This window comes from Arachis stenosperma, chromosome 5, assembly GCF_014773155.1.
Source record: "Arachis stenosperma cultivar V10309 chromosome 5, arast.V10309.gnm1.PFL2, whole genome shotgun sequence".
Taxonomy (NCBI): domain Eukaryota; kingdom Viridiplantae; phylum Streptophyta; class Magnoliopsida; order Fabales; family Fabaceae; genus Arachis; species Arachis stenosperma.
This window is the reverse complement of record NC_080381.1, coordinates 115,878,852-115,950,940: the sequence shown is the minus strand read 5'-3', so window position 1 is coordinate 115,950,940 and position 72,089 is coordinate 115,878,852. Positions and strand designations below refer to the sequence as shown.

Below are 72,089 nucleotides of genomic sequence, written 5' to 3'. Positions count from 1 at the left end.
ATTTTAGAGATTTAATTAGTTTTCAGATAAATCTTAAAACTCAATTCATCCAAAATTCTTAATTTCATGTTTTGTCCCAAACTAAACTCTAATTCTCAAATTAAATCTAAACCTTAAATTTAACCAAATTAAACCCTAACCCCACTCATCTAACCCTAGCCCTCTTACTCACTCACCCACTGCCAGCCCCTCTCCCCCATAGACACACAACACAGCCTCAGCAAACCAAAAAGGAAATAAAAGAAAACGGAGATTAAGGGAGACGAGAGAAAAAAGGTTGCGATCAGAGAGGAGAGAGTGCTGCGAGCCAAGGACGACGCGAGGAAGGAGAGGAGCCGTCGCGCTCGGCCGCTGCCAGCTCCGTTGCATCCTGCGCCGCGCCATCCCCGCCCAGACCGCGTCCGTTCCGTTTAGCCACCGCCGCTGCCGTCGTGTGGGTGAGAGGGAGAAGCTGAGAAAGGCTCAGCCGCGAGAACCAGAGGCGCGTGAGAGAGGGAAGACGCGATCGACGAAGGGAAGGGAAAAGGGTTTCACCGCCGCGGTGTCCTGCCACCACTGCTGACCATCGCTGCTGCCCCTAGGGTTTACCGCCGTCGTTGTGCCTTGCTATCGCCATCAGAGCCGTCGCTGAGGAAGGGAGCCCGAACGCCGCCGCTAGGAAGGAGGCTTGGCCGTCGCCGAACCACCGCGCCACCGTAGCTGTCGCCGGGAAGGTTGTTGGAGCTTGCTGAGGATATAGTTCTCATTCTGAATCAATTCATCCATGTCACTGCTCATCTTTATCCTCTGTTCTGCCTCTGGGTTCTGTGAGTTGCCGGAGCCTTTGCTGCCATCAGAGCTGTTGTTTGGTTGGTGCCGCTACTGCTATCAACGCCGGTGGATATTGAAGCTACTGTTGCTGATGCGAGCTAAAAATAAAAAGGGGTTTGCCGCGTTTGATTTCCTCGGATTGAGACATCGAGGTAGGGAATTTATTTTTAAAGTTAAAACATTTTTAATTTAGAATACCCACAAAGTTATTTGGATAAGTGCAAATGGTTAACAATGGTTAAGAATTTCTTAATTGATTTGAATGACTTGAAATGCATTTGAAATTAGTTAGTTGTTGTGATTATTCTGAGCTGTGATTGAATTTAGATGCTGTTGTGAACAATGATTTAGTTTAATTTATTAAATTGAAATATGCCGAGTTAATTATTGAAAAGCTCTCGTATGGATAATTGATGAATTGAGTTTGGATTGTTGCTGTGAATGTAATTGGTTTTGTTGTTATGAGAGACTAATTGATAGAAATAAGCTTGGTTTGAGATTGTGAAATTTGGATTAAGTTTATGATGTTTTAGTGTTTCAATTGGAGTATTGAATTCAGGTTATGGCTGTGAATGTTTTTGGGCTTTGTTGTGAGTGTTTGAAGCAGTAATTGATATTGGTTTTTCTGATTTTGATGGAATTGTTGAAAAGTTCTGACTCTATACTGAATTAATTGAGTTGTGTGGCTGAAATTATGATTGGAATGATTGAGATTTTTTAGTGGAACTTTGGTTGAATTCGTTGATTTTGTAAAATTGAATTATAAATTGTTTGATGAGAAATTATTGTGATTTATGTATTTTGATGAAGCTGGAGACTTTGAAAATCTATAACTAATTCTGTGATGATTGGAATTGCGTGGGACCAAGTCTGGATTAAGCTTGGGAATATAGGAAGCTGGATTGGTGAATTTGAGACATTTTCATTAAATTTATAATTTGAGACTTCATCGTCGCAGATTCCCTTTGTTGCCGCCGTCGTTGATGAGCCCAGTCGTCGCCGATCTAGTCTGCGGGTAAGGGAACGCGAACAAAAGGGAAGATGGGGAGCCACCGCTAGAACGGGCTTCGCCATAGCTGAAAGGCTGGGCTTGGAAGGTGCTTCCGTCGTCATCTCTTCTCGCAAGTAGGTCCTTTTCCCTTTCTCTTCCTCTTTGCCTCCAATTAATTATATTCATTACTCAATTTTCTTGTTTCTACAGCAAAATGTTGAAGAGGCTGCAGAGAAACTTAGGGCTAAAGGAATTGAAATTTTGGCCATTGTTTGCCATGTCTCCAACGATCAACAGAGAAAGGAGTTGATTCAAAAAATTGCACAGGTCACCCTTTTCTATTCATTTTTATCGAATGCATTATCCTTTATTAAAATTTGTTTGCTGAATATGCTGTTGAACATTACATAAGTGTGGAAATATAGATGTGATTGTGTCAAACGCAGCTGCAAATCCTTCTCAATAGTGCCTGTTTTAGGGTAAATAATTTGATTATGGTGCTAAGATCTGAACTTCTGATTCTAAAGTTAATTGTTTATGGCTTCAGTCCTTGAATTCATTTAATGTTATCATAGTTTCAATTGGTGTAATATGTTGTTGGAAATAACATAAATACCTTTCAAATAGTTACTTGTGTTTATAGTGATTGCATTGTATGTGCATTTGTTGTTGAATAATTTTTCACATTAAGTTGTTATTGCTGCTCTATACTTACTGTTGGTTGCTGCTGATTTTCCCCCCTTATTGCTTGCTTGTTAAATGGTTCTTAAATTCAATGAGAAAAGAAATGCTGCTGAGTTATTGTTGTTTGTGTTGGAATAGATGATGGTTGCTGAACTGAGATTGATTTTATTGATAAATCTGTTGCAAGTTGTGGTCATGCCTTTAACATTTTTTGCCCTTTTTTTTCATACTAAATTACTCTTATGTATTGAATAGTTCAAGTGAATTTTCAAATTGAACACGAACTTGAAATTCTTTTAAAAAAAGAGCCTCTTTTGCGTGCTCTCACAAGGTTGAAGATTTGTTTCTATCAATGTGGCTAATTTGATTTATTTTATTCATGCCTAACTTACCTTAAGTCACACAGGGCATGAATTTTTCAAGTCTTGTCTCAACCTTGTGACTTTTATGCTTCATTAGAATTTGGTGTTTGAATGTTCTTTGGCTTACATGTTTCTTTATGTTTCTAACTTAGTCAACACCAAATTATTTTAATTTATGCCACTTACTTGTGATTGATATTTACTTGATTATGTGCTCTACACATACATGTGTATCCCTTATTTTGGCATTTTGAATTGTTGAGAAGTGAATACAAACTTGCTTGTTTTGAAAATTTAGAAACTTTTTGAACTTAAGGAATTTTGACTATGCATCTAACTTTTTGTTTCGGTTTTTTTTTTTTATTTACAGGAGTGCTGAAATGGTGACCACATGCTACCTTAAGGGCTCAAGAATATTTTGATTCATAGAGACGCTAATCAATGTTAGAACTTTTAACTTTTGGTTGAACTTGTGCAAGACATATAACTTGTAGAACTAATCAATGTACTCACTAATGTTATTTTGTTTTAAAACAATGTTAGATAAATAAGGCATGTTTGAATTATGTATGTTTTTACATATTATATAAATGTAGACTTGCTTAGTAAAATAGTTAATATATTAGTTAATTAAAAAATAATTTAGTAAATTATGCATGTAATTTGTAATAAAAAAAGTTGTTACAAAATAATTAATTTGCTTTCGTAACTAAAGAAAAAAAATGTTACAAAATCATGTTACATTTTGTGACAAAATTTTTTGATAGGAAAAAAATTGATTGTCACGAAAAATACCTTCAAGATCAAAATTTGTTACCACTTTTGTAACGGCTTCTGGTTTTTTGTATCAAAAAAAATTGTTACAAAATATGATATTGCATTGTAACAGTTTCATTTTTCGTTACAAAAACTTTTTGTAACGGGACTTACTGCAATGGACCCTTTTTTTAAAATTTCGATGTTTTGTAACAATATTTTTTGTTACAAATGCGCCTTTTTATTGTAGTGAATTCTCACATTAGTAATGTAAGGATGAGGAGGTGTAATTGGAAAGAATACATGACAGCTTTAGTTTGCATTTGAAATGACAATTTTGTCCCAATACCACTCATTTTTTTTCAATAGGACTCTAAAATATAAAAAATATCCTCAAATGCTAAATCACTCAAAAGGCTAATTTTTTTTTTGTAATGGATTAGAGGAGTGTGTTATGAATCATTATAAAATGTTGATGTGTTTTTTTTAGTATAAAAATAATTTTTTTAATTAAAAACTACAAATTAAACACTTAAATTTGAGTGAAAGTAAAAAATTGAGAGTCAGAAGATAAAAATAAAAACATTGAAAATGAAATTTAGGTGAAATAAAAATTTGAGTCAATTTTGAATAAAAAAACAAAAAAAAATTTAAAAATCCAAATAAGAGAGTCCAACTTTATTATTCAAACAATTTTTTAAATGTTAGAATAAACACATAACTCTCAGATTTAATGTAACACTCGGAATTATAGTATTCATACAAAATTAAAATACATTAAATTTGTATTTAATTAAAAAAGATTTGGATCCTCTAAATTTTGAATTTAATTTTAGAGGGTAAAGTATGATCTATCACCATTTATTTTTTAAGTGGGACCAAGAGAATATATGAGAGAAAAAATATTCAATGGTGGAGATCTCACTTTATCCTCTAAAGTAAAAAACTAAAATTTAGAGTTCAAGAAATAAGAACCCCCACCCGAAAACCCCAAATTCTTCATCTTCATTCTGCAGAACACTCCCTTAAACCCTGACAACATTTTCTTTCACTTGCGCCACTTGTCCACTCCAACCCTCTGCCGCTTTTACACCGTCTCCTTTCGCCTCCTCCGCCGTCCCCGTCGACTAGATAGACTTCATCTTCACCTGCTGTCCCTGCTGTTCCTGCGTCACCCTTCGCCCTTTGCCACACCATTCGCCGGCTGAGCTGTGCCCTTCGCCGCCGCCTCCCTTCGGCTTCACCTGCTGTTCCTGCATTTTCGGCTTCCCTTCCTCTTCTCGGCTTCGTCAACACTTCACCCTGCTCCATTTGCTCCACGGCACTTCGTCACCCATCTCCTACACTCTGCTTCCACCAAGAGAGAGGGAGCTTCTGCGCCACAAAGTATCTCACCCATCATAGGATTGAGTTTGTTCAGGAGACGAATCCTCAACAACTTGCTTTCTCTTTTTGGATTGCGCCCTGGAAAAAAAAGTATGAATCAGAAAAACAAAATAAAATTGATGATAAAATACTATCCAAAGCAGTACTTACTTTTTGGGTGTACTCTGAATTTTTTTCTTTGTTTTTTTTTATTGATGATGATTCTTCACTTCTGAAAGTTAATGAGAAACACTCTGTTAATACATCAAATTTTGAAAATAAACAGAAAAGAAAGCGATGATAATTTCATAATATTACTCATCATTCAATTCAGTTTCTGAATTGGAATCCTTCAGAATCTGCTTCCTTTTTTTGGATTCCATTCTGGAAGGCAAACAAGCATTAGTAAAAAACACCCTAAAAGTGACAAAATACACCAAAAAATATTACTTACTTTTTGGTCATTCTAGTGTGTTGTTTCCTTTTTGGTTCCTTTAAGTCTTCTTCAGACTTAGAGGAAGAATTAACTTCAGTTTTGGATGTATCACTCTCAGATGATGATGAACTTGCCTTGTTTTTTTTTCTTCTTTCTTTCTTTTCTTTTTCCTTCATTTGTTCCAACTTCTTTTTTGTTTCTGCTTTCTTTACGATGCCCTAAAACAGTAGAAATGTTAGTTTACAGCATCTACATAAATAAAATACATGCAAATTAGTCAAGGTATTCAGTTCACTTACCATATGTTCATCTTATGCTCTCATCCTTGCAACCAACTGCTCTCTATTCCAATTGCTAACCCAGGGCAGTCCACGTTTTTCTTCTCATTTCTTGTCTTTGTTTTTTGCCAGATGGAAATAGATTATCATCAAGGCAAAGAGGTAGCCGTCAATTGATTTTTTCTTTTTCAGATGGTAATTAGTTATGCCTTTGATGATGAAATTCAGCACTACATGGGCTCCCCAGTTGCCCTCAGTTATTTTGTCCATCTTAAAAATTGGAGCTAGGTACACATGAGAGATTTTGTTTATTGTTGTTGGCAACAAGAACACCATCTGAATATAGAGGATGAAAATCCTCTTGAACATCAGACGATCTTGTTCATTTTCAACACCAATACTCATCATCTCATCGGTCACATTCTTTAGAGTCTTCCCCTGAAATCTTCTAAAAATATGTTTGTTCTCTTCAAAAAGTTTCTTATAAATCACTTTCTCAGGAAATATATGTCCTACAAAAAAGAAAACAATTTAGACTGCAAATCACTTGAAATACGCTCAAATATCACTCATATACACCCAAATATCACTCATATACACCTATATTTGTTTCTTGATTACATGATAGCAGAATAAGATATTACGAAGAATGAAAGTATAGAGGTTTTTTGTAATCAGTTACCTGACGCATTGAGGTCAAGGGCAGCCCCTATTGTGCTGGGTTTAACTCTAAAGGAACCATAGCTTGTTTCAAGTGTGTTTTTGTCCAAATTAAAGGAGTTAGTCAACTCCTTTAATAGTTTGTGATGCACCCTCATTGGCGGTATGTGCATGAGTCCACTAAAACTTAATTCCCGAACAATCATTTTCTTTGCCTTGCTCATATTTTCAAATTTTTTACTTAATAATCTGGTGGCACACTTCAAGTCTTTGGTTTGCTGTAAAAAAAAGCAAAATTAGAGTCATTTAAATAACATATATTTGTATTATAAAAAATTAACTTGTTCTAAGACATATATTTATGCTTACATTGTATTTTTTTCACTTTTGTTCTAAGACATATATTTATGCTGTCAATAAATAAAAAATACACCCAAATATCAGAGACATACACCCAAATATCAGTAAGATACACCCAAATATTAGCCACATACACCTAAATCCAGTCCTATAAACATTTTATTTTTTCAGTTAAACAAAATTAAATGAGTTCAAAATTATATTCAATTAAACCAAACATGCATAAAATGATACTACAAGGTCAAGCACAATTAGAACAGTACCCGTTAGACTTCAATACTCCTATAAATATATATATATATATATATATATATATATATATATATATATACATATATATATTGGATTATATGACATTATATGAGTTCAGAAAGATATTTAAGTTCAAAATGCCACTAGAAGCAACAATCGCATTCCAAGTCCGACATATACACCCAAAAATCCACCATATACACCCAAAAATCATTTAGAAGTGGAAGAGTCTTTCATGTAAGCATGCACAAACCTACTTAAAAAATATGTAAACATGCACAAAACATGTACCAAAATATATCAAAACACACGTTAAAGCATTCACTAGAAGTACATAAAATAGCGTAAACGAAGAGCAGTTTCATCAGAACAGTAATATGAGATCTAAACCAAGAACAGTAAAATAGAGAGAGAAATACTGACGATATAGTGTTTTGATTTCGAAATCAGAAATAGAAATGTGAAAGCCCTAGAAGAACAGTAAAATAGTATCTTAAATAATGTTTGTTCGTTCTTTCTGATGATTTTTTATGGATATTTGTATGTTTTCTTCTTGATTTTTTCTACTCTTCGCGAGGAGTTGGAAGGTTTCTTCAGAATCTTAGTTGATTTCGAATGTGGCTTGAATCTCGACGATTTGGGTATTGATTGAGGAAGAAGAGGAAGAGTCTGTCATAATGAATGTGGTTTGGAAAAATGCAACGGTTGATTAAGGCGCGTGCGTTTATGCTCGATTATAGAGGAGTGTAGTGCGAGTGCTTTTTGTTGGGTTTGGGCCAATTCACTACTAGAAAATTAGTTATTACAGACGGATATTTCCGACGGATTTTATCCCACGGAAATACAGACGGAATTTCAAAGGGATTTTTTTGTCAGAAAACAAAAAAATGAATTAGCATAAATTACAGACGGAAAAAAGAATCCGTCGATAATTCTGTCGGAAAAATTAATTTTTTTTGTGGGAAATGGTTACAGACGGAAGATCTGTCTGTAATTTAAAATTTTCTGTCAAAAATATTAAAATAAAGTTCAGCAAACTAACTCCTCCTCATTTCACATATTCTTCCCCGCGCCTCCACACCCTCCCTCCAAATGCTCTATCAGCGGTGCTTCTTAGCCTTGCACCGCCGTCGAGCCTTGCGCCGCCGCCACACCGAACCTCCATTGCACTGAACTTCTATTGCCCCGTCACACCCCTTCCTGGCTCTTCTATGTGTGTTGCTCACGTCGTTCCCTTTCGAACCCTAATGTGCATTTCTCCACCACCGTCTTCGTCGCCTTCGTCTACCTTCGTGATTTTATAAAACTACAGCACCGATCGCTCATTTAGCGGCACTAACCATAACCAATGGCATCCGCCGAGCAGCCATTGAAGAAGCGAAATCAAGATACTCTCCCGGAATCCCCACTGCCACACCACCGCCACACCACCGCCATTAGCACCGCCGCCACAATCTCCTCAAACCCTAGCTCGTCCGCCTACTCCTCCTCCTCTGCCTCTATCACATGATGAGGTCATCACCAAGCAGAGGAACAAAGATGAGGTTCGAACCATGTTTGAGAGCTACCGTCGCATCAAGCTCTTCTTGGCAAAGAAGGAAGGTGATTTCATCCATGACCTTGAACAGAGCTTCTTCGCTCTCGTAAATGCTTCCAGAGGTAAACACTACTAAACAACACTTCATAGTTCATTCTCTATCTTTTTGGAGGGTATAAATTGAAAATCAAGGTTAATGAATTTGAGTTTGTTTATACCATTCAAACCCTAATGTACCATTCTTCTCTTCTTCAAAATATAGCATTTTCTCATATCTTTTTAATTCAGTATTGCTTGCATCACCATTTGCAGGTCTGTGAACTGGACTTGATATTCAACTTCCATAAGGTTTGTCCCCACAACTCCATGTCATAATTTATGTTAATAAACAAATAAATTGTAATAAAAATTAGTTATTTCCATTAATTCTTCAAGGTGGCCACCCTGAACAAAAAATGCTATGTTTTCCTAATTCCCTTAATCAAATACTGTTTTGTGTTTTTATTGCTTGGTTCATTTGCCATAACTAAATAATCTTATAAGAGTAGATGCTTTATTTGAATTTTGATCTGAGCTATCATTTCTTGTGTATAATATTGCCTGAAAATTATTCCCAACTATTAATAATGTTAGTGTCATGCTTCATGATGCAAAACTAGAAAGAACAAGTTGCTAACATAGACCTTAATCATGCTAACACGATGATCTTCACGGTTAACAAATGGATGCAGTTTCTCAGTGGAATAGAGAATTAAGGGAATAACAAAGTACTTCCAAGTCTGCAATGATAAAAAGGTAGGTCATTCATATTCTTTTGTTCTTTGACTTTATTTGATAATGTTTTGAATACTAATTAAAATAAAAATCAAGACTTGAAACTAGAGCTTGTGAAACTAAAAATAAAGCTAAAAGAGATCAAGAATTCCACACCGATCAAATCAGGAATTAGCAACCCTATGGTAAGTGCCTTGCCTTCTATGCATTAAGGCTCTTTATGATTTCCAAAGCATCTTGGTACCTACTTTCTCTGGCTTGGGCATGGACAGGGACTGCAGTAACTGGGGTTAGTTCAACATGCATATTTTACTTAATCCTTTGTTGAGTTAAGAAATTAACTAAATTTATTAGTGATGACAAACATTATTTTTGGCAAAATAAATAATTAGAGTTATTTAATTAACAAGTATACATTGCTAATTATTTATGTTATGCTGCAGGCCATAATTCAATTTAAGCAGCTCAATTTGAATGAAAAGCAAAACAAGGCTAATGGGCTGAATGGTAAGTAAAGACAAGCCCAAGTCATTCATCTCAAACAAAATTCATCAAAGAAGCATAGCAAGGCACCACGGGCTGAAGTATAGAAGAACCCGATCCAAGCTCGAAATTGTTTTTCAATTTTCCACCATCTTGCCCAACCAAAGCAACGTTCCTCTCCTCTCAAATCAAGTCAAATTAGGACTTCAGAAAAGTAAGAAAGAGAACAGAGAAAAAGCTTCCTCCATAAGCTAAGTAACCAAAGAAGCAAGAAAGAGAAAAGCTTAAGCTTGAAGCACAGAAGCTAAAACAGAAACTCCAAGCTAAATCAAGCGTAAGAAAGGTAATCCATCTCATCTTGCATGCATAAGATCTTCATCCCTTCTTCCCAACTCTCTGCTCTATCCGAAAATGGCATTCAAGAGAAAAGTTGATCTCTGCTCTTCACTGCTACAAATCCACGGTCACAAGAGATTCTTGGAGACCAAGTTGCATCTCTATGGTTCAGATTTGGTTGACCATTGGAAGACAATTTCGGTTACTCCTTCATGGCTTTCGGTCAAGTTTGAAAAGTCAGAAGCAAAGGTTCTACTTTGATGCTTGAGAAGAAAAAGTGAGCTTGTGGGTTGGTGAAGCTCAAGGCTCAAGGTGTTGACCTTGGAAGAAGAACCAAGGAACATGCAAGGAGATAAAAAGAAGCTTGCTGTTCATTCAGGAGCAAGGAGAGAAAACCAAAGTTTGAAAGTTGTGTTCTGTGAAGTATTCCCTGTGAAGTTCCTCTACTTGGATAATATTTTCTATCAAAGAAACATTTGGCCAATACTGAAGAACTAAATCAGTAGTTTGCAAAGCTGGTTTTTCTTATAGCTAAGAGGCTGTTGATGAAGTCAATCTCCTTCATGTTTTACAGATTGTAATGTATTTTTCTAAGCTTATCTTTCTGTAATTTCTTGAGAGAAAAGGCATTGTGAGAAAGCTTGAGAAAAAGCCAAGAGTTGAAAAAGGCTTAGAGATACACTTTGCCTAGAGTTATTTTCTGATTTCTTTAGTTGTGATTGAGTCTTGTATCTTGTACCTGTAAGGTATCCCTTCCTTAGTTGGGTTAGCACTAAGAGATATAGTTAGGTATTAGCATTGCCAATGTCAAGTTAGGTTAGAACTTGAGTGTGAAAGGATTGGGTCAATCCTATGTTATTGGTGTATGTAATATTGTTAACTATAGTGAAATTCTTCCATAGTTGTGGAGGAGACTGGATGTAGGTTGCATAGCACAAGGCAACCGAACCAGGATACTTGCTGGTGTTAGCTTTTCTCTTCTCTGCTGTGTTCTGTTTTATGATTTTCATGAGACAAAAATAAAATGTCTCATAAATTTCCGCTGCTCAGATCAAACAGAATCAAAATAGCAAAGGTATTCCAAAAGGGTAACAACAGAAATTAAAAGGAAGGCATAGATTCAACCCCCCTTCTCTAAGCCTACCACAACCTTCAATTGGTATCAAGAGCTAAGGTCTCAAGTATCAAGCTTAACCGCTTGGAGTAAAGATCCAATGGCGAACAATCTGGGCACAACCACAGTTGCTTACACCCTCACTGAAGGCCAGTCAAACAACCGGCCACCCTTCTTCAACGGAAAGAACTATTCCTACTGGAAAGAAAGGATAAGGATCTTCATTCAATCCATTGACTACAACTTATGGAAGATCGTTGTGAGTGGTCCCAAGATCCCAACAAAAACAAGTGTTGATGGAGTGGTGACTCCGAAAGAAGAAGCTTAATGGAATGAAGATGACAAGAAGAAGATAGAGCTGAACGCTAAAGCAATCAACCTTCTTCACTGTGCTATCAGCTTTGAAGAATACCGGAAGGTGTCTAGATGCAAGACAGCCAAAGAAATCTGGGAAAAACTCCAGGTTACACATGAAGGCACTAAGCAAGTCAAAGAAACGAGGATTGATATGCTGCGAAAAGAGTACGAGATGTTTAGCATGAAGGATGGAGAAAGCATTGATGAAGCATTTGAGAGATTCTCAATCATAATCAACAACCTTGATGCTATGGGTACAAACTATGCAGAACAAACCTTGGTGAGAAAACTCCTTAGAAGCCTCACAAAAGAGTGGGAAAACACTGCCACTGTCCTAACCGAGAGTAACAATATAAGTCCCATAACCTATGATGAGCTGAGAGGAAAACTCCTTGCCTATGAAGCCACACACACAAACACAGACTCAAAGAAAAAGGGAATAGCCCTCAAGTCACAAATAGAACCGAAAGAGAGTGAGTCTAGTGATGGTATTTCAAATGACGAGCTTTTATTTTTTGCTAGGAAATTTAGAAGGATTATGAAAAGCAAGGGCAAATACAAAGGTTCAAGCTCAAAGGAGCAAAAGATAGACTTGAGCAAGGTAACGTGTCATCATTGCAAGGAAACTGGACACTTCAAGTCAAACTGCCCAAAGTTCAAAAAGGAGGACAAAGGAAAGAAGGAAAGGAAGAGAGTACTCATGGCAGCTTGGGAGGATCTTGAGAATGACTCAAATGAAGAAGAATCTGAAGGAGATGACAAGGACTGTTTCATGGCTGGAAACAACAATCTTGATGAGGTAAACTATTATGATTTAACCATTGAAGACTTGCATGCTATTATTGATGATCTCACTTTAAATACATCAAAACTGCTTGACAAATATAATGAGTGTAGATCTGAAAGAGATGTGTTAAGAGCTGAAAATGAATTTTTAAAAGAAAAAGTAAAGGAAACTGAATGTGCTTTGGATATTATTGAAGAAAACAGATTTCTAAAATCTGAACTTGAAAAATTAAAAGGAAAGCACATTATGGATCCTTCTTATGAGTTAGTTGTTGAAATGAAAGATTAAATGATATGATTAAAAGACTGAATGGTGACTTGGCAAAATTTGCTCAAGGTTCTAGTAACTTGGACAAATTACTTGCAAGTCAAAGACCATTGTTTGAAAAATCTGGTTTAGGCTATATAGCCAAGGAAGATGCAGTTTCCAACACTTCCTCTATGAAATTTGTGGCCTCTTCATCAAATACTAAATCCATACCAAACAAATCAGGTATCGGATATGTTTCAACTTGTGAAGAAAAATCTGATGAAGAATACACAAATGAAGCTGAGCCTTCACCAAGAACTGGTCCGAATTCAAACCGGCCAGGTTTGGGTTATATTTCAAAAAATGAGGCTGCTTTCAAGAAACTATTTTTCTATAACAAAACCTCATTCTCGAAAAATCCAAAGAGTTTTAAAAATTCTGGTGAAAATAGTTTTGCAAAGAGGAACAATTATAACAAAAATCAATTTGTTAAAGGAAATGTGTCTCCTCCAAAAACCAGAAAATTTCAACCATTTAATCACTTCAAGCAATTTAACTCACCTAAGTTTCAGCGACACACACCAGAAAATCATTGTGTTAATTGCAAAAAATTTGGTCACTCATATACACAATGCTTCATTGAAAAGAGAGTTGTAGGAAACAAAGTCTACAATGTTGTTTGTGATTTCAATGCACTTGAGTAACCAAGATGGATTAACTTCAAAGGATCCAAATTATTTTGGATACCTAAGGCTACCTGAAACTCATCATGCAGATTTGCCTACCATCCAAGAACAAAAAGGACATGTGGTACATGGATAGTGGATGTTCAAGGCACATGACTGGAAGGTCAACCTACTTCATCAAACTAAATAAGTAAGACGGAGGTTTTGTGACCTTTGGAGATGATGGTAAAGGTAAAATCATTGCTGTTGGAAAAGTAGGTAATGAGCAATCTACTTTCATTGATGATGTGCTTTTGGTCTGTGGTTTAAAGCACAATCTTTTGAGTATAAGTCAATTATGTGATTTAGGATATTTAGTTGTGTTCAAAAGGCTTGAATGCTGTGTTGTTAATGAAAAGACAAATGAAGTGATGTTTGTTACCAAGCATTTCAATAACATGTATGGACTTACTCTTGATGAACTAAAAGATCAAAATGTAGCTTGTCTTCACTCTAAAGAATCTGAAAAGTGGTTGTGGCACAAGAGATTGGGCCATGCAAGTATGTTTCAAATAAACAAACTTGTAAAGAAAGAATTAGTAAGAGGTCTTCCTTTGATAAAGTTTGACAAAGACATCACTTGTGATGCTTGCCAAATGGGAAAACAAACAAAAAGTTCTTTTAAACCTAAGGAAGACATCTCTACTAAAAGACCACTTGAGTTGCTACACATTGATTTATTTGGTCCAACAAGAACTCAAAGCCTAGGTGGTAAATATTATGGTTTAGTAATTGTGGATGACTACACCAGGTTTGGTTGGGTTTTATTTCTTGCACACAAAAATGAAGCTTTTTCGGCCTTTGAACCTTTTTGCAAGAAAATTCAAAATGAAAAGGATTTGAAAATCTCTTCTATAAGAAGCGATCATGGAACTGAATTTGAAAATAATTTGTTTGAATCCTTTTGTGAGGAATTTGGAATATCTCACAACTTTTCTTGTCCTAGAACACCACAACAAAATGGTGTTATGGAAAGAAGAAATAGAAGCATACAAGAGATGACAAGAGCTATGCTTTGTGAGAGCAATGTTCCAAAATTCCTTTGGGCTGAAGCAGTTAACACAACTTGTCACATTTTAAATAGAACAATCATAAGGAATTTTTGAAGAAAACCCCTTATGAACTTTGGAAAGGCTACCCACCAAACTTAGATTACTTGCACATCTTTGGATGCAAATGTTTTGTTTTAAATAACAAAGAAAACCTGGGGAAATTTGATCCAAAAGCTTATGAGTGTTTGTTTGTAGGATATTCCACAACTAGTAAAGCATATAGAGTTTATCATCAAGATGCTAGAATTATTGAAGAGTCCATACATGTTACATTTTGTGATACTAACTTGGTGCAAAGCATTTTGGAAGATGGTGATGCAGGAAATCAAGCTCAAAAGGAGGATGAAACTGCTCAGAATCTTGGAAAAGAAAATTCTGGACAAGCTGAACCAGAAACAGCAAATGCTGAAAATTCAAGAGACAATTCTATTTTGTCTCATGAATCTGAAGGAAATTCTGCAGACAGCAGCACACAGAATCCCTTGGTGACTGAATCTGCCTCCAAGTCCACCAGACCTCGTGAATGGAGATTCTTGAAGAATTATCCTGAAGAATTTGTAATTGGGGACGTCTCTCATGGAGTGCAAACTAGGTCTTCCACTAGAAAGGCAAATGAAGGTTCAAACATTGCCTTTATTTCACAAATGGAGCCTCAAAACGTCAAGGAAACCCTTAGTGACCCCTCTTGGATTAAGGCTATGGAGGATGAGCTTCTTGAGTTTGAAAAGAACCAAGTGTGGACGTTGGTTCCAAGGCCAAGTGGAAAGAAAGTGACCGGCACCAAGTGGATATTCAGGAACAGGTTGGGAGAAGATGGTAGCATTGCAAGAAACAAGGCAAGGCTAGTGGCACAAGGATATGACCAAGAAGAAGGAATAGACTTTGATGAATCATTTGCCCCTGTTACCCGAATGGAAGCCATAAGACTTCTCTTAGCTTATGCTGCATATTGTGGTTTTAAATTATACCAAATGGATGTGAAATGTGCATTTTTGAATGGAGTGATAGATAGAGAAGTGTATGTGGAGCAGCCTCCTGGCTTTGAAAATAAAGAGCATTTTAATCATGTTTTTAAACTATCAAAAGCTCTCTATGGTTTAAGACAAGCTCCTAGAGCTTGGTATGAGAGACTTAGCTCTTTCCTTTTGAAAAATAGTTTTCAAAGAGGCACCACTGACACAACTCTATTCATCAAGAACTCTAATGATTCTTTTATTCTAGTCCAAATATATGTTGATGACATTATTTTTGGATCAGCAAATGAATCTCTTTGTTCTGAATTTGGAAAACTCATGACAAGCGAATTTGACATGAGTATGATGGGTGAACTTAATTTTTTCCTTGGGCTGCAAATTAAACAAACTGAAAATGGTATTTTCATTCATCAAGAAAAGTATGCCAAGGAATTAGTTAAGAAATTTTGTATGGAAAATGCCAAACCCATGAGAACTCCCATGCATCCTAGTTCTAAATTAGATAAGGGAGATACTGAAAAAGATGTTGATGAGACTAGGTATAGAGGGATGATTGGTTCTCTTATGTACCTAACTTCTTCTAGACCCGATATTGTGCAAAGTGTTGGATTATGTTCTAGGTTTCAATCCAAACCTAAAGAGTCACATCTGTCTGCAGTTAAAAGGATCATTAGATATGTTCATGGCACATCTAATTTTGGTCTTTGGTATCCTAAGATTGATGATTTTTCTGCAGTTGGTTATTGTGATGTAGATTTTGCTGGTGATAGAGTTGATAGAAGGAGCACTTCTGGTTTATGTTGCTTTCTTGGGAAGTCCTTAAATGTTTGGTCAAGTATGAGACAATTCTGGGCAGATGATGAATGTTTCCTTCAAGTCAGCGTGTTCTGGGCTTATTGCAAGTGAAAAATCAATCGGGCCAACCTCAATTCAGATCTGGGTAGTCCTATATGTTCCATTAATTCAAATCACATCTGGGCCCAATATGAATGTTACATTCTTGCTTGCTTATATTCTTACTTGTGTGTTTAAGTTTTCATTAAAAGTTTTTTTTGTGGCCCGAAAGAGTTTTTTTTTGCTAACTTAATTTTTGACTTTGGTCCAAAAGGAGTTTCAATTTAATTCTGATTGCCTTTCAAAAGTTAAAATTAATTTCCTATTTTAATTTAAAGATCAAATAAAATCTTCTCTTTTATGAGGTCATGTCTTGTCAAGTCTTTTCAAATGGTGATGCAGTTGCATGGTTTTGGAAATTTGCTTTTGGGTACGGTTACCAACACTCCCTCTCTTCCCTCCATAACTTCTCCTCAACCCTTCGGTTTCTTCCCTCTCACACCACTATCTCTCTTCCATCAAAAGCATCAATTTAACCAAAATGGGGAAGAAAGTCATTGCCAAAAGAGCACCTCGTGAGAAAATCCATAAACTTCTAGGTTTTTCTAGACCATCAACCCGTTCTCAAGACACCACCTTCACTCCCTCACCTTCTCCTCCTACCTCTCCTCCTCGCTGTGACCCTATGGCTCAGACCAAGAACACTCCAAGGTATCCTGCTCCTGCCAAACCGACGGCACCATCGAAGGCAACGCCATCCAAACCAAGTTCCACAAAACCTAGTTCATCCAAGGGTAAGCGCCCTGCTGTTGAAGAACCTGTTCCTGAGCCTACAAAACCTAAGTCAAGGTCTGTTCCTGTGCGTTCACAAAGAGGTAACCCTCATCACCCTCTCAAATCTGTTAGCGAACCAGACATTGATCCCTTTGCTCACAAATCACACTTCATGACATCTCACTCAGACTATAACCCCCATCGTTTCAAATCTGCCATGAACCATGACTTTTATGAGGGAGTTATTCAGTACCATAATCTATGTCCCTCTTTTCTTGCTGATTTACCTGATTTGAAAAAGAAAGCATTTCCTTTTGTTGAAAATCTGGAATTTTTAGACTGGAATCACCTTTTCAAAATCAAAAAACCAGTATATCCTAAGTTAGTCAAAGAATTTTATGCAAACATGACTTACCATGAAGGAAGCGTGCATTCTTATGTTAAGGGCAGAGACATTATCTTGAATAATGAGACAATCAGTGACTCCTTGAAGTACACTGATGTAGGGCCGTGTGCTTATACATCTGTGAAGTGGGATGAAGGTGTTGGTATCTCTTACCATGATGCTCTTGCTCATATTTGTGAACATGTTTCTTTAATTGATGGCATCACACCCACTCACAAAGCCCTAGGATATGAACGTGCTCAGTTGCATCGTATTATCAACCACATTTTAATTCCTCAAAGTGGTTCATATCAAAAGGTTTCTTACACGGACACACTTGTTTTGTATGCCCTAATCACTAAAACAGAAATCTCTTTTGCCTATTTGATTAGATACATGTTTGATTCTGTTAGAAGTGTGAAAGATAAAGCACTACCTTATGGCATGTTTTTAACTTGCATATTTGAAAATTTTGGTGTTGACCTGTCAAATGAGGATTATGAAAACAGACATTCATACCTAAAAGGAGGTGGTTCAGTGAAACAACAAAAAGGGCCATCTAGATCTGAGAGAGTGGTTTTAGATGATGATGATGATGAGTACATACCAGATGACTCTCCTCCTCCTTCCACTGAGGGTACTTCCATTTCCACTGGGAAGAAATCTGCTCTGCTGAATGTAGTCAAGGATGTTGCTCAAGAGTTTGTTTCACAATCAAATTACTTAATTGTCATGAGCAAGGAACAAAGGAAGCTAGCTAGCAAGCATGAGAACTTCCTGAAGAAATCAAGAGATAGGGTGGCTGTGCGCATGACCTTCATTGATAACCTTAATAATGATGAAGACATTGCCACCGATGTTGAAGAGGAAGCTGCTTCGGAGGGGGATGGTTCTGATGCCTAGGATTTGTCTCATAAAAACTGCTGCTGCTCTCCTTTTGTCTCATGATTTCTGTTTCTTTCGTTACTTTTAAACTGTTTCATTTTGGATGACTGTAATAACTCTTAATATTGCTGCACTTTTGACAATTTAGTTAGTACTTTGATCTGTGCTCTAACTCTTTTCTGCAGGATACAAGACTTTCTTTTTGTTGATCTTTTCTCTTATCCGCCCTTGATGACAAAAGGGGGAGTAATAGAAATAGGATATAAGATATGTTTGCATGTTGAATATTCATGTTGAATACTCTTTGCTGCATTAATACCTGTTTTCACATGCTAAATCTGTTTGCTAATGGTATTAGCTTGATGTTGGGCTGATTTTGTGATGTTGTGATGTTGCTTATCTGATATCCCTTAGCCAAGATAAATGTATTTAGCTCTTCATTGTGCTCTCTTTAAGGTCAAAGAAACTTAGAAACAAAAAGAAAAGCACAAATTCATGGGGAGCTAATCTTGAAAAGGAAAGGGGGAGCAACATAAGAGCAAATGACAAAAATCAAAGGGAGTTTCTATACCTTACTCAATTTACTTCCTTTTTGATTATTGCTTAAATTATGTTTGTCATCAAGGGGGAGATTTTTGTGTTAAGAAATAAACTAAATTTATTAGTGATGACAAACATTATTTTTGGCAAAATAAATAATTAGAGTTGTTTAATTAACAAGTATACATTGCTAATTATTTATGTTATGCTGCAGGCCATAATTCAATTTAAGCAGCTCAATTTGAATGAAAAGCAAAACAAGGCTAATGGGCTGAATGGTAAGTAAAGACAAGCCCAAGTCATTCATCTCAAACAAAATTCATCAAAGAAGCATAGCAAGGCACCACGGGCTGAAGTATAGAAGAACCCGATCCAAGCTCGAAATTGTTTTTCAATTTTCCACCATCTTGCTCCAACCAAAGCAACGTTCCTCTCCTCTCAAATCAAGTCAAATCAGGACTTCAGAAAAGTAAGAAAGAGAAAGAGAGAAAAAGCTTCCTCCATAAGCTAAGTAACCAAAGAAGCAAGAAAGAGAAAAGCTTAAGCTTGAAGCACAGAAGCTAAAACAGAAACTCCAAGCTAAATCAAGCGTAAGAAAGGTAATCCATCTCATCTTGCATGCATCAGATCTTCATCCCTTCTTCCCAACTCTCTGCTCTATCCGAAAATGGCATTCAAGAGAAAAGTTGATCTCTGCTCTTCACTACTACAAATCCACGGTCACAAGAGATTCTTGGGGACCAAGTTGTATCTCTATAGTTCAGATTTGGTTGACCATTGGAAAATAATTTCGATTACTCCTTCATGGCTTTCGGTCAAGTTTGAAAAGTCAGAAGCAAAGGTTCTACTTTGATGCTTGAGAAGAAAAAGTGAGCTTGTGGGTTGGTGAAGCTCAAGGCTCAAGGTGTTGACCTTGGAAGAAGAACCAAGGAACATGCAAGGAGATAAAAAGAAGCTTGTTGTTCATTCAGGAGCAAGGAGAGAAAACCAGAGTTTGAAAGTTGTGTTCTGTGAAGTATTCCCTGTGAAGTTCCTCTACTTGGATAATGTTTTCTATCAAAGAAATATTCGGCCAATACTGAAGAACTAAATCAGTGGTTTGCAAAGCTGGTTTTTCTTATAGCTAAGAGGCTGTTGATGAAGTCAATCTCCTTCATATTTTACAGATTGTAATGTATTTTTCTAAGCTTATCTTTCTATAATTTCTTGAGAAAAAAGACATTGTGAGAAAGCTTGAGAAAAAGCCAAGAGTTGAAAAAGGCTGAGAGATACACTTTAGAGAAAAGCCTAGAGTTGTTTTCTGATTTCTTTAGGTGTGATTGAGTCTTGTATCTTGTACCTGTAAGGTATCCCTTCCTTAGTTGGGTTAGCACTAAGAGATATAGTTAGGTATTAGCATTGCCAATGTCAAGTTAGGTTAGAACTTGAGTGTGAAAGGATTGGGTCAATTCTATGTTATTGGTGTATGTAATATTGTTAACTATAGTGAAATTCTTCCATAGTTGTGGAGGAGACTGGATGTAGGTTGCATAGCACAAGGAAATCGAACCAGGATACTTGCTGGTGTTAGCTTTTCTCTTCTCTGCTGTGTTTTGTTTTATAATTTTCATGAGACAAAAATAAAATGTCTCATAAATTTCCGCTGCTCAGATCAAACAGAATCAAAATAGCAAAGGTATTCCAAAAGGGTAACAACAGAAATTAAAAGGAAGGCATAGATTCAACCCCCCTTCTCTAAGCCTACCACAACCTTCATCCTTATTGTCTGTTTGAAAAATTCTTCTCACTCCTATCCCTAAGAAACTCATCTACACTTAACATCTTTGTAATGCTCTTGTTTTACTATTTCTTTGTTATAGGCCATGACTGTCCTCACAAATCATTTTCAAAGAACAAATTGGTTGAGGACATTGTTGGAGCTCTAGTTTCTTTGCCACTAATTTTTCCATATGAGCCATGGCGATTTAAGCATGACAGACACCATGCAAAGATGAACATGTAAGTAGTGTTTCTCAATAATGATTTTAGTGGAAGATTTTGTAAATTATTAGCAGTTTCCTTCTTGTTTTGTTGTGCTTTCAAAACTGTAATATCTTCATTGTTATAGGTTGTATGAAGATATTGCTTGGCACCCTGTTTGGAAAGATGAGTTTGATTCATCTCCTGTTTTGCAAAATGCAATAATATATTTCGAACTTGGATGTCTATAGCTCACTGGTATGGTACATTATGAGATTTTTATTCTATGTGATCAACTATGCCCTCTGGCAGGTTGATGTGGCACTTTGATTTGAAGAAGTTCAGGACAAATGAAGTAAAGAGGGTCAAGATAAGTTTAGCTTGTGTTTTTGCCTTTATGGCGATTGGATGGCCGTTAATTATTTATAAGACAGGAATCATGCGATGGATCAAATTTTGGTTCATGCCATGGCTGGGTAATTTTACTTTACATGTAAAATTTGATATATGGTTATACCATTGGAGTTGGTAACATAGTTTTCAGTATCATATCATATCATAAGCCGCACTGATTATTTTTTGATAAAAAATGATCATTTCAATAGTGTTTATAAATTGTAAAATGGATACTATTAATTTATTCTCATACAATCTGACAATCCCTTTTTCAGGTCTTTTCCTAACATATCTTGGGCTATACTTGATGAAAGGTCATGGACAACCGGCACTTCTCTACCTTGTTCCATGTACCTTAGGTAAGTAAATTAGTAGTAATAGTAGTAGTAAAAGTACATGGAAAACTAATGGAAATGTTCCTTATCCATTCTCGTGTTATGTTATTTGCTGAGAATGTTTAATAATTTTTCTATTTTGCAAAGTTGTCGCAAGTGTTGTAGACTTAATTGAAAATTTTTTTTCATGTCTTTTTCTTTGTTGTATACTTATAATTAATGTAAAAATATTATTGTTATTATTATCTAAATTAATAACAACTTATCTTGTAGGTTGTTGATGGAAAACTTTCTCAAACTTGCTACTTTATGACTCTTGATTCATGCTATAAACAGCTCAGTCACAAGTAAGTGTCTAACTAATTTTATTTCTAGTGGTCTCGTGATTTTCTATGCACAGTATTTGCAATTTCTGTTATCAAAATATTAGTAACTAGCAATCACCTAACTCTATTTATCTTCAGATATGTTATCCTTTTAGCTTTTTGCTTCTTCCCATGACCCAATCAGGAATAATTTAACAGCCACTTCCCTTTATACAATGAGTATAGCTCATCATGTCATGGAAAACTAGGACAGGTTTAAGCTAGAGACTAACAAGTTCATGTTAATACAGAAAGAAAAAGCATAATATCATTTATCTTGAACGAGCCTATTAGTGCAATAGGATGGTTGTTACTCAAAGAACGAAGATAGTTATGCTATTTGTCTAATTTGTTAGTTATTGCTTTCTAATCTTTCGGATATTTATCTAATAATAATAACTTCACTTGCACCCCATAATAAAAAAATTTATATATACTTGCTTCGTATTTTTCATTATTAGTGAGGTAGATCATGGATAATTTGACTTTCTTTCCTGCTTACATCATCATTACTGTTCATCTAGGAATTGTTTTGAAAATGGCTCGCTTAATTAAGAATGGTTCTTTAAGAGAGCAGAAGTCTAGTGCAAAACCTGTCAGCAAGGCTCCTTCTAAGATCTTTAATTGTTTTGAAAAGGATTTTTATGGTATATTCATATGCAGCTGTTGCTATAATCTTATTATTTTAGCTACAGGTTTTCTTTTCTGTTTTTCTTATTTATTCCGATTTCTTCATAGGCTGTCCATTTTGGTTTTAAATTGGCTATTTTCTTATTTATTCCGATTTCTTTAAGAACCGTGTAACCTATTGTATGGTCATATCATGTATGCCTCATGCTTTCCATTGTTTTCCTCCATTCTAAAATATCTGTCACTTTGAGAATTTGGTATCTTGATGTCGGTATTCTCATTTTCATTGAATTTTACATTGTTAGGTTTAGTTTTAGGACAGGATATATATATATATATATATATATATATATATATATATATATATATATATATATATATATATATATATATCTTTTCTTTGTTGGCTTAGTTTGCTAATGCATTATTAATCTGTTTGAGTAGATACATGATTTATGTATCTATTTTACTGAAGTCCATATTGTAGTAATGCTTGATGCTACATGAATATCACATTGATTCTTTTGGAATTTTATTCTGGTCAAATACATAATATAATGCCACTTCATCAATTTAACTGTTAGTCTGAGTGTCTAGACTTATGGTATGAAACACATTGCATTGTATACTATTGACATCTAAATATCAGTTTGGATTCAATTTTATAAAATTCAAATCAAGTCAATGGGAGTTATTATGACAGCATTGCTTGCCAAGGCTACAACACTTGCTCTGATTAAACACCCTATTGTTAACTCTAGTTGTAGATATGGTAATAGCTTTACCTATAATAGCAGCATCAACATTGCAGTTGCTGTTGCTACTGAAGGCAGACTGATTACTCCAGTGCTTTAGGATGCTGATAAGAATTTTTAACCGGTTTTTTTGGATTTTAAATGTACAACCCTAGAATATAGATATTGAACCAAAGCTTATCCAAATAAGTTAGTATGCTAGATCAATAGAGGCTGTTGAACTTTACCAAAGATTGATTTCTCTGTCCAATTAATCTCAAAATCTTAGGTCTAACTTTGCTTTGAGTGCAAAATACACATTTATAGACTCTGGGTGCTAATTCTTCATTAAAATACAAACTAGGTTGATGTAATTAAAATTGAATAATACAAACTAGGGTATATAGATATTTTATTCACCACTTTTAATTTCTTGCTACAATAATAATACATTATCAGATCTCTTAATAGCCTGCATAGCTGCATATATAAATCTTTATACATTTTTTTAATTTATATAATGGGAGGTTATTTAATTAGATCAGATCTCTTACTGAAGAATGGTCTTTTGGTGTGAGTAGTAACTTGAAAATAGTCCCTGAAAAAAAAGTTATTTTATTCTTTTTCAGTTTGAATCGGTTATGTTTTTTATATATGTAGGACTTGGTTTACCCCAAATATATATACTTTGTTCATAACTTCATACAATCTTCTTCTATACAGGATAGAGGAGCTCTCCTCCGATTGTGTTAAAGTGAAAAAGTTTAATGATGCTCGCAGATTGATCTATCAAAGCAGATTGAGCTGAGTGTAAATTTCAAGAAGGTAATATTTTGAAGAAGAGAGTAACTATACTGGAAAAGAAACAAGTGAGTACTTTTAAAATTCAAAGGGAATTAATCGTTTAATCTATTCTATTTTGGCTTCTTTTTTTTTCTTTCCTTACCTGTTTGGTTATTTTGCATTCCGACGAGTAATTTGCAGAATTCAATGGACAAAGTGGTTGATAATGGCATAGCAAACCTAAAGCATTATCACTCTCAGTATAAGGAGCATATTATGAATTTACTAAATGATGGAGAATCAAGTGTTAAATCCATAATCAATGTGATTGATGAAAGAGTCAGGAGTTTTGATCAGAGTACTATACCATATTTGATCTTCCAAAGAGATGGACAACTAGAAGATCATGAATGTCGAGATGTGCATATAAGCCCTCATGAATGGATAATGCTGGCACTGGCACGACACATCAGGAATGCACTAAAGGACTATGATGATGATGGGGATGAAGATGACACTGAAGACTATAGCTGATAGTTTTAGTATGGTTGAACAATATACTAGGAATTATAGTTGATGATCAATACACTTTGTTTATGTTTTAAATTATATTGACTTGCTTGTTTATAGTACTTTTCTTTTAGTTTGATAATACGATGAATTTGTTTATTTTTTGAAATATAAATATTCGAATACAAATTAGATAAAAATTTGTGTTAAATTTATATTTATTTTGTATGAAAACAAGTTTATTTTATAATTGATAAAATAAAAAAAATTCTATTTTACCTTACTGACGGATTTACAGACGAATTTTCTGTCTGTATTTATAGACGGAAAATTCGTCTGTAATTACAGACAAAAAATCTGTCAGAAAATCTGTCTGTAATTACAGACCGAAAATCTATCTGTAATTACTGACGAAAAATCTGTGAAAAGTTCATCGGCTTCGGAAAATGGATAGAAAATTTACAGAGGAAAAATCCGTCGATAACTGGTAAAAATTGGTCGGTAATTTTCCGACAAAAAAAAATCGTCGGTAAATAATTTTCGATTTATAGAGGGATAAAATTCGTCGGTAATTTCGTCGTTAACTAAAAATTCTTCTGTAATAAAGACTAAATCTGCCTGTAAATTTGTCTGTATTAATCTATTTTTTAGTTGTGATTTATATAATTTGTAAGTCAAAAAAACTTGTATGTATATCAGGTCTTATAGATAATATATATAAGGGGCCGATTATTGTATGTTTCATATGTTTAAGTATAAGTTACATTAGAAAAGACAAGGTATTCTACGAGCTATCCAAAAAGTAGTCATTAATTATGAACTTAGGACAAAAGAAAATTAAAGGGGAAAGAAAAACATGCAATTTCAATTAGAGTGTACATATCAAACATTGTTTCCAAGACTTTTCCAAATGAAGAATAGCAATACAATTTTGTACATATGCATGTGCTTCTTAATTAGCTTGCTGACTAAGATACTAATAAAACCATTACAGTACATTCACTAATAATGCTGATAATTACGGGAATTCGATCTAGTATATATAACTTAACAAGGAAAATTCTATCGGCCAAAATAATTGACTTGAAATTTATTTTCTTTTCCCTCCATGCATAATTATATTTTTTGTGGCTTGAAAGAAAATAAATAACAATAAAAATAAATAAAAAATTGCTTAAAAAATGTATTCTCGTTGAATATATTACTTTCAAACTTTTTTTAAGGCAACGAAAGTTTTATTTAAGGAGAAAGAGTTTTCATTGCAGTCTTTATCATGATGTCTGTTATTGTGTTTGTATCTCTCAAGATCAACCGGAGATCAGTACGCCATTTCCAAGACATGATATCTCAGATTTTTAACACTAAAGAATCAATAAAATCAGAATAATTCTGTAAATTATTGACAATAGTAAAAGCTTTCACACAGTCTGTCTCACATATAATGTCTCTTTGCCCGAGTCCCATGCTAAAAGAAAGCCTCTCTAAATAGCAAATAACTTTCCTTACAAAACGCTACGACCCTCAATTGTTCCCAAACAACCTCGTTACCATCTTCTCTTCCAATCTCTGCTAATACAAACAAAATCAACCCGAACACCATTAGCAGGATAGCTAGCATCACAATTAATCTTAAAGGTATCCACTGAGGGGAGAATCCAAGAGCCACTAATGGTGAAGGGGATAGACAATCGTTGCAACTCAAAAATATTCCGGAGCTTCTTTTCCAAGAACAAAGCTATACCAGTCACCTTATCCGTGGTCCAATGCTCGTGAGGATGAAAGATCTTGTTATTCCTTAAAGGCCAAATCCACCAGAGATCAGAAAAGAATTTAAAGGGGCGCTGTTTGCTATTATATAAGAACTAATTCATCAAATCCACTAGTTGATAGGAGATCCCTAAAACTTGCCAAACTAACTGGGCTTTTGGACAATTCCAAATGTAATGTAAAACTGACCTAAAAAATATCGTAGATAGTTATCCGTATGCAAAATGCCCCTCCAAATGACATATCCATGCATAATTATATACGTTGCTATATGAATTTTCTTAACAAATATTTTAAGAACTTTTTTTAATTATAAAAAATTAGAAGCCATTTAAATTTAGTTTGTATTCAAAAGTCATTAAAAAACTCCCTAAATTTATTAAAATTTTAATTAAATATTTCTATTTTTAGGTTTATAAATAATATTTTTAAAATATTTATTAATAAAATCTTTGATATAAATTATATTGAAATTTAAAATTCGTACTTGTCATCAATTTAATATCATAAACTCTCATATAAAAAAAAATAGATTCTCTCAATTTTTTTAATTATTTAATAAATTATGATTTCTCTTTTCTTACACTTTTCAAGTGAGATAAAAAAATATATAAAAAAAATATTTAGTAATAATCACACTTTAACAAATTATTAAAAAAAATGGAAAGAATCCCTTTCTTGTTCGCTGTATAAATATGTGCTTTCCATCAACCAAGATTTACATACACATCATTTACCATCAGATCAACCAAAATGAGGTCACTAGTGTTTCTTTTTGCTCTTCTCTTTGCTTTGTGCACTCATCCATTTCTCGGTGAAGCTCAAGGAGGGCCAATCATGGAACTAGTGATTGACACAGATAACAATACTCTCCAGGCCGGCAAGGACTATTATATCCGGCCCGTCTCCATCAGACCATCCATCATTTGTCGCTGGCTGCCATGTACAGTTGGCGCCGGCTTAGCCCTTCAATCAACAACACCAAACAAAACCTGTCCTCTTAACGTTGTGGCCGAACGTGGGACAGGTCAGGCAGTAACATTCACACCGGTTAACCCTAAAGCAAATAGGGAAATCTACACTAACTCCGATTTGAACATCAAATTCGACGTTAAGTCGAATTGCCCTGAATCCACGGTGTGGAAGTTAGTGAGTGATGCTTCAAGTGGACAAAGGATTGTGACAACTGGTGGTGTTATTGGAAACCCTGGAAAAAACACAGTTAACAATTGGTTCCAGATTCAGAAGGATGATAATGATTACAACTTCTATTTCTGTCCTAAGGTTTGTGAAACTTGCAAGCCAGTTTGTGGGAACATTGGTGTGTTTCAAGATAGTAATGGGAGTTCGCTTGTTGCTATCACTGATCAACCATACAAAGTTCGGTTCCAGCCAGTATCTTCTTAAATCGGTCAAATTAAAGCTCCAATTAATTAATAATGATATGACAAATAAATAAAGTATTTGCATGCGTATTTCTTTGTTTTTACTATATAGTTTGTAACTTTGTGACACTGATATTATATTGTTCAGTGTTGGCTTGGATTTGTTGATGATATACACAAGAGATGGAATAGTAAATAAGTCATCTAATAATTAGTGAAATGCATCTCATGCTGGAATAAAATTGCCGTTCATGTCATGTTGTTATCATTAAAGTGCGAATAAACTTGATTAATTAGAAACCTAATTTACAGTAGCTTAGTGCAAGCACTCCAGCTCTTAACAATTTGAATAAGTCAATATGAGAAGAGAATAAAGGGATAATTAATAATGACTTTGCTGCGTGGTTTTGATAGGGGATATGATTTTTAAGAAAATTGATACATGACTATATAATTAATTGCTAGTCCCATAAGGTTCCTTAAGGTTTTTAGTGGATGTGAATCATGTGATGACATTTTTTGACACACCATCAATATTCTAAAACCATCTAGAATTTTCGCTCCGCTTTATTTATATTGTAATATATCGAAAATGTGAATATTTTTATTGTTTAAAATTAAATTTTAAAAATTTTGAAATTACATTCTTTGAATTAAACACTGCTTTTATGAAATCACCAAAAAAAAAACACTGCTTTTGCTTTTATCCGTGAATAATTTGGTGGTCCTCACTTATTTTTTCACCAACTGTGGTAAAAATTTAAATAAACGGTTAGATCATTATTAAATTTGATCTAACAGTAGATTATGCTTTGTCAATTATAATTAATTTTTTTTTGCAATTAATAGTATATAAACTACGGTCTAATAAAATTTGTTATTTCAATAAAAAATTTTGTTGAATCCTAAATTTCACCCACACATAAAATTGAATTTCATAATTTTCAACTAATTAAACACACAATTGTCTCTCTTCATCAACATGAACGTCATCATCTTTTTCACTTTAATCTTAATTCTGTTAATGTTCAACTATACATCTCCTAAATTTCATATTTTGCATTGTTACAAGCTTATTTCTTTATCAAATTTACGGCGTATATCTTATCTCTCAATCTCTTAGTTTAGAAGAAGCAATCTGAATTTCAATGTCTAATGAGGTAGGTTTTTTTTATCAATCTGAAACCCTAAATCATACTCTTAGGATTAATTTTGATAAATTTCTTGCATCATGCCATCAAATACCTAGCCTAAATTAAGATTATTTCTAGCATTATTTACTTATTTAATTAGATTATTATTTATCTACTGCAAGCAATGTTAAATTATTAACGACTTTAGATGAGGAGAGAACTATCGAAACTGTATTCTTGTTGGGTGCATAGCATCGATGGAAGACAATCACCTATATGGGGACGATGGTGGCGACGAGTATTGTTGACTCATCGATTATTCTAGAAATGCTCTCTTTTGCACTACCCGTTCCTATTATTTGAATTGCCCCTGTTCGATTTCGGCACAAAATTTTTCAATTTTGTAGTTTTTGATGCGGTGGACGAAAAAATATTTTTTTTACATTGCAGTGATAGACCAAATCTAGTAAACTCCTCTGTCTCCATGACTTAGCAGTAGACCAAAAAAAGCTTCATCTCTATGAGATAATATAACCCTGTTCTTTGCATTTTTCATTTTGTCACTTCATATTTAACTTATGATTTTTATTGATGATTCTGTTTGTAATTGTGACTTCAACTGAAACTGGTTTTAATTTTAAAGTAACTACTATAGCTTATATTCCTGCAATAATGTGTTGAAAAGGGTAAAGATTGTGTGTTACTTATTATGCTGCAAATTGAAAATTAGCTCCTCTTTATCGTAAAATCTAACTAAGAATACATTGTGCATTTATATATCTTCAATTGTTTTTTGAACTTATACAAATCTTGAGGAGGGGTTAGCTTCAAATCTTCTTGTGTATATAATTATCAGCTTCGCTGAAGTACTTTACATTAATTAATGCATTCTTCTTCGAAGGTAAATAATTCTGAATTTTTAGTGAGTTGATGAAGTAAATTTCGCTCATAATACTTATTATTCATTGTATTAAAAGACAAATCGAAGGGCTTTGGTATAATTCTTTTGAATTGCATAATATGTAAAACTTAAATGAGCTTCCTTCTAATATAAATAAATCAATTTAAATAAATATTATCTTTTTCTTAATGTTATAATATAGATTATCAACACTGAAGTTATATAACATCTGATTTGAAACTGTTACATTGTTCTTTGTGACTTAGATTTATGTTTTTAAAATATTTTTTTATTATCTTTTCCAGTTGCACAATTTGAATTTTGGATCACCAATGTAGATAATATCCATTTTTTCTACTAGTTATGAGTCTCAAGACAAAGGACCATCAATTAGAGCTTGATTAATTATGTTATGTTATTTAATTTAATTTTATAATTATGTGTAATTGATATTGTTACGCAGCCAATTAAGACTTAGTAATTAGTATCTTTGATTTTATGTCCAATTTAAGGCCACAAGTTCATGTTGCTAATACTCTTGAATTGTGATGTAATGTTATGTTATTTACTATTGTGCATGAATTAATACTCAGTGCTTTTATAATTATATGATTGTGTCACTGAATAACATAAATAGTTAGCAATCAATATATGTTTAGTTTTGTAAAAGTATGTTTATGAACTCTAAAAATAAAGTGTCATGACTTCAAATACAAGTCTTTCAATTAGTGAATATAGATATAAATATAGAGAAATTTCATATAATAAAACTATAAAATTAAAAGCATGCATTTAATAACATTTTTATGAAAGAACTCCTAAGGATAATGAATGTTGACCGACCAATATTTTGATTGCTATAAAATAAAAGAGAAAGATAAATAAGTGATTCATCCATAATATAGATAATAATTAAAGTTAAAATCTTTGTAAGTACACTCATAATATCCAAACTGACACAACTAAAATAAAATTAGATGATAATTAAAGCTTGAAAATAAAACTAGTTTATATTTAAAGCAAACTACATAATACGGGCTACATATGTCCAGGGACGGATCCAGAAATGATATTATAGGGGGCCAAAAACACATATAATATTAAAAATTATGTAAAAAATTTATATAATATAAGATGTATTATAAAAATATACCGACAGAGAATATATTTTAAAATAAAAAAATATGTGTATACTTTTTATCAACGAAGTGGTCGAATCTTCGTATCATAAAATTCACCAATAATAGAATTTGTGTCAAATTTTTTAGTAATTTTCTTTTCAATATAACTAAAAGACAATTAGCAAGAAATTCATCTTTTATTTTGTTTCTAAGTTATTTTTCACAATATTCATAGTTGAAAAAGATCTCTTAATTGTAGCAGTTGAAACATAGAAAATTAATACCAAATGAATAAAAAAAGATGGCCACAAGAAGAAAAAGAATTCACTTTATGAGATTTGAAAATTTTTATTTAATTAAAAAATATTAGTAATAATATCTTTTTCAGATTTCTTTAATATTGTTACTTACTTTGTAGATATTAAAAATTATTAATATTTAAATTAGACTGAACTTTTATTTATACTAGACAAAATAATAAATAATTTTTTAAAAAAATTAAATTATACATAATAACTTATTACTATTAAAAAAAGTTGGGGGGCCGAGGCCACCACTCGCCCCCCCTTATGTCCGTCCCTGCATATGCCACTAAGAAAATGCTTAGGTATTGGTCCTTCATGCTACTACCTGGTGCTTCTCTCACTCAATTGCATCTTTAAGAATCTCATTCTTTAACTGATGAAGGGACTAGTAACCAAGTCCACCGCTAAGAAGCAAGTTGTGTTCCAATTGTTTCATGAGTAAAGAACAATAAAATAAGAACACATAGTTTAAAACACTATGTTATTAACATAAAAAGAAACATGTCATAGAAATGGTCATACAAATTATGATAAAGGATAACAAAGAACTATTTTATATTATTTTCTTTTATTTTTAGAGACTCTAATGTGTGATAAAATAATTAACTCATCCCAATTTCTCAAAAATTGAGATGAATTAAAAAAATTGAATGGCTCTTGCAAGTCTCTTGTATCTCATACTCGTGAAAAGAAATACTTTAAAATAAAAATATAATCACAAAATAGCAGACAACTTAGAATAATAAATTTAAAAGGGTCAATTGTTGTCTTTGTATGAGCTATTACTAACTAACCTGCATAGTATAACTAATGAATGAATTGAAGTTAAAATGATTGAGTTTTGCCATTATATGATCTACCACCAACTAACTTACATAACATTACTAGTGCATGAATTTGAATATCCTTATTATTATATGAAGAGTAATATAAGATCCAAACATTCTGACTTATAAAGCACTAAGAAAATGAACTTCCTTTTAATTGCTTCTAGCAAACTTTTTTAAGAACCAAACATATGTTTGCTCCGATTCATCACACACAAAAGTGGCCACAAAGACAACTGTGCGGTTATGGTTATTAATACCTGAAAAAATAACAAAGCAAACAATGATATTTGTTCTTTTTGTAAGTTGCGTCAAAAGCCAATACATCACTAAACAATTGATAATCCATTTGGCTTATTCCATCACACCAAAATAAATTCTTTATCGAGTGAAACCTATCAACCTCATATCTTATAACCATGAGAGTGCTGCAAAAATATGTGCAGTGCCTAATCCACCCTTCTTCAATATATTTATTTGTTCAATGTCTGCAACAGGTATTTTTCTGTGACCAGGAAGCATTGCAGTAAAAATTGGAGGAAGAACAAAGAAGGTCATGATTATGCAAATCAGAAAATTTGGAAACAATCCAGCGACCACTAAGAACGTCAAATGACACCTGAACTTTTGCCTTACAGCCACACCTAGTTTCAACTCTAGGCTCTTGTTTTCTGGTCTGCATATTATCTTCTTTTTTTAGTCAGAAGCCCTCGCGACAACAAACAAAATTCTGTCGATCGATTATCCCATTGTGCTTTCGCGTCTTACTTTTTCGACTACTAAATCTCCTTGACTTGGCAAATGAATTGTAGAAATCAAAAGCCACTCCTAGATCACTGAAATGATATCTTTTTATATCAACATCTACAATATTCAAAAACTCAGTCTTTCCTATGTCCTCCCACCCGTCAATTTTATAGGATTCATCCAATTAATCAAAATTGGCACCTTCATTGGGTTCAGAAGCACCAACTTCTGCAGTTGCCAAGTTAGCATCCATAAAGATATCGTCGTCCAGGAGTTCATCATCGTTTCTCAAGAGATTCTCCAAATTTCCGTGGAACCCATCAACATTATCGGTGTCATCTACATAATCCTTCATGAACAAATTAATTTAGGCTAGATATTTGATGCCATGATGCAAGAAATCTATCAAAATTAATTTTAAGAGTTTGACTTAAGGTTTTAGATTGATGAAAAACCTACCTCATTAGACATTGAAATTCTGATTGCTTCCTCGCAGAGATTGAGAGATAAGATATACGCTTTAAATTTGATAAAAAAAAAAAAGCTTGTAATAGTGTATGAAACTTAGGAGATGTATAGTTGAACATCAATAGAATTAAGATTAGAGTGAAGAAGATGATGACATTGATGTTGACGAAGGGAAACAATTATGTGTTTAATTAATTAAAAATTATGAAATTCAATTTTATGTGTGGATAAAATTTAGGATTCAACACAAATTTTTATCCAAATAACAAATTCTATTATGCTGTAGTTCATATACCATTAATTACAAAAAAAATTTAATTATAATTGACAAAGCATAACCTACCGTTCCGTTCATTTAAATTTTTACCACAGTTGACACCACCACATTATTCATGTTATTATTATTTTTTTGGGTCAGAATCCTCACCTTACCAGGATGAGGAGGTGTAATAAAAAAGAAGTCAAAGAACAGGATTTGGATTCTCTAAAGTTTGAATTTTACTTTAGAGAATAAAGTGTGATCTTTCATCATTGATTTCATAGGTGAGACTAAAAATAAATATAAAAGAGAAAATATTCAAAGATAGAAAATCTCACTTTACTCTCTAAAGTAAAATTTAAACTTTAAAGAATCAAAATTCCAAAGAACACATGACGGCTTCGTCTGCCTTTGAAATGATAATTTTATTCTAATACCACTCGTTTTTATTTTATTTTTTTTCCAACGGGACTCTAAAATATCAAAAATATTCCCAAATGCCAAATCACTCGAAAGGCTATTTTTTTTTGGATTGAAAAAGTGTGTTATAAATAATTATAAAAAATTGATATATTTTTTATAAATATAAAAATAAATTTTTTAATTAAAAATTATAAATCAAAGACTCAGATTTAAGTGAGAATAAAAAAATAAAAATTAAAGGATAAAAATAAAAAAATGAGAATCAGATTTGGGTGAAATAAAAAACCGAAAATTAATTTCGAATAAAAAACAAAAATAAAATTCAGAAAATTCAAATCAAAATCCAACTTTATTATTTAAACAAATTTTCAATGTTAGAATATAAATTTGAGCTTCAGATTTAATCTAACACTCAAATTTATAGTATTTATACAAAATTAAAATACACTAAGTTTCTACCTAATTAAAAAACACCACTTGTAGTACAGTACAATAAAAATAAAAACCCCCACCCGAAAACCCCAAATTCTTCATCTTGATTCTGCAGAACACTCCCTTAAACCCTGAGCACATTTTCTTCCACCTGCGCCACCTGTCCACTCCAACCCTCTGCCGCCGTTACACCGTCTCCTTTCGCCTCCTCCGCTGTCCCCGTCGACTAGATAGACTTCGTCTTCGCCTGCTGTCCCTGCTGTTCCTGCGTCGCCCTTCGCCATTCGCCGGCTGAGCTGTACCCTTCGCCGCCGCCTCCCTTCGGCTTCGCTTGCTGTTCCTGCGTCTTCAGCTTCCCTTCCTCTTCTCGGCCTCGTCAACACTTCACCCTGCTCCATTTGCTCCACGGCACTTCGTCACCCATCTCCTACACTCTGCCTTCACCAAGAGAGAGGGAGCTTCTGCGGTGCTACGACGATGGCACTTCAGATTTTGTGATGGCAGTTTTGGGCGGAGAAACGTGGCCGATTTGTGGTTCTCTGGTAATTTTAGTATATTTGAGTTTCATTATAAAATTAAATTTACTACCGAAAGAAACAAGTTTTCAATTGAATTCCATCAATGATGTTGCGTTCTTCAACAAGAGCTTCTCTGCGTTTCTTTCCGCAGTATACTCAATTAGGTATTCTTTCTAGTCCCAAATCCTTCCGTTTTCCCATTACTCCCTCTTATTCCACTTATATTCATGCCCTTAAGGACAGACCCTATCTCGTAGATTCTATTAGGAATCTCCAGAACCTTGATTCTGCTCTGCATTTGTTTGACAAAATGCTTTCCATGAACCCTTTGCCATGCGTGAATGACTTTAACTTCTTGTTTAGCTCTATTGTTAAGATGAAGCATTACATAGCTGCCATTTCTTCAATCAAACATGTGTTCTCCTTAGGATTCAAATCGGACATTTTTACTCTCAATATTGTCGTCAATTGTCTGTGCCGTTTGAATCACACACCCTTTGCCTTCTCCGTGGTGGGGATGATGTTCAAAATTGGCTTGGAGCCCAATGTGGTCACATTTAACACCATTGTTAATGGTCTTTGTATTGAAGGCAATGTGGATTATGCTATTTGGTTTGTTGACCACATGGATAACATGGGATATCAACCCGACAACCACTCTTTTGGAGCAATCATAAATGGATTGTGCAAGATTGGCAAAACCCCTGCTGCCATTATGATTCTAAGGAAGACAGAAACAAGAAACTGCAAACCAAGTGTTGATGTTGCAGGTTATAACGCAATTCTGGATAGTCTTTGCAAGGATGGGATGGTATCTGAGGCTTTGAGTCTATTCTCGGAAATGACAACGAAAGGTATACAACCCTCTACGATCACTTACAATCGCTTGATTCAAGGACTCTGTACTTTCAGCAGATGGCAAGAGGCTGCGTCTTTACTGAGCGAGAGGAAACAAAAGGGAATTATGCCCGATACATATACTTTCAATATTTTGGTGGATGCTCTTTGTAAAGAGGGAAAGATTTCAAGTGGTAGAGCCATACTTGGTCAAATGGTTCGAATGGGAGAGGAGCTTAACGTTGTCACCTATAACTCAATGATTGCTGGTTATTGTTGCCAAAATCAAATGGAGGAGGCCATGAAAGTATTTGATTTGATGGTTCACAAGGGATGCCTACCAGATGACAACACTTATACTACATTAATCCATGGATGGTGCAAGATCAAAAGGATTGATAAGGCTATTTATCTCTTGGATGAAATGATCAATAAAGGTTTAAATCTGAATGTTGTGACTTGGAATACTCTTATCTATGGATTTTGCAAAGTGGGGAAACCGTTAGCTGCTAAAGAATTGTTTTTTACAATGCACAAGTTTGGTCAACATCCTAATTTACAGAGCTGTGCCACTATATTGGATGGCCTATTCAAATGCCATTTGTTTTCTGACGCAATATCATTATTTAGAGATATGGAGACAAATAATTTGGATCTTAATATTGTAATTTACAACGTGGTGCTCGATGGGATGTGCAATACTAGAAAACTAAATGATGCATGTGAACTCTTCTCTTGTCTTCCAGCAAAAGGCTTGAAACCTGATCTATATACTTATGCAATAATGATCCAAGGTCTATGTAGGGAAGGACTTGTGGTTGATGCTGAAGAGTTACTGATGAATATGGAAGATGATGGCTGCTTGCCAGATAGCTGCACATATAATGTCTTCGTCCAAGGATTACTGCGTAGAAATGATGTGCCAAGGTCAATAAAATATCTTCAGATTATGAAAGACAAAGGTTTTGCAGCAGATGCCACCACCATGGAATTGCTTGTAGATTATATCTCTGCCCACAAAGAAGAGAATGCTTTTCTGGAATTTGCACAGAAAATTGTTTGAATATATGAATATAATCTCTTAGTTCATTATTTGACTTGAGGATTTGATGTTTGGATAAGTTTGTCTGGACTTGTTGAAGAATATGAACTGACACTACCATGCTGCTCTTTGATTTCAAATTGTCCACAGCAGAGCAAGAATCTCCTTCCTGAGAAGGTTAGCTTATTCTTCATATTTCAACCAAAGCTCAATGATGCAAAATCACATATCAAAGATGGAAAATATGCGATGCCTTGGTGTCACTTGGAAATTGTAATTATGTAAAAAGTATTTTGTTTATCACAGCTTACATGCCATTGTAATGGCCATTTTGCCCCTAATACTTGCCGAGGACTTTTTATGTCATTTCATTTTGTAAATGTTGAGGCCTGGCAGCCGCTGGTGGGTGCAAATGTGTACATATGAAAATGAGAATATGTGAAATCAGAAATGTTGCCATCATATATTAAAAAGATGCACAATATATCACATCGCAAAAACTATATATTGCCACGATAAAAATGAAGGTTAGAGACAAATAAGTAGATTACGCGAGTTAAACCTTAAAATGATCTCTAACATCGGCCGTGTGTATTAAAAAGATCTCTGAAATTTTAACTACACTAATTTAATGTGAGATTCGAAAAAGTACACCACATTAATTTTATATCCCTTTTCGATTAACTGAGTCATGATTCGGTTAGTGAGTTGGCAGAGATAAGGGTCTCTCATCCCCTTAATTTCAATTGGGGTGTACAAAACAAACTTTACAAAAGACTTTCCCAACTGAATATCGATATAGAATAGCAATAATACAAGTTTGTATTCTTTGCTGGCTCAAGTGCCGAATCAATTACCGACATGACTTGGAAAATTGATGTAGTAGTAAAAGTTAACAAGGAAACTAGACACCATTGATTTGGCCATAATAATTGACTTGAAACTTTTTCTTTTTCTTTCATACATAAAGATTGATTTTGAGATCGGCACAAGCCACTAATTCAATGCTCTATATATATGACTTCCATTCAACCAAGATTTACATATACATCTTAACATTTTTATTTTAACCATGATGAGAACACTCCTTTCCTTTGCTCTTCTTCTTGCTTTATGCACCCAACCCTTACTTGGTGAAGCTCAAACCAACCCTGGTGGCCCAATAAGTGAGCCAGTGAAGGACACAAGTGGCAATAATGTCCGGGCCGGCGCGGACTATTTTATCCGGCCGGTCACAACAATCCCAGCCATTTGTCGCCGGCCGGGATGTGGCACTGGCTTTGCCCTTGCATCAACAACACCAAACAAGACCTGCCCCCTCAACGTTGTGGTCGTAGGGGGCAACGGCCAACCGGTGAAATTCACACCGGTTAGCCCTAACAAGGATGGTGTCATTACAACCTCTACTGACTTGAACGTCAGATTTGATGTCAAGACGAATTGTGCGGAGTCCACGGTGTGGAGGCTACAAAGTGATGGCTCAACCGGAAAAAGGATTGTGAGCACTGGTGGTGTTATAGGAAACCCTGGAAAGAACACAATTAGTAATTGGTTCAAGATTTTGAAGGATGGTAATGATTACAGCCTTCAATTCTGCCCTACGGTTTGCAATACTTGTAGGCCAGCTTGTGGGAACATTGGTGTGGTTCAAGATAGTAATGGGAACGTTCTTGTTGGTATCTCTGATCAACCATACAAAATTCGGTTCCAGAAATCTTCCTAAATTAAACCTCCAATCTAAGTTTGTTCAGTGTTAGCTTTATTCACATGATACATACTACTAAATAAGTGGGTGAAGACTCGTGTGCAATTTATTTTTATGTGAAATTAATAATAAAAAATTATTATATAATAAATTATTATATAATAATTTTTTATTATTAATTTTACAACAAAGATAATTACATATGAGTTTTAATTTGTAATCTGAAAAAAATAAGACCATGTTAAAATAAAATTTGTCCTTTTGCGTTGTCATCATGTCCTTTTTCTTTCCAATCAATATACTAAAGTATCATGTAGTAGCTAGATGCTCTGATTTAACTATATTACATACATAACTTTATATATGGTTTATTTATGCATCCTTTTGGTCCTAAATAACTGAATAAGTATTTAATCAGAATCATACATAAACATATATAGATTAAGGAAATAATTTAAAAAAAATTGGTTTTTGAAAAATGAAATTGTTTGTACAAAATTATCTTTAACAACTTTTAAATTTCTCATACTTTCTTTTTTTTTTAATTTATTTTCTCGTTCTTTCATTTAACTAGCATAAACATTCATATATTTATTATTAAATAAAGTCAAAAATAGACATTTGTTGAGTGGACAAAATTAAAGGTAGTAAAGGCTATATAGTACGTAGCAGCCAGACGATGATATATATGGTTCATCTTTTCGGTTCACTAAAATCCATGCGCACTTTAATATTGGCACTTTGGCAGTGAGATAATTGAAGTCAATCATGAATAATGTCCAGATATGGTTGGATTAATTAATTGACCAGAATATCATAAGTATACGATATGATGGGGATGCTCATGGTTAGTAATTACTTTACGTCACTGCCTTTGAAAATCCAAAACTTCCTAGACATCCTTATCCACATGAAAATTCGAGCAATTAGCGGAAGAAGAAAAAGTTAACGTGTTCCCATTGTAGGGACAAATTAAAGAAACTATACTCGTAAAATACATATAGTTCATGTGTGATGATGTTGATGGCATGCAATGACACCAATTCGTTTGATTGTGACCTTCAAATGTTTATGGGATAGAAAAAATTTTAAGTGTATCCAAGAATACGGTGTTTTAATTATTTTAATGGTTGATTTTAATTAATATATATTATATATATTTTTTATATATAATTTAGATTAACGATTAAAATAATTAGAATATCGGTATTTTTAATATATTTAAAATTCTTCCGTTAGTATAATATAGTGTTTTTTATTTTTAAATCATTTTCATTATCTATCCAAAACGTATGTAAACAAAGTATCTAGAGTAATCTTTAATTTTTAGAACAAAAACAGATGTCGTATATATGTGCAGATCTCACCAAAATAAAAGGACAAAAGAAACTAATGACTTGAGACAAGCTATAACGTGCTCGTTTCAATGGCAAAGGGGAGATGAATTAAAAACTTCAATGTAGTTAGAAAGTCTTGAGTTCGAGTTGGAAAGATATTGGAGATAAAAAATGAAAAAATATTTAATAATAAAAAAATATTAGCCAGAAACTACTAAATAAAAATAATAATGATGACATAGTTTAGAGGTGGAGAATCTGATATACATAAATTGATGATAATATAGTTTAACAAGATAAACTTTGTTGAGTTTGGCCAAAATTGTTGACTTGAATTTCTTTCTAAATTCATGGTTATACAAATCCATAGGTTGAGGTTATCAAATCATATACATATTATTGGACATCCAGCCTCCTATATAAGCTCCCACATCAACTCAACTCTACACAATCATACATCAAAATTGTATAAATATAAATTTATAACTTAATAATGAAATCAATAATTTTATTATTGATCATTCTTTTTGCTTTTTGTACTCAATTTTTGTTAGGTGAAGCCGGTCCTTCACCTGAACAAGTAGTTGATACAGAAGGCAAAATAGTTCGAGCCGGCATAGAATATTACATCCGGCCGGTTCCTACGACTCCTTGCGACGGTCGAGGACCATGTGTGGTTGGTAGCGGTTTTGTTCTCGTAGCACGGTCAGCAAACGAGACTTGTCCTCTAAATGTCGTTGTGGTGGAAGGTTTTCGAGGTCAGGCAGTGATATTTACACCGGTTAACCCTAAGAAAGGCGTTATTAGGGTTTCCACCGATCTGAACATAAAGACCAACTTGACAACAATTTGTACCGAATCAACGGTGTGGAAGCTTGATGAGTTTGATTCTTCAAGTGGACAATGGTTTGTTACAACCGGTGGCGTTATAGGAAACCCCGGCAAAGATACAATTAGCAATTGGTTTAAGATTGAGAAGTATGATGATGATTACAAGCTTGTGTTTTGCCCCACGGTGTGTGATTTTTGCAAGCCACTTTGCAAGAATGTTGGTGTGTTTGTGGATAGCAATGGAAACCGCCGTGTAGCTCTCACCGATCAGCCATACAAAATTCGGTTCCAGCCATCAGCTTAATAATTAATTAATTAAGGGAGTTTCAATTCGTGAATAAATTTGTTGAAATTTCAGATACAGATGTAAGAGTAAACTATCGTTTTTATCCCCGATATTTGGGATAAGTCCTATTTGTCCGTAACGTTTAAATCGTTTTATTTGTATCTCTAACGTTTATAAAAGTGATTTAATGTTATTCTATCGTCAATTATACTAATAGGCCAGATTATATTTTTCAATTATTTTCACTTGAATGTATTCATTCTCAATTATTAGTTAGGCCACACTTGGATGTGTTCAATTTTAATATTGTATCCAAAATTTGTGTTCGGGTTCAATTATATCTCTGAAAAGGTGAATTATATAAATGTTGCACGGATTAATTTCAACTTTTAATGAGTTATTATTCGGACTAGATCATCAGTTCTTACCTAGACATTTGTATTCTAACTTCAAAAAGAAATCTTCAGAATTTCAGCTAAAACTCATGATGTGTAATTGACGGTAGGATAACATTGAATTACTTTGAGGCTTGCTACACATACAAGTCTTTTTGACTTACAAGTTTTACAAGTTGCTACACATTAGAGTCTTTTAATGCGTTATTTAATTTCCAAAGCGCTACACTCACCGTGAATTATGAACGACTCCTCTTCCTCTTCCTCGTGAATTATGAACAACTCATCTTCATCTTCCTCTTTCCTCTTCCTCTTCCTCTTCCTCTCCTCTTCTTTCTTCTTCGTGAATTATGAAACAACTCATCTTCTTCTTCTTCTTCTTCTTCTTCCTCTCTTCTTCCTCTTCTCTCTTCCTCTTCTTCCTCTTCCTCTTCTTCTTCTTCTTCTTCTTCTTCTTCTTCATGTATTTCTTCGTTATTCTCTTTGCTTTTTCATTAGTTGTTTTATTTGCGTTTATTACTGGTATTCTTGCTTCGTTTTTTTTCGATTTTCATGGTTTCTGAAATCAAGCTTTGAAATCGTTTTGAAGATAATGAAACTTCAGAAATACACCCAAACGATTATAGAAAATACACCCAAACGATATTTCTTCGTTATTCTCTTTGCCTTTTCATTAGTTGTTTTACTTGCATTATTACTGGTATTCTTGCTTCTTTTTTTCGATTTTCATGGTTTCTGAAATCAAACTTTGAAATCGTTTTGAAAATAATAGAACTTCAGAAATACACCCAAACGATTATAGAAAATACACCCAAACGATTATAGAAAATACACCCAAACGATATTCTTCGTTATTCTCTTGCCTTTTCATTAGTTGTTTTACTCGTTTATTACTGGTATTCTTACTTCTTTTTTTCGATTTTCATGGTTTCTGAAATCAAGCTTTGAAATCGTTTTGAAAATAATGAAACTTCAGAAATACACCCAAACGATTACAGAAAATACACCCAAACGATTATAGAAAATACACCCAAAGGACACTTTATGCATAATTCAGAACTCTTTCTCTTTCTCCTCCTCATATTCTGCTGCTTCTTCTTCTTCAAAAATGATTTCAGAGCTTGATATCAAAAAATAATGGAAATCAAGAATAACAAAAAAAGAAAACAAAGAGAAAAGCACGTAAATGAAGAAGGAGAAAGAGAAGGCAAAAAACGAAAGAAAAAAGAAGAAGAAGAGGAGGAAGAGAAGAAGAATGTGCAGCAAGAAGAAGAAGACGATGCAGTGAAATTGTGCAGTAACGGTTGAAGAAGGAGAAAAGAAAGTAAGAAACGAAAGAAAAAAGAAGAAGAGGAAGAGGAAGAAGAACGTGCAGTAACGTTCAAGCGCGTTAATATAATAACTTGTAAAGACTTGTATAAAAAAATGCTTGTATATGGAGAATTTCTCAATTACTTTTACAAACGTTATGAATATAAATAGGATGATTTAAACGTTAGTGACACAAATAGGACTTATCCCAAACGTTGGGGACAAAAACAATACTTTACTCTTCATGTAAAATTGATAATTAAAAGTTGTTAAATAATAATTTAATCAAATTTAATAAATTATTTAATAATTTTTATCTATTAACTTTAGGTAAAGTGCGTTAACTGTACCTGAGTTTCCATATATATATATATATATATATATATATATATATAGATATATATATATATATATATATATATATATATATTGTTTTTCATCACTACCTTAGTTGAGTTTGTTGATGTGATGAGATGCAATAAATTAGTGATCTTATATTATTGGGAAGCAACCTGCTGGAATAAAAGTGATGCTTTTCTCATATCCTTTTTATTTTGAAGGGGTTTGTAAACAAAGTCTTTTATTCTTGTATTTGATTTTAGATGATTAAATAAATTATTTTATTATAATGTGAACTTGAATACTAACTTTATAGTAGTGTTACAACTAGAGAATAAAAGCATGTTGTCTACTCCGCCACTTAATTAGCAACTAAGTGTTCCAACAAAACTAAATGTAGTATAAACATGCATGAGTATTAATTATTAAACGTTGTAACAGGGGAGTGAATATAAAAATTTTGCAATGTCATGTGATATTTTTTTTGCTTTTTGCATTTCTTCTTTTATTCTATGAATTCTATTTTTTTATATCTAATTTTCTAATTTTAGTGAATCCTTTCTCAATACCGTTAAAATAATGTTTACGACGTTGATAATTCTATCTAATATTTGAAGTGATTTGGTGATCTCAACTACCATTTTGTATGACAAAAAAATTGCAGATTAAAGTTCAGATTGAACAATCACAGCTTAGCATTGGCAACAAAAATTCAAGAATTAGTGATGAATACTAAACATACATAAAACTGAAGAGGACGACTCAGATCTTTTAGGACTTGAAGTAGTAAAGGTGAAGGAGGGTACAATGTAATTAACTACGAGATTTTGGAGAACCATTACAAAAAAAAAATTAACTCATATGGTGAGACAGTTAAAGATTTTATAAAATTCTCTTTTAGGTGTTGGCCTTGTGTGGAGATTCTGTTTTAAGTATTATTCTCACGAAATTTATAACATAACACACATTTTTTTTTTAAAGTGTCTTGACAGTTTCACTCAATGACACTTTACTCGATTTTTTACTAGTCAAAATAAATTTAGTTAAAATTTTGAGAAAATTTTATTTCCCTCCTCTAGGAGATGCTAAAATAACACTCCACTCCCTTCTATTTTATAAATATACATTTTTCTCCTTTCTAACTTTTAAAAAACCTCATCTTTAATCCATTTTAAATTTTTTGGGTTAACTAATATTAACTTTATCCGTTTTTTAAGAAAAAATAAATTAATTTTTGAAAAATACCCATTAGTAAAAATTTTATTTTTTTAATATAAATTTTTCTTACCAAAATATCTTTTTAATAAATTATTTTTTATTGATTAAATTGTATTTTATTAAAATATTTTTAAAAAATTAATAATTAAATTATTTTTTCTAAAATATCTATCCTTCAATAATTTTTTAATTATTAAATTATAATTTTATCAAAATTTTTGTTAATAATTATTTTTATATTTTATTATTAATTTTTTAATATCAATATATATCATTTTAATATTAAATAAAATAATCTTACTACTATTAATATATAAAACAATTAATATATATTGATATTAAAAAATAATCTTAGTAAAAAATTTTATTTAATGTTAAAATAATATATATAGATATAAAAAAATTAATAGTAAAATATAAAAAAATTGTTAACAAAAATTTTGGTAAAACTATAATTTAATAATTAAAAAATTATTGAAGGGTATTTTAGAAAAAAATTATATAATTATTAAATTTTTTAAAAAATATAATTTAATCAATAAAAGAATAATTTATTAAAGGATATTTTAGTAAGTAAAATTTAATGATAAAAAATAAAATTTTTACTAATGGATATTTTTTTGAAAAATAATTTATTTTTTCTTAAAAAATGGATAAAATTAACATTAGTTAACACAAAAAGTTTAAAATAGATTAAAGAAGAGGTTTTTTAAAAGTTAGAAAGGAGGAGAATGTACATTTATAAAATAGAGGAGAAAAAGTGTCACTTTAACATCTCATAGGGAATGGGGGTGTAATTTTCTCTAAAACTTTTTTTTACAAAGAACGCTTTTCAATTGACGGACTCTTAACGACAACACCAATGTAATGAGAATACTATTATCACAAAAACTAGTTCATATGATAGGAAAATTCAAATTTTACAAGATTTTTTGTAAGTTAATTTTCTAATGTACTCTTTTTCTGATATTGATACTATGAAACTCATAACATAATAATCTCCAATATATTGATAATATAAAATAATGCTCACTAAATATATTTGTTCCCAATTGCTTTAATTTGATTTAGGTGGAAATTTAGAATAGGTCAAAACGATATAAGAAATGATGAAGTCAAAGGACAAAAAAATATAGAAAAATATGATGTTCATTAATACCATCACAAGTATAGTACGAAGCTTAGTTTGAAATTTTAAATCCTTCACATGGCCAGTTGTATCTTATTGTATGAGTTGAAATCTAAGACTACTTTTTATAAATTACATACCCACAGATTATATATAGATAGCTAGATATGTTAACGTAGATCCAATTCCTGTCTGTAAATTCAATCTCTTCTTACACCTTCTTTGACTACAACAGTTCGGTACAACATGAACAAAACATTTATGGCATTATTGTTCCTTCTTATTTTCTTGATCACAAAACCAACGTTAGGTTCAGCCGGTGGTGCACCGGAACAAGTGGTTGACACATCCGGCAAGGTCGTTCGATCCGGTGTAAATTACCATTTTGTCCCTGCTTATCCGAATGTAATAGGTGGCCTTGCCTTCACTAGCATAGGTATATTCACATGTCCTCTTTCTGTTATATTTGCCAATGACTCCAAAGGCCTACCATTGGTGTTTACCCCAGTTAACTCTAAGAAAGGCGTTGTTCGTGTCAACACAGATCTCAACATTAACTTCGCATACGGCGATTCGATGTGTCCTCAGTCCACAGTGTGGAATGTTGGCAGCCGTGATAACTCGACCGGACAGAGGTTTTTGACCATCGACGGCGTTATCGGAAACCCTGGTAGAAAAACTGTTGCTAATTGGTTCAAGATTAGGAAGTATGAGAATGGTTATAAGCTAGTTTATTGTCCAAGTGTGTGCAAAGATTGTTACTATAAATGTAGTGACATAGGGATATATGTCGACCAATTTGGTAATAAGCGTTTAGCTCTTAGCAATGTTCCATACAAAGTTTGGTTCCAACCTGTGTGAAGCAAAAGATCAGACTCCAATATTTACCAAACAATCTTTATGAATGTTTAGTGTAATAATAATGCGGAGCCATTAATCCATTACAGATTTGAATTTCATTTAAAAGTTTATTATGATCAATAAGTTATTACATGTATAAAATAGGATAAGTAAGTTAATTATCCAACTAACTCAAATTAATTAAAAACATCTTTTTTTTTAAATGTATTATCTTCACCAATTAATACTTGACGCGACATTTGTCAAACTGAAATATGGTGTAATAATACAGTAATGCACTAGTTTTGTACTTTAATTTATGTATAAGTTATAAGATGCAATTAACATTTCAGTTCAAATTTTTAGAAATATAAAAATATTTTACAAATAATGCACCTTAAATATAAAGGAAAGTATAGGTACGGTATACAATGAAAATTAAATATTAAATAATGTAAATAATATATATATTGGATATTCAATTCATTAGATATGCAGATGATTTTTCTAATATTAAGATTTAGATGAGTAATTTAGAGTGTAATATGTTTTACTTGAATTAAGCCAATTTTAAGGCCCATTATTCATATTGTTTAAGAAAGTCATTGATTACTTAACACAACCCTAAATATCCACATGACACTTAAATTAAAGTTAGAAAACCAAACAAGTAGCTGATGAGAGAGAGAAACAAGCATAGCAAGTGTATTTCGAGTTATTGATAAATTAAATCTTTATTATTATATATTAGTCCATTGTATGAGTTAGGGGTGCATATGGGCCGGGTGAAGCTGGATTTGATGTGACTCAGACCAGGCCCAAAATATACACCGGGTCTATTTATTAGACCCGAACCCGGCCCTAGACCCGATGAAACCAATACACTTTCAGGTCACAATTATACCGGGTGAAAACCGGGCCGTTAACATTACATTATGTTGATACTTTCTTGTAAACTAGCATGTAAAAATATCCAAATTTTCAAGGCTCCAACCATTAGTTAACATGGTAAAATTCACTTAGAAAAATATAACAAGAACCAACCATTCTTCAAAATTAAAGCATAACCACAATCAATATTAAAGCATAACCACAATCAATACTAATATTGTCTAATAATACCAAATATTTAAATCAATACAAATAACACAATCTTATGTATTAGTCTAAAATCTTATGCATTCTAAACATAAAACATTAACTTATAGTCTTATAATGACTAATAACACAAAATATTAAGGTTTACAATACTTAAATTCCACGTAAGAATAGTCATGATCTATCACTAATAACACAAAATATTAATTGTGTATGTTGACCGGGCCACCGGGCCGACTTCGGGTGACCCGAGCTATGGCCCGGACCCGACCCGAAATAATGACCGGGTCTATTTTTGAGACCCGTACCCGACCCTAAACCCGATGAAATCACTCCAAATTAGTTCCTAAAGTGTTCGGGACCGGGTCGGGCCTTCGGGTCAGGCCGGGTCTGTGCACCCCTAGTATGAGTTGAAATCAATGACCAATTGACCTCATTCCACACTAATTAGACCATTGAATTAGACCCAATTATTAACCCCACACTCAAGCACTACAAGAAAGTATTAGAATGCCGATGAATTTTAGTGACTGAAAAAATCGGTTACTAATAGCAACTGAATTAACGACTGATAAATTATAATTATAATCAAAATAAAATTGGTCACTAAAATTGGTCGCTATTTTTTTATTTGGCGACCAATTTAGCAACTAAAATAGAAATAATGTCTTTAGAATTGTTGGTGACAAAAACGATTGTTATTTTTATTTTAGTGACCGATTTTGCAACTGATAGTAAAATAGGGTGAACAACTGTTTGGTCGTTAATTCAGTCGCTAAATTATTGGTCGCTAAATCAGTTGCTAATTGTTAATTTAACGACTGATTTTAGTGATTAACATAATCGGTCACTAATAGCCACCGAATTAGCGAACGACTAGTTTCATACAACTAAAATATAGACGGTTGCTAAAATTGGTCGCTATTTTTTAATTTAGCGACTGAATTAGCAACCAAAACAAAAGAAGAAATGTCCTTGGAACTCTTGGTCATAAAATTGGTCGCTATTTTTTAATTTAGCGACCGATTTTGCAACCAATTTATAGGTAAGTAGAATAACGTCGTTGGTTACTAATTCAGTCGCTAAGATTATGGTCATTAAATCGGTTGTTAATTTTTAAATCAATTATCGATTTTATAAATTAATCAGTCACAAAAGCAGTCGCTAAGTTAAAAAAAAGATATTATCTAAATTACCCAACCTAATCCTAAGCCACCCACACCATTCTCGTCTCCTCCAATCTTCTGCGTGCGTTGACGTCTCCTCCAACCTAACTGTCGGCGTCGTCTTCTCCGGTCGTCAGCGCCATCTCCGATCGTCTTCTTCATTTGCATTGAGGCCAGCTCACGGAGGAAGAAGCAAATCAGATCTGTTTCAAAAAGGTAAATAAAAACGCTCTTTTTCTCAAATCAGATCTGTTTTCAGGTTTTGTTTTGTTCCCTGTTTTTTATTTCTTTGTTCTCTGATCTTATTCTACAATCCTTCTAAGAGAAAGAAATCGAGTGTTCCACACACACCCTATTCTATCATACGAACTCCCTCTCTCTCTCTCTAATATCATTGTAAAAGTTTTTCGATTAGATTTCTGAGCACGGATCGTGAAAGCTTCTCGAAACTTCTTCCTTCTTATTGTTCCAATTGTGTAAAGGTAATCGCTTTCTTCTAATTCTTTTATTTCGGTTATTTTATTTTGGCGCTGGTGAATTTATGAGAATTTTTGTTCTACGATAAGCTTGATATGCAATTTCGTTTTTTTTTTTTTTTCTTGAAAGAAAAATTATATGTAATGTGATGTGAATCAGTATAAATTAAAATTCATTATTAATTGGTTGTTTTTGAAACATTGAAGGATGTGTGTGAAGTGTGAACTATATTATAGTATATTAAGGAAATTTTTTGCTAATCCCATAATTTCTTGTAGTGAAGTCTATATTTTTAAATGCACTTGTAGTAGCTATAAACATCATAACTCCAATAATATAAAAACAAATTTAATTAAATTGTGTTCTATGCTATCTACAAAATACACATATTTTAAGTTTATAAAAAAGTGAATTCCATCATTCAACACTTAGATAATTTAAACACAAAATTTATAGATACCATAAAGTTGTCCTTTAGTTGAACACTCTGTGGATCTCAACATTTTCGTGTTGATACGGATCTCAACATTGACTTTCAAGACTATTTAGGTTGTTCCCGGAGCTCTTTGCTTTGTGGAGGTTCAAGGACTATGATTATTCGACTCAACAGTGGTTTGTGTCCACTGGTGGATTCTTAGGCAATCCCGGTAGAGACACCATTGATCCGGATGTGTGCCCTAGTTGTAACCATCCATGTATCATGTAAGGGTATAATTGGTTCGGTTTGATTTGATTTTGGATCGAAAACTAACCGAATCGACCTGTTTGGTTTTACAATAATGCCAACTGTTTGGTTTGTTGTTTTTAGGACAACCGAACCAAACCGAATTAACAGCGGTTTGATTCGGTTGATTTTTTCAGTTTTTTTTAAATTTAATAAGCAAAATTAAATTATAAAAAAATGAAGTTTAAAACTGTCAATAAACTAGAATAACAAGAGTACATAACATTCAAATTCAATACAAATTCAACTTGTCCCAACAATAAAACATAAAACAAAGACAATTAAAAATGTCTAGTAAACAATAAAAACAAACACACTTTAAAAACTGAACAGCCACTTTAAACCAAATAAAAACCAAAACAGCCACCATGCTTAATCTGAATCCACATCAGACTCATCATCATCTTTTTCGATTGCTGCAATTTCTATAAATACAAAACAAAAAAATCAATATAGATTATAAACATTAACATAATATAGATTATAAATTATAAACATAAACTATGAATACATAACAAGAAATAACAAATACAACAATTTTATTAAAAAATTAGTAATTAAATTTGTTCAAAAAGCTACTTTCCAGCATTTATGCAACAGCAACAAATTATGAAACATACTAAGTTCAAAACACAGTCATGAAAGCAAAATAAAGCAAGCAACTATTAGGTTATTAAAGCTACAGCAACATACTAGGTTATTAAAGCAACAGCAATACATAAAGATAAAAACAATCAAAACGGAAATACTATTTGGTTGGTTAACAATAAAGTTGGGAATAGTATATAATGATTAATCTTATAGTGAATATAAAAAATGCTTGTGAGTGTTCCTAATATAGTAGCATAAAATGTGTTTCTAAGTTAATAAAACTCTTTTTATTATTAATAAATTTAAAGAATATTTTTGTCCAACAATTTAATAATTTATAGTTCTTTTATGTGTTCCTAATATATTGTTTTTCCTTATAAAAGAAAAAAATAAACACAACTAATTAAAAAGATAAATTCTTCTTAAATTTTGACAAAAAATATTTAACATTTGCATTTTCTCCATTTTAAACTTCACCTCAATTGATTTTTAAATATTCTTTTTGGCATATAATAATTTTGGCATAAATTATCTCTAATTTACTCTTCATTTCAATACATTTCAAAATTTTTTGGCATGTATATTTTTGGCATAAATAAAATTATCTGTGAGATCAGCTTCCAAGATGCCAAAAAACACACTCATTCACCATAAGATACGAAACAAAATTAAATAAAATAAAAACATGTATAGAAAATGCAACGCGTGCTTTTGGCAGTAGAATGAAAATTTCTCCATCATGTATCATGTATGTATGTATGTGAGTGGCAAATCTTATCACAAAAATTGGATTTTGTTGCCAAATTTCTACCAAGTACCAACAGACATGCATGAACAACCTTGTATGTGAGTGCTGCTCAGCAACTGGAATGCTGCTCTACTTAGGGTTTGTTGCCACGACTTATGACTGGACGGCGGCTTCGAGCGATGGTGGAGGGTGAACTGGATGATGCTTTTGGGCTTCTAGCTACACGACGGCGCTGCTCTTTGCTACGCCTGCGAGTCTGCAACGGAGATGAATAGATGACTTGTGACAGCTTCGAGCGACGGTGGAGGACTTCCTTGATGGTGGATGACGCTCTCTGGCTCTCTGGCTCTCTCAAGCTCTCATTCTCTCAGTCATGGTCGCATAGAGGAGGAAGAATGGAAGATGGAAGGGAAAGTGCAAAGTGGGTGTCTGTGTGAGTGAGGCTGTGCGAGTGAAAGGGAAAGAGAATGAAAGGGTTTCAGATTTAAGCTTTTATACCTAGGTTAAACTAAGGATAAACCAGTAAAAAGAATCACTAGAGAACATCTGCCTCGGTTCGGTTCGATTTCTACCAAACTAACCGAAAATCAAACCGAACCGATCGGTTCAATTAGAAAAACAAAAAAATCGATTTTTTTGGTTTTTTATCTGATTGTTGTAATTTTTGGTTCGATTTTACGATATTTTTTAGTCCAGTTTGATAATTTACACCCCTAGTATCATGTATGGATATAGGGATATACGAAGACAAGTATGAGAAGCGTCTTGCTTTGAGTTATGTGCCATACAAACTTCGGTTCCAAATTATCTGAAACTTCAAGTTTATATTAACTAGATTATTAATCTTTACGAATAAGTGTAATTAATGCACAATAATGCCATTCTTACGATTAAAGATGGAAATAGGCCAAACGGTCTGTCAAGGGCCTGCAGCCTGGCCTGGCCTAGTCTGATAGGAAATAGGCCTAGGCTCAGGCTATTAAAAAAGCCTAGCCTAGTCTGATAGGAAATAGGCCTAGTCTCAGGTTATTAAAAAAGCCTATATTCTTTAAAAGGCCAGGCTAGGCTTTTGAAATAGCCTGTTAGGCCTGCCTGAGCCTAGTAAAAATGCTATTGGAAGGATTTAAACTTGGGTTTTCTATCTTATAAAAATACCTTTATCCACTTAGCCATTTATCTCTTTAATTATATATGTGTATTTTTATTTTCTTAATATCTTTAATCTTTGATGTTGGAATATCAAAAGTCAATCAAATAAAATAATTCTAAAAACTTTCCCTCCACACTAATAAAGAAATAAACATACACACGAGCATTTTCTTTTCTCTTCTCCACTTTACACGCTCCTACCAGCTACCATTCTCTTCATCTTCTCTTCCTTTGACTGTACGTACTTCTTCTTCTTTCTCATGTCATTATTTTTATTTTATTATTTTTTATATTTGTTGTTATAATGTAAATTATTTTTCATCAATTAGGGTTTTATTCTATCAAAGATCTTTTTTTAAGTTCGATTTTTTTGTTTGTGTTGTGATATTATTTCTACTTTTTTGAACATAAAATTTTATCAATTTTTTTTCATTAAAAGGTTCTTACTTTATGCCATTGATATAATGAAAGCAACAAAAAACATGAGATAATGTTATCTGTTAATTTATGTTTAGGCATTATAATAGGCTTTAGAAATGACTGAATCTGTAACTCTAAGTAATCCATTGGCCAATTTTATTTCTTTAAATAGAAAAAAATTAATGGGTCAGTACCAACAATGCCAACAACAGATCCTGGCATTGCACCAACACAGACAACAACTATTACAAATCAACCAGTCATTGATGAACTCTTTTATTTGGATATGTTACATATTTTAGAAGTACTCAAGTGGGAATATATTCATATATATTATCTTTTTTTAATTAATAGTAGTTATTTATTGATATTTTGTCTTTATTTTGTATCAATATTATTCATAAATTTATTATTTTATATTTTATAATTTAAAAAATTAAATTATATTTTAAATTTAATTATTATTAAAAATAATAGGCCTATTATGATAGGCTTCAGGTCAGGCCAGATTTAACAACAGGCCAACCTCAATACTCATTAAAAAAAATCTATACCAAGTTACAGGCCAGGCTAAGGCCAATATATTCTATTACAGACCTGACCTGTTAAGAATAAAGCTTGACCTAACCTGTTTCCACCCCTACTTATGATCAAATTAAGGTTCTTCTCATCAGATTGAGTTCCTTGTGATGGAAAAGGTTGTCATGTTTTTATTAGGCGTGTTTTAGAATTTCAATTTGTTTTTGGTGACTAGAATTTCTAGTTTTGTATCCATTGATATCATAATTTGAAAGATGTACTTTTACGAATAATATAATTATTTATGTGAATTCTATCTAACCCTCTTTAAAATAATATGTAATTTATTTTTTATAATGTGTTAATTTTTAATTAGATGTTATTTTAATCTGATAATTAATTATATTTGTGACTTGAGTTACTTTAATTTAATTAAAATTAATATCATAATCATAATAGGATATTTTATAATTAAGTTATTATTTAAAATAAATAATTATATAAACTTTTAAAATATTAATAACTAAATCTTACGTTCTCCAAATTAATTTTTCCAAACACAAAAGAAAAAATTGAAAAATTTATTTTTTCAAATAAGGTATCTGTTACGATGGGTAACTGGAGATTGGTGGACTGGACTCGTTGGGTTGGCCCAATCGTCTGAAGGAGAAGGCCTTTTGACTTGTTTCGCGTCTGAGGACCTCCGTCTGACTTGTATGTGCGAAAGAATGGGGGGTGGTACCTGCAAAGACACTCCGACGCCTAAGTCAGTAAGGATCTAAGCAAGTTTAGAAAGTATTGGAACTTTGAGATACCTGAGGGGTGTAAGTGTATTTATAGTGGTGAACCAATAACCATCGTTGGAGTAGTTCCACCTTTTAAGAAGGATAACCGTCCCTTTATCTTAGGAAAGTTGGGATATGCCTCCTGAAAGTGGGTTGAGAGATTTTATGGGCAGTTACTTATTTAAATATATGTTATCTGCTAGTTAATCTTTACTCCCGACTTTCTTAGAGCAGGTCGAGGTTAGATCCGACTTCTTGAGAGAAGGTTTGTGTCGAATGAGGGTCAATCCTTGGATTGGGCCTTTAGTTTGGACCTGGGCCTTAGTGTTGGGTCAGGGTATGAACAGGGCCCTTCTCGAGTATAATCTCTTTTCATTAAGAGTTGGACTCGAGTATTTTAACTCAAGCTTGTAACCGACATGGTGAGAAACGACGTGATTTTTCGAAACCGATGTGATTCAAAATTTCTCAACAGTCGTGTCTAATCAAACGTCGAGTCCGTTAGGGGTTTTCGCATTTACACGTGGGGAGTAGTCACATTGGTAACGGTGTATCTCTTTAATGACCATTTTGATTTTACCATTATGCCCCTGAAGTGTTTATAAATACTTTTCACTCTCTTTCTTGTTTTCTTTCTGAAATACTTTTTTCCTTCACTCTCTTGTTCGAAAGAAACTTCTTCTGCTCGAAAGAAACTTCTTCCTTCTCTGAGTCACTGTCACCTCAGCCCTTCTTCGCAAGTAAAGGTCAGTTCTTTCTCTTCTCTTCTTTTATTTAAATACTTTCTCTTTGCGTATTTAGAGGAGTTTTTTGCGCATCCGTAGTGAGTCTGTTGGTAGGTCTAGTGACTTTACTTTGGACCTTTTAGAGACCCTATTTTTTTATCTTTTTCCCTTTTTCTCTGTAGGTCTCGTCACACTTTTTCCTATTTCTTTTACTGGAAAGGATGACTTCTTCCATTTTCGAGTGGGTAGATGTTACTGTTCTTAGGGAGGAACCCCTAGTAGACACAGATTATATTACCGACCTCCGCACCCACCATAGAATATGTGGCTCTGATGATGATGAGTCTAAGTATGAGTTGGTTGTCCCAGGTCTGTTTTGGAAGGGCTTCTGATGCGGACCCTCATTTTTTTATGTATGAAAGCTTTTTTACCCGCCTGGGAGTTTTTCTTCCCTTTTCTGATTTTGAGATCTCTGTTCTTTCTCACTGCCGAGTCATCCCTACTCAGCTTCACCCCAACTCTTAGGGTTTCTTGAAGATTTACCAACTTGTCAGCTAAGCACTGGATTTTCTGACCTCTTTAAAAATCTTCTTTTATCTTTTTCATATGACCAAATCCTTTAGTGGGCAAAACAATAAGCAATAGTAGGTGTCTTTCCGAGCTATTCAAGGTCGGAGAGTTTTCAACCTTTTTGATGAGTCCTTCCATGATTTTAAAAACTTATTTTTTAAAGTTCAAGCCGTAGAGGGTCACCACCCCTTTTTCTTGGATGAAAATTCTTCTCCCCGTTTCCCCTTTACTGGTCGGAGGCCTCTTCTGTAGAGAAATATGGCATGGATGACTTGGACGAGGTGGAAGAGGCTGTCGTGAGATTCTTCTGAGAAGTTTAGGGAAGAGCCCCTTATCTTGATACAAAAAAGTTTCTTCATGGGTCTCCGACTTTTGTAGAGACTCAATTAGGTAGCTTTATTGCTGCTTTTCTATTATTTTCCGATTTGATTTTGCTACTTCCAACTTGTAGGCTGATTCTTTTATCATTTCTTTTTGCAGAAATGGTGAAGAAGAATTTCAATTCCTCCTACCAGAAGGTCCAAGATGCTAGGAAGAGGTTTCGGGCGCGGGTGGATGCTGCAAGGGCTGCTGGCACTCTTTCTCCTCCTCCTCCTCCTCCTCCTCCTCATCCTCACAACTTGGGGACCTCCTCTCGTCCTATCATGGTATCTTTCTCTTCTGCCTCTTCTCTTCCTTCTCTTCCCCCTCCACCCCGGTCTTCCCCTGAGCTCTAGAAGAAGAAGCATAAAATTTATGACTCTTCTTCTAGGGCTACATTCGATGGTCCGCAATTTTTCTGGAACCATATCTTTCCCCATACATCAATCAGTATGGAGGATGCTATGGTTCGGAACCATCTAAATGTTATAGTCCAGGGGAGTGTCCGGGCGGCGGGGGTGTACCAAACTCCTTGATATTTTGGAGAAGACTCCCTTCAACTCTTTGGGTTCTGCCCACAAGGTAGAGGAGATTGAGGAGAGCATTTTTCTTTATCAAGAAGAGGAAAAGAGACTAAAGGAGGAGATTACCAAGTTGAAGGAGGAGAAGGATTGACTTCAGGAGAGGGAAAAGAAGTTGATGGGCCAGTGTGCCATGACGGAGGGTCTTAAGAAGAAGGCGGAGCAGAATTACGTTAGGCTCTTTGGGGAGAACTTTGATTTCAAAAAGGAGCTAGCTTGGTGTCGGGAGGCTTTTACGGATCTAAAGGACTCTGTGGCAGAGGGTTTGGAGATAGCTTGGAGGATCTTTAAGGAATAGGTCAGAGTTATTGCTCTCGACCTGGACCTTTCTCCTCTTGATCCTAATAAGATTGTGGTGGATGGAGCCATTGTTTCTCCTCCCCGTCCCGAAACTGATTCCGACCTCAAAACCCAGGGCCAGAGGATAATAGAATCTCCTCCTCGTCAAGATGGAGATCTCCCGAGTTCCTCTGGAGTTCCTTCCCAAGGTCAAGAACAGCCTGCTCCATCCTCTCCTGTGGGGGATCCTGCCTCTATTCCTGCCGCTACTCCGACCTCTCTTGGTGGTGACCCAATTTCTGGTGACTCTTAAATTCTCTTTTTGTTTGAATCAAGCTATGTGTGGACCCAGCTTGTGGGTTCCTTTGTTGGATACTTTTATTTATTTCTGTGGTAGTTTGCTCTCGACATTATTTGGCCTTTTATGGCCGTTAACAAAATACTGTAATTAAAAATACCCTTTTTTGGATAAGGGTTTAGGATATCTTTGGTGTGTGTGTGCATGCTTTCTGTTAAAAACTTTTTGATCCCCTTGCTTTGGAAAATCTTTTATCTTGGCTGGCAATCCTTTGTCCAAGTTGTTTTTTTATTTTTCAAGGACCTAGGATAGCCCTTGCCTTCGATTTTTTATGAATTTTCTTATTTCTTTTTGTATTTCCTATACTCAATTTTTCTTTTATTGAGTTTCCATAACTTAGGTTATTTTCGCGATGCATTTCTCTTCTTCTCCGTTTTTCTGACTTGTAAGTCGATAAAGTTCCGAGTTTATTATGATCTACTTTTATAACCTCTTTACACCGACTTGTACCTCGTCATTTTATCCTGACGATCTTTTAAGTCGGTTCATGGGATTTTCACGCTTTGTTGAGCTTAAGTCGGCGCGTTTCGTAGGAAGAGTAATAATAATGCAAAAGGAATTTATAAAGAGATATGGAAAAAAGGATCTTTATTTTTCACGAAGGTACTTTTCGCTACTAAGAGTTTTAACGATTCGTCGCCCCTTAGTCCCCACTTTGATGCCTCGTTAAAAACTCCCTTCAGGAAAACCCTTTCTTTGGAAAAAAAACCATGAAGTTGGGAAAAGAGTACATCAGGGAATGGAGTTCACTTTTAATTATAGTATCTTTTCATATTACAAGCATGCGACGACTTAGGTAGCTCGGTGCCGTTTAAGTCGGTCACCTTATAGTAGCCCTTCCCTAAGACCTTATTAATTTTGTATGGTCCTTTCTAATTAGCAGCAAGCTTTCCGTCCCCAGATTTGTTGACTTCAATGTCATTCCTAATAAAAACCAAGTCTTCTGGGGTGAAACTTCTCCGAATGAACTTTTTATTGTATCTATTTTTCATCCTTTGTTTCAATGCTGCTTCTCTTATCTGGGCTTGTTCTCAGACTTCAGGGAGTAGCTCAAGTTCTTCTTTGTGCCCCTGTATATTTTCGACCTCGTCGTAGAAGCTCACCCTTGGACTTTGCTTGTTGATTTCAACTGGTATCATGGCTTCTACGCCATAAGCAAGTTGGAAGGGTGTTTCCCTTGTGGCAGACTGAGGTGTAGTCCAGTAAGTCCATAGTACTTGAGGGAGTTCTTCAGCCCAGGCTCCCTTCGCCTTTTGCAACCTTTTCTTCAATCATGTCAATATGATTTTGTTGGCTGCCTCGACTTGTCCATTCGCTTGTGGATGTTCTACCGAGGTAAACTGATGCTTGATCTTCATACTAGCTAGCAGGTTTCTGAAGGTTGAGTCGGTGAATTGAGTGCCATTATCAGTGGTAATGGAGTGAGGTACTCCATACCTTGTGATAATATTTTTGTAGAGGAATTTCCAACTTCTCTGGGCGGTAACGGTGGCCAATGGTTCTGCCTCGATCCACTTTGTGAAGTAGTCTACCCTACTATTAGATATTTTACTTGTCCAAGCACCCGGGGAAAGGGTCCTAATAGGTCCAATTCCCATTTTGCGAAAGGCCATGGAGAAGTTATACCAATGAGCTTCTCGAGGGGAGCGACGTGGAAGTTTGCATGCATTTGGCATGGCTGGCACTTCTTCATAAATTCTGTGGCATCTTTCTGTAAGGTCGGCCAATAGAATCCGACTCGGATGACTTTTCTGGCTAATGACCTAGCTCCAAGATGATTTTCGCAAATACCATTGTGGACCTCCTCTAAGACTTCTATTGTCCTTGAGGTTGGAACGCACTTTAATAATGGTGTTGATATCCCCCTTTTATAAAGGATGTTTTTCACCAAAGTGTAGTTTTGTGCTTCCCTTCAGATTTTCTTGGCCTCTTTTTCCTCTTTTGGTAGGATGTCGAATTTTAGGTATACGATTAAAGGGTTCATCCATTCGAGGTATAATCCAGAGACTTCAAGGACATCTTGCTTGGCCTCTGTTTCTGCCACAGAAAGCTCTTAGAGAGTTTCTTGGATCAGGCTTCTATTATTCCCCCTGGCTTGGTACTTGCTAACTTGGAGAGGGCGTCTGCTCTGCTGTTAAGATCCCGAGTTATATGCTTGACCTCGGTTTCTGTAAAGTGCCTAAGATACTCCAAGGTTTTGTCCAAGTACCTCTTCATATTGGGGTCTTTAGCCTGATACTCTCCGTTTATTTGGGAGGTCACCACCTGAGAGTTGCTGAATATCACTACTTTCATTTCACCGACTTTCTTTGCCAGCTTTAACCCTGCAATCAGGGCTTCATATTCTGTCTGATTGTTAGAAGTTGGAAAATCAAATTTGAGGAAGACTTCTATTTGCGTTTCCCCTTGGTTGACTAGTATTATTCCTGCACCGCTTCCAACTTTGTTAGAGGATCCATCTACGTATAGCTCCCATGTAGTGGATTCTTCCTCTTGGTCTCATGCGTATTCCGCCACGAAGTCGGTGAGGCATTGGGCTTTGATAGCCGTCCGAGTTTCGCACTTTAAGTCGAACTCAGAGAGCACTATCGCCCATAGAACCATTCTGCCTGCAATATCCGTCTTCTAAAGGATTTGCTTCATGGGTTGGTTCGTTCGTACCCTTATTGTGTGGGCTTGAAAATAAGGCCATAACCTTCGAGAGGCTACTATTAAGCCATACGCAAACTTCTCGAGCTTTTGATACCTTAATTCAGGGCCTTGTAGGACTTTGCTGGTGAAATATATAGGATGTTGCCCGACCTCGTCTTCCCGTATTAGGGCTAATGCTACAGCTTTGTCTACTACGGACAAATACAAGACGAGTTCTTCCCCGACTTTAGGTTGAGTCAAAATGGGAGGTTAGCTTAAAAACCTTTTGAACTCATGGAATGCTTCTTCGTACTCAGGAGTCCATTCGAACTGGCAACCTTTTCTTAGTAGAGAGAAGAGTGGTAGGGACCTCAATGCTGATCTCGCCAAGAACCTGGAGAGGGCGGCAAGTCGGCCGTTTAGCTGTTGGACCTTCTTTAAGCAAGTCGGGCTTTTCATTTCTAGGACTGCTTTACACTTGTTGGGATTAGCTTCGATTCCCTTTTGTGTAAGCATGAATCCTAGAAATTTTCCTGCCTCCACCATGAAGGTGAATTTTGGGGGATTTAGTCTCATCCCGTGCATCTTTATGGTGCTAAAAACTTGCGAAAGGTCAGCCAAGAGGTCGGTCTCATCCTTGGTTTTTACTAGTATATCATCTATGTAGATTTCCATTAAATTTCTAAGGTGAGGAGTAAACACCTTATTTATCAGCCTTTGATATGTGGCTCCAGTATTTTTTAACCCAAAAGGCATGACCAAATAGCAATAGTTTGCCCTAGGCGTGATGAATGATGTTTTTTCTTGATCTGGCTTGTACATCGGGATTTGATTATATCCCGAGTATGCATCCATAAATGACAAGTATTGGTACCCTGAGCTGGAGTCTACTAGGGTATCAATACTGAGAAGTGGATATGGGTCTTTGGGATATGCCTTGTTCAGGTCGGTGTAATTGACGCACATCATCCACTTGCCATTTTGTTTTTTTACTAGCACCACATTTGCCAGCCACGCCGGATATTTAACCTCTTTGATGAAGCCAGCTTCTAGGAGGACTTGTACTTGCTCCTCCAATGCTTGAGCTCGTTCAGGTCCAAGCTTCCTTCCTCTTTGCTGAACGGGTCGCGAATCGGGGTACACTGATAGCTTGTGTGTTAAGAGCTTAGAATCTATCCCTAGCATGTCGGAGGCTTTCCAGGTGAAAAGGTCAAAATTTTCTTGTAGGAGCTTTATAAGATTTTTCTTCAAATCCTCTTTCAGGTTGGCTCCTATGTTGGTATTTTTTCCTTCCTCTTCTCCGACCTGTACTTCCTCAGTTTTTTCCCCTGGTTGTGGTCATAGCTCTTCCTTAGCTCTGATCCCTCCGAACTCAATTGTGTGCACCTCCTTACCTTTTCCTCTCAGGTTCAAGATTTTATTGTAGCATTTCCTTGCCAATTTCTGATATCCCCTGATGGTTGCTATTCCCTCTGGTGTCAGGAATTTCATGCAAAGATGAGGGGTGGATATTACTGTTCCGAGCCGATTTAGGGTAGTCCTGCCGATTAGTACATTGTAGGCTGACCCCACATCAACGACTATGAAGTTGATGCTCAGAGTTTTGGACTTTTTCCCTTTTCCAAAAGTTGTGTGAAGGGGTATGAATCCTAATGGTTTTATTGGTGTATCCCCCAGTCTATACAGGGTGTCAGGATAAGCTCTTAACTCCTTTTCGTCCAACCCTAGCTTATCAAAGGCTGGTCTGAAAAGGATGTCGGCTGAGCTCCCCTGATCTACTAGAGTTCTGTCAAGATGGGTATTGGCAAGGATCATGGTTATCACCACTAGATCATCATGTCCAGGAATGATTCATTGCCCATCTTCTTTAGTGAATGACATGGTTGGGAGGTCGAGAGCCTCGCTCCCGACTTGGTAGACTTCCTTCAAGTACCTCTTGCGAGATGACTTTATGAGGCCACCTCCACCAAATCACCCCGATATCATATGTATATGTCTTTTCTGGCATCCGCGGTGGTGGATCTCTTCAGTCCTCGTCGTCTCGCTTCCTCTTCCCATGGTGATCCGACCTTCTCTGGCCAGCTTTTCTATCACGTTCTTTAGGTCATAACACTCATTCGTTGAGTGACCATATATGTTATGGTACTCACAGTAATCACCACGATTCCCCCCCTTTTTTATTTTTGATGGGTCTAGGTGGAGACAGTCTTTCAGTATGGCAAATTTCCCTGTAGACATCGACTAGGAAAACTTTAAGAGGAGTATAGGAGTGATATCTCTTAGGCCTTTCAGGGCCGACTTCCTCTTTTTTCTTGGGCTCTCTCTCTTTCTCTTTTGACGAGTGAGAGTGCCCAGGTCGCCAATTTGGCTCTCGAAGCATGGCGTTTTTCTCCATGTTGATGTACTTCTCAACACTTTCCTGTACATCACTTAGGGAGGTCGGGTGCCTTTTTGATATGGACTGGGAGAAGGGACCTTCTCGAAGTCCATTTACTAGGCCCATAATCACTGCCTCCATGGGCAGGTCTTGAATCTCCAAGCACACTTTATTGAACCTCTCCATGTAGTCCCTTAAAGGTTCTCCGACCTCCTGCTTTATTCCCAGGAGGCTTGATGCGTGCTTTACTTTATCCTTCTGGATGGAAAATCGCATCAGGAACTTTCGCGAGAGGTCGTCGAAGCTAGTGACCGACCTTTGGAGAAGACCGTCGAACCACTTCATCGTTGCTTTCGTCAATGTGGTCAGGAAAGCCTTGCAGCGAATAGCATCAGAAGCGTCGGCCAGGTACCTCCGGCTTTTGAATTTGCTTAAATGGTGCTTTGGATCAGTGGTTCCATCATAGAGGTCCATATTAAGTTCCTTGGAACCTTTACCCTCATTATGTCCTTACTGAACGGGTATTCTCCTCCCAGGGAAGAATCTTCTCGGTCGCTGTGGGAACTTCGACTTTTGATAGCGGACTCTAGCCTTAAGAGCTTTTCCTCTAGCTCTTTTCGTCGCTCTATCTTGTTCCTCAAGTTTCTCTCTGCCTCTTGCTGTCGTTCCAGCTCTTGCTCCAGCTGTTCCAAGCGTCCTTGGTGGCCGTAGAACAATCCCATAAAATCGGCTGCATAGGGTTGTCCTTCCTTTCCTGATCCACGCCCTTCAGAAGAGTTTGCCCTTGGGTCTTTCATCCCAGAGGTACCTTCCCTGTGCTGGTTGGTTACCCCTTGATGGGCGGCTAGGTCTATGTCGTTGTTCACAAGGTCCTGATTCTCTTGCTCAGAATCGGACGCGGTGTGGCCATCTTCGGGTGAATTGTCCGCCATTACTGATTGATCTCTTTGGTTCTCGACAACGGTGCCAATGTTACGATGGGTAACCGGAGATTAAAGGACTGGATCAGACTCGTTGGGTTGGCCCAATCGTCTGAACGAGAAGGCCCTTTAACTAGTTCCGGGTCTGAGGACCTTCGTCTGACTTGTATGTGCGAAAGAATGGGGGGTGGTACCTACAAAGGCACTCCGATGCCTAAGTCAGCAAGGGTCTAAGCAAGTTTAGAAATTATTGGAACTTAGAGATACCTGAGGGGTGTCAGTGTATTTATAGTGGTGAACCAATAACCACCGTTGGAGTAGTTCCACCTTTTAAGGGGGATAACCGTCCCTTTATGATATGGCTCCTGGAACTGGGTTGAGAGATTTTAGGGGTAATTACTTATTTAAATGGGTGTTATCTGTGATGAGCGGATAATTTGTACGCTTTTTGGCATTATTTTTAGGTAGTTTTTAGTAGGATCTAGCTACTTCTAGGAATGTTTTCATTAGTTTTTATGTTAAATTCACATTTCTAGACTTTACTATGAGTTTGTGTGTTTTTCTGTGATTTCAGGTATTTTCTGGCTGAAATTGAGGGACCTGAGCAAAACTTTGATAAAAGGCTGACAAAGGACTGCTGATGTTGTTGGATTCTGACCTCTCTGCACTCGAAATAGAATTTCTGGAGCTACAGAACTCCAAATGGCACGCTCTCAACGGCGTTGGAAAGTAGACATTCAGAGCTTTCCAGAAATATATAATAGTTCATACTTTATTCGAGATTAGACGATGTAAACTGGCGCTCAACGCCAGTTCCGTGCTGCATTCTGGAGTCAAACGCCAGAAACACGTCACGAACCAGAGTTGAATGCCAAAAACACGTTACAACTTGGCTTTCAACTCCAAAAGAAGCCTCTGCACGTGTAAATCTCAAGCTCAACCCAAGCACACACCAAGTGGGCCGGGGAAGTGAATTTCTGAATCAATTACTTACTTCTGTAAACCCTAGTAGCTAGTCTAGTATAAATAGGACATTTTACTATTGTATTAGACATCCTGGATTGTATTTTTGATCCTGTGATCACATTTTGGGGGCTGGCCATTCGGCCATGCCTGGACCTTCATCACTTATGTATTTTCAACGGTGGAGTTTCTACACACCATAGATTAAGGGTGTGGAGCTCTGCTGTACCTCGAGTTTCAATGCAATTACTACTATTTTCTATTCTATTCGACTTATTCTTATTCTAAGATATTCGTTGCACTTCAACATGATGAATGTGATGATCCGTGACACTCATTATCATTCTCACCTATGAACGCGTGACTGACAACCACTTCCGTTCTACCTTAGACCGGCGTATATCTCTTGGATTCCTTAATCAGAATCTTCGTGGTATAAGCTAGAATTGATGGCGGCATTCATGAGAATCCGAAAAGTCTAAACCTTGTCTGTGGTATTCCGAGTAGGATTCAGGGATTGAATGACTGTGACGAGCTTCAAACTCGCGATTGTTGGGCGTGATGACAAACGCAAAAGAATCAATGGATTCTATTCCGACATGATCGAGAACCGACAGATGATTAGCCGTGCTGTGACAGAGCATTTAGACCATTTTCACTGAGAAGATGGGATGTAGCCATTGACAACGGTGATGCCCTACACATAGCTTGCCATGGAAAGGAGTAAGAAGGATTGAATGAAAGCAGTAGGAAAGCAGAGATCCAACAGGGACAAAGCACCTCCATACACTTGTCTGAAATTCTCACCAATGATCTACATAAGTATTTCTATCTTTATTTTCTGTTTATTTATTATTATTATTCGAAAACTCCATAACCTGAGATCTACAAGATGACCATAGCTTGCTTCGTACCAACAATCTCCGTGGGATCGACCCTTACTCACGTAAGGTTTATTACTTGGACGACCCAATGCACTTGCTGGTTAGTTGTGCGAAGTTGTGAAGAAAGTGCTGAGTTATAAACGTGCATACCAAGTTGAATGCCATTATTAGAGATCATAATTTCGCCTACCAATCTGCCAGCTAATTTTTACTCCTAACTTCCTTAGAACAGGTCGAGGTTAGATCCGACTTCTTGAGAGAAGGTCGGTGTCGAATGAGGGTCAATCCTTAGATTGGCCCTTTAGTTTAGACCTAAACCTTAATGTTGGGTCAGGGTATGAACAGTATCCTAACTCTCTCTCTAATGACTTTCACTTCTCTCCATTCTTTTATTGTCGTGGCACTTCTTAAAATTTTACCCAAAATCGTTCACTATATCAAGTAATTAACTTAAACACATTTAGGAGAGGTAAACTCATAAAATCTCATTCCTATCTAATTTTCTATTATCTCTTTTAATAATGATATATTATTTTTTATATGGATTTCATCTAGTAAAATTAAAATTTTAGCATGAATAGTTAGATTCATTTAAAAATTTAAAAGTTCACAGGATTTAAAATTTGGTAAAAATATCATAAAAAAGATAAAATAAGATAAAACTATCCAACACATTCAACTATTATTACGATAGATAGTGAGCAATTACATTAAAGAGTGATAATGTGTTTTAAGTAACAAGAACTCAAAAGTATCTTTTTAAAAAGAATGATTTGAAAAAAAAATAGTTATTAATATTTTAAGAAATTAATAATTACTTATTTTAAATAATAATTTAATTGCAAAATGATCATACTACTGTTAAGATATTAAATCTAATTAAACTGAAGTAATTCAAATTATAAGTATAGTTAGTTATTATTAAGATAATGTCCAATTAGAAGTTGAAATATTATAGAGAATAAATTATATATTATTTTAAAAGAAATTGATAGAATTCACCATTTTAATATATATCTCTTTTGATTTATTTAAAATTTTTAGAATAAATAGTATTATAATATAATATTAAAATTTTATGATTAATATTTTATAGGTAACAAATAATTTTTTTACCGAATTAATTTTTGTTAATATTTGATATTTTTAATGGACGAGTTACGTTATCTCAAAATAATAATATAGAAGCCATAGTGTCTCTTTTATTTTTTGTTCAGGATCGTATTGTCTTTCATGTAAACAGATAAATACTGAATTAAATATTTATTTGTTCTTACAATTATATTATCTTATAATTTTTAGACAGAATAAAATTAAAATTAATCTGTCATAGATTTAAATTACATTTAAGAATTTGTTATTGGCTAGTGAATTATTCTTTATATAAAATAAGATTCGAATTTTGCACACTAATTTAATAAGTGGACAAGTAAGTTAATCACTCAACCAATTTAAATTAATTATTTTCTTGCTTCTTGAAGTTTATAATTTTTGCAATACTTTTGTTCTAAATAGTTATTAACTCACTTGAAGGGAGAATTGAACACTCAGTTTTATTAAATTTCTAACCTCAATTAATAAAAATATTTTGTGTATATTAAAATCAATTATTATGTATTTACGTATAAATATATTTATTATTTAACATCTTTTAATATATATTTTATACTCCAACTTATATTTTATATTAATGATAAATTTTTATGAATAATTTTAATGTGAACCTAATATAATTTGCATAATTAATTAGCATGAGTTGAGACTTGAGACTCAAATTACCCTAATTTACGAAAAGAAAAAGTATAAGTAGATAATAAAAATATTAAACAATGTGAATAATAGATATATCGGATGTTCATGTCACTAGGTGTATAGATTGTTATTTTAATATTAAAATTTAAATGATTAATTTAAAGATATAATATATTTTTATTTAATTAGTAGTTATTTATATTGTTTAATATGATCATTGTTTACCTAACACTCTTCTTACGAAAAAAGACAAAAAGTAAGGAGAACATTGTACAGCCAACAAAAAATTGGGCAAAATGTTCGTTAACATCACATTACAAAGTATTTAAAATAAATAAATAAAGGAAAAATAACAAATTGTTCTTTCTCTTATTACTTCTATGGGCGCTGCTTCTTTAATTCTCATCTCTTGACGCACCAAACAAACGGAGCACACACATGACACCTAAGTCGCAACTCGCAAGTCGCAATAAACATGACATTGAATAAAACGCGCAAAACAAAAACAATTGAATCATAGATGCTGAAATAAGAAGAAAAAATGGTTTGAAATTTTTCACTATAAAAAATTCTATACATACAATTCCTCTTATGCACTTGCGTGTTATACAATCATTGAGATATATATTTGAAATTAAAAAATCTAAAATAATATTACTAAACAATCACTAATTAATTTATTGTACATAAAAAATAAGAAGGAAAATATTATAAAAAAGGTCAAATAAAAAAATAGAGAGAAATTATTTACTCATGTAGTCCACAGATTATACACATCTTCACCCTATAAATACATTACTCTCTTCTATGCTCTTATCACAATTCACAAGTTACAAGAAACACAAACTTTATATTATACACAACAAAAAAAAATGAAGATCACATTGCTAGCGTTGGTCCTTGTCATTGCCTTCAGCACAAACTCACTTCTCGGAGCAGCTTCTCCTGCCCCGGAGCAAGTGGTTGACACCACCGGCAAAAAGGTCCGATCCGGTGTCAATTACTATATTGTCCCTGCTTCTAACCCTTACGCCGGCATTGCCGTCACCGTTTCGAAAATCAACCAAACTTGTCCATTAAATGTTGTAGCTGGGGACTATTCCAATGGTCCCTTACCCTTGCATTTTTTACCGGTTAACGAGAAAAAAGACGTTATTCGTGTGAACACTGATCTCAACATTCACTTCACAGAAATGGGTGATGAATGTCCGGAATCACCGGTGTGGATGCTTAAGGACTATGACCCTTCTTCGGATGCAGAAACGTTCGTGACCCTTGGAGGTGAATTGGGAAACCCTGGAAAAGAGACACTTATGGATTGGTTCAAGATTGAGAAGCACGAGGATGCATATAAATTGTTCTATTGTCCGAATGTGTACTATGAAAGTTATGGATGCAGTGATATAGGGATATCTGAGGATGCATTTGGAAATAAACGTCTAGCTCTCACTAATGTTCCATACAAAGTTGGCTTCCAACCTGCTTAATTGAAGAAGCTATCTTCATGTATTTATAATAAATGTTATTATTATGTGATGCAAGTTTTTGAATAAGTGTGAATGTATGTGCGATGTAACGATGCATGAATAATCATGCATGCAATTTGGAATGGATTAAATAAATAAACAAATAAACAAGTTGTAATTTTCTTTCTTACCTGCTTGACTCTTCTCAAGTCAGTCATGCTCAAGTTGTAATTTTGAATAATTTTAAAAACCAATGATTGGATGTGTTATAGATCATCCGAATGTTAAATTTATTATGACCTCTTTGCTTCATGGGAGTAGAGTTGTATTTTTAAAAGAATTCAACACTTAAGTAAGTGATAGTTTAAAAAAAATACGAGAATTATAGTCAATTATGTATCTTGAGTATATATTAAGTCTTTTATTTATAATGTTTGAAAACGAATTAAAAAAAAAATTAAGGTAGATCTATCCATACAAAATATACACATAATTTTATATGAATATATGATCTAAATTATATTTTTTTTGGGAATTAAAATAGGTTTTGGACTGGTTACAACTTTAGACCCGGTGACAGAACCATAGGAGCGAGTGTGGACCATAATCCCCTCAAAATCTCAATATATACATGGTCAGGACTATGGTGGTTTTTAATGTGGTGGCTATTGTAAATCCCGGTTAAATTAGTAAATAATTAGTCAATAAATTAGTTTTTAATAAGGAGGATTAGAAATGTGAATATTATATCAAATTAGGATAGAGCTCATTGAAACGAGAATTTTGACATCAATTTCGAAGAAAACAGTTCAAGATTGGACCGAACGGGCCGAACTAATTGAACCGGACCCAAACTGAGCCGTGGGCCCAACCGGGCCAACCTATAAGTGAACCCACGCTCCTTCTTCTCATCATTTAAGCTGAATCACGTTGAAAGCATTCAGCTCCAGAGAAGGAAAGAAAGAAACACCAAACCCTTACGGTGAACTCCGAACGCCGTATCTCCTCCGTCCGAGCTCCGATCGCCGCACCGTTTGTGGCCACGCGACCACCGCATCGAGCTCTACGTTTCTACCGGAACAATTTCATAGGTAACTTGTTTTTTAATTCTCAGCCTCTTCTTCCCCAATTTTTGGGAATTTGAGTGGAGGTATTAGATTTCTTTAATTTTTGATGTTTTAAGATCCAATTAGTTTGAGAAAAACGTTCACTCTTGCTTATGTGAAGCTTGGGTAAGGTGAGGATACGATAATTCTATTTTATTTTCTTTGAATTTGAGCTTTGAGTATTAAATTGGATATATATGTGTTATGAATGTGTATTAGGTTGTGAATAAATAATTGGAGCTTGAAATTGTGAATATTGGAACTTGGAGGAAGCTGATTAGTTGAATTTTGAAGGGGTGCCTTGGTTTTAAATAATTTGCTTTGGTCGTTATGTGGAAATCGGCCAAGGTATGGTTTAGGTTTCTTGTATTTAATATATAATGTTCTGTGAAAACTTAGGCTAGATGACCATAGGATAAGTTGGAATGCAGGTGTATGTTTAATGTTTAGTAATTTATCGATGAATATATTTGGTTAAGTTTATTGGATAATTAGTTATTAATTTTGGATGGTGAATGTTGTTATGTTAATTTGGAGAGAATCATGGTTGAATGTTATTGTTGATGAACATAGTTGGTTAGGTACTTGTTGATTAACTAATAATTTGGTGAATTATTGATTTGAGGTATTTTGTGTTAGAAGCCTAGGATTTGTGAACTATGATCCTTAGTTGAATTTTGGTTGTTGGATTTGAATATTGTATGAGTATAATTGTTGATCTGAGGTAGATTTATTGTGGTGACTGATATGATGATGAGGAAGGGTATGTTGAATTGAAAGAAAGCAGGTTTGGACCCGAAAAGGGTGGCAAAGTCCGAGTTTTAGAGGAGATGCTGCCGAAATTTTATAAAATTTAGAGATTTTTTTTATATTATTTAAAAAGATTTAGATTCAAGGGTTATATGATTTGATTTAGAGTTATTAAGAAAATGAGCATGTTTTAAGTTTGATTTGTTTAGAAAAGAATAAATTATGTTTTGAATTGGAGCTATTGATGGACGGAATGGGAGGCGTGATAATGAAGGATAAGGATTGAATATGATTGACGTATAATGATAAATGATATGCGATTGAGAATGATGTAGATGTTGATGAATTATAATTAAATTATTTATATGGCTTATGAATTTGAATAATCTGAGATACGAGATTCCTTGGATCAAATGCCGTGGCTTGCCACCACGTGTACCAGGTTGAAAACTCGATACTCTGTTGACCCTACGACGTAAGTGTGACCGGGCACTATATAAATTCCCGGGAATGTTACCCCCATTGAGCAATATTGATTATTTGAGAAAAATCTATGCATAGACTCTTGGGGATGCACGTCGGGGGACAGTCTAAGGACAATTCAGACTTGTCGGGTTGGCTGGATAACCGACAGATGAGCCTCATCAGCCATAGGACAGGCATGCATCATATGCATATTACTTGAATTACTTGCTTGTGTATTGACTGGGTGTGCCTAAATGTACTTGCCATGTTAAATGTATATTTGTTATCTGCAGTACTTGTAACCTTCTTGTGCTTGCCTTTGTTTGTTTACTTGTCTGTGAAAATGCATGATGGAGTTGGAAGTAAGGAGGAATGGCAGAATGGGATTTAGATTTAAGGTTAAGTTAAGTTAGGTTTAAATATCCTTAGTAAATCACCTTTTATGGCTTCTGTTTAATACTTTAAGCTCTATAATCTGAGTGTCGGTGTTCTAGGATTGCTTCTGGCATTCCCAGGAGCTTATATATTATGTGTGTGGCACCTTTACCATAATGAGAACCTCCGGTTCTCATTCCATACTATGTTGTTATTTTTCAGATGCAGGTCGAGAGGCATCTCGTTAGGCGTCTGGACTCTTGAGGCGGAGTGGTTACTGGGATATTTTGTTATGCTATGATGTATATATATGTACTTAGCTTTCTCTCCGCATGACTTATTCTTTTTTGATCCTCTTAGAGGTTTATGGAGAGGCAGGATTGTGTATATGTACTTTTGGGTTTTGGATATGTATGTATATATGTGTAAATATTCTCCGGCCAGTCTTGACTTCGCAGGCTGAGTTAAGAGCTTGATATTTTGTATCTTTGGCACTCTATTCCCACTTCTGTTATCTTGTGTTTAATAGTTATGGTTTTCTTAGCACGCAGGTTAACTCGTTCCTTGAGCGTTGCGCTTTTATTTCACGATTTTCTTTGTTTTCTCTATTCTTCAAGGCTCCTAGCATATTATAATTCTTCTGCTATTATATGTACTTATTTTATTCAGAGGTCGTAATACCACACCACCTCTGTTTTATGACTTAAGCATAAAACTTAGTGTGGTAGGGTGTTACATTATGGTATCAGAGCAGTTCGTTCCTATAGAGCCTGAAAGACGGACTGATTGTACTTCTGTGCATTCTCTGTATATGTGTTTATGTGCTATTAGGATATCTGACTGATATATATGGCATAAACATCTGTGAGCATGCATTTGGAACTTAAAGCATTAGACCTGCGATATTGAGACTGATCAACTTAATATCACTTGTTTGGTGTATATAAGGACCAGATGTCGACTCGCAGACGCGGTCGCGGGCGAGGTAGAGGTAGGATACGCATCCTTACTCCTAGCCTAGTAGGGAATGATCCAGTAGACTTTATGGCTGCCCTGGGAAATATGGCTGCAGCTATGCAGGTGACAGCCAAGGCACTAGGTAATAAGATAAACCAGGGTAATCACGGGAACAATAATGATGAGGACGGTCCTATGACACTTGCTACATTTCTAAAAGTTCACCCTCCGACCTTTAGGGGAACCTCAATCCCACTGATGCAGATAATTGGATTCAGGCTCTGGAAAGGGCGTTACAGGCACAGCAGGTTCCTGAGGATTAATGGGTTGAATTTGGAACTTATCAGTTGCAAGGTGAAGTTCAGTATGGGTGACAGGGGACACGATGTATCCTGCAGGCAGGTGACGCTGTGATAGTTGGGAGATTGGTTATTTAAGAACCAGTTTTGCTTGATTGTTCTGAGAAGTCAGTACAGTTTATGCCGGAATGGTCAGAAGTGCTGGTTGTGGTGAATAATTATTATTTGAATTCTATGATAGTAAACTGTTCTGGAACTGGATGTCAGGGTGTTATGTTATTAACTGTGGGAGTACCAGGTGATGATCAGAGTTTAGAGCAGATTCCAGTTGTATGTGAATTTCCAGATGTGTTTCCGGATGATATTAATGAATTTTCATCTAACCGAGTGGTTAAATTTGCAATCGAGTTGGTACCTGGATCTGGTCCAATTTCAATTACTCCTTATAGGATGTCACCTTTAGAAATGGCTGAACTGAAGGCTCAGCTGAAAGATCTGTTAGGTAAGCATTTCATCCGACCAAGTGTTTCTCCGTGGGGAGCACCAGTGTTACTAGTAAAGAAGAA

The 72,089-nt window shown here is 34.6% G+C and overlaps 7 protein-coding genes and 2 long non-coding RNA genes across 9 annotated transcripts; all 9 read left to right on the top strand.

Annotated features, from left to right (window-relative positions):
• The first annotated feature begins 23,129 nt into the window (after positions 1 to 23,129).
• On the top strand, positions 23,130 to 24,496 carry LOC130981170 (uncharacterized). The gene is made up of 3 exons (XM_057904789.1): positions 23,130 to 23,291; positions 23,960 to 24,004; positions 24,164 to 24,496. Exons 1-3 carry the CDS (start codon positions 23,130 to 23,132, stop codon positions 24,494 to 24,496), a joined length of 540 nt encoding a protein of 179 aa, XP_057760772.1.
• Positions 24,497 to 26,988: 2,492 nt separating this feature from the next.
• Positions 26,989 to 27,658, top strand: LOC130979222 (miraculin-like). Its single transcript, XM_057902604.1, has one exon. The coding sequence runs from the start codon at positions 26,993 to 26,995 to the stop codon at positions 27,644 to 27,646; it is 654 nt and encodes a 217-aa protein (XP_057758587.1). The 5' UTR covers positions 26,989 to 26,992; the 3' UTR covers positions 27,647 to 27,658.
• Positions 27,659 to 34,365: 6,707 nt separating this feature from the next.
• On the top strand, positions 34,366 to 37,064 carry LOC130982927 (putative pentatricopeptide repeat-containing protein At1g12700, mitochondrial). The gene is made up of 2 exons (XM_057907074.1): positions 34,366 to 34,782; positions 35,349 to 37,064. Exon 2 carries the CDS (start codon positions 35,384 to 35,386, stop codon positions 36,656 to 36,658), a length of 1,275 nt encoding a protein of 424 aa, XP_057763057.1. The 5' UTR covers positions 34,366 to 34,782; positions 35,349 to 35,383; the 3' UTR covers positions 36,659 to 37,064.
• Positions 37,065 to 37,664: 600 nt separating this feature from the next.
• LOC130979592 (miraculin-like) lies at positions 37,665 to 38,633 on the top strand. The gene is made up of 2 exons (XM_057903058.1): positions 37,665 to 38,458; positions 38,516 to 38,633. Exon 1 carries the CDS (start codon positions 37,710 to 37,712, stop codon positions 38,358 to 38,360), a length of 651 nt encoding a protein of 216 aa, XP_057759041.1. The 5' UTR covers positions 37,665 to 37,709; the 3' UTR covers positions 38,361 to 38,458; positions 38,516 to 38,633.
• A 1,488-nt stretch (positions 38,634 to 40,121) lies between these two features.
• LOC130982143 (miraculin-like) lies at positions 40,122 to 41,001 on the top strand. Its single transcript, XM_057906014.1, has one exon. It carries the CDS (start codon positions 40,173 to 40,175, stop codon positions 40,812 to 40,814), a length of 642 nt encoding a protein of 213 aa, XP_057761997.1. The 5' UTR covers positions 40,122 to 40,172; the 3' UTR covers positions 40,815 to 41,001.
• A 4,391-nt stretch (positions 41,002 to 45,392) lies between these two features.
• On the top strand, positions 45,393 to 46,109 carry LOC130980201 (miraculin-like). The gene has a single exon (XM_057903857.1). The coding sequence runs from the start codon at positions 45,435 to 45,437 to the stop codon at positions 46,047 to 46,049; it is 615 nt and encodes a 204-aa protein (XP_057759840.1). The 5' UTR covers positions 45,393 to 45,434; the 3' UTR covers positions 46,050 to 46,109.
• Positions 46,110 to 48,319: 2,210 nt separating this feature from the next.
• On the top strand, positions 48,320 to 63,858 carry LOC130980203 (uncharacterized). The gene is made up of 3 exons (XR_009086914.1): positions 48,320 to 48,508; positions 48,708 to 48,774; positions 63,081 to 63,858. It is a non-coding gene; the product is annotated as an uncharacterized LOC130980203 (long non-coding RNA).
• Positions 63,859 to 66,888: 3,030 nt separating this feature from the next.
• Positions 66,889 to 67,864, top strand: LOC130980200 (miraculin-like). The gene has a single exon (XM_057903856.1). The coding sequence runs from the start codon at positions 66,978 to 66,980 to the stop codon at positions 67,590 to 67,592; it is 615 nt and encodes a 204-aa protein (XP_057759839.1). The 5' UTR covers positions 66,889 to 66,977; the 3' UTR covers positions 67,593 to 67,864.
• Positions 67,865 to 68,376: 512 nt separating this feature from the next.
• On the top strand, positions 68,377 to 70,712 carry LOC130980202 (uncharacterized). Its single transcript, XR_009086913.1, has 3 exons — positions 68,377 to 68,662; positions 68,897 to 69,025; positions 70,490 to 70,712. It is a non-coding gene; the product is annotated as an uncharacterized LOC130980202 (long non-coding RNA).
• Positions 70,713 to 72,089: the final 1,377 nt, after the last annotated feature.

Bases quoted from the DNA above. Each gene is read 5' to 3' on its own strand.
- LOC130979592 (XM_057903058.1), top strand. From the start codon at position 37,710: ATGATGAGAACACTCCTTTCCTTTGCTCTTCTTCTTGCTTTATGCACC.
- LOC130982143 (XM_057906014.1), top strand. From the start codon at position 40,173: ATGAAATCAATAATTTTATTATTGATCATTCTTTTTGCTTTTTGTACT.
- LOC130979222 (XM_057902604.1), top strand. From the start codon at position 26,993: ATGAGGTCACTAGTGTTTCTTTTTGCTCTTCTCTTTGCTTTGTGCACT.
- LOC130981170 (XM_057904789.1), top strand. From the start codon at position 23,130: ATGGGAGTTATTATGACAGCATTGCTTGCCAAGGCTACAACACTTGCT. The intron at 23,292-23,959 runs GTGCTTTAGGAT...TGATGCTCGCAG, and splicing joins AAGGCAGACTGATTACTCCA to ATTGATCTATCAAAGCAGAT. The intron at 24,005-24,163 runs GTAATATTTTGA...AGTAATTTGCAG, and splicing joins TGAGTGTAAATTTCAAGAAG to AATTCAATGGACAAAGTGGT.
- LOC130980200 (XM_057903856.1), top strand. From the start codon at position 66,978: ATGAAGATCACATTGCTAGCGTTGGTCCTTGTCATTGCCTTCAGCACA.
- LOC130982927 (XM_057907074.1), top strand. From the start codon at position 35,384: ATGGATAACATGGGATATCAACCCGACAACCACTCTTTTGGAGCAATC.
- LOC130980201 (XM_057903857.1), top strand. From the start codon at position 45,435: ATGAACAAAACATTTATGGCATTATTGTTCCTTCTTATTTTCTTGATC.